This window comes from Homalodisca vitripennis, chromosome 6 (assembly GCF_021130785.1).
Source record: "Homalodisca vitripennis isolate AUS2020 chromosome 6, UT_GWSS_2.1, whole genome shotgun sequence".
Lineage (NCBI taxonomy): Eukaryota > Metazoa > Arthropoda > Insecta > Hemiptera > Cicadellidae > Homalodisca > Homalodisca vitripennis.
In genome coordinates, this window is record NC_060212.1 from 27,471,315 (window position 1) to 27,543,403 (window position 72,089).

A 72,089-nucleotide genomic window follows, 5' to 3' on the forward strand; every position below is an offset into this window, starting at 1 on the left:
TCTCGTTTCCTCAAACTGTAGTCTCGAAACAAATGATTAGTTAATTCATTTCTTTTCTTTATCTGCTGTAAATACTTCATCCCAAATCATTAACGGGATCTTCAATTTATAGTACCCTACGTATTAAACATACACATTCCTATCTTTGTTCATCTAAAATCCATAATAATCTAATAGATTTCGTCACTTCTGCCATAACATTTATAAAACATGTTATCATGCATCACACATTGCATTTGACATTTTTCATGCAAACACGTATAAATAACTTCGGAACTGGGTAGCACGTTTCTTATGTGTTCTTCAGCGGTCGAAATATTGCCAATCTACAGGCGTCTACAGTAATTAACCTTTAATAATGTTCCAAGTATTTGAAGGCTATGTTGTAGAATAAGGGTACGCGTAATTTTATTCTTAATGCTAAGTAATGTACTTGCCAAAATTCGTTCACTGAATTTTGCGTGATTGAGTCTCATACATCGGTACATCGAAACATCTTCACGAACTTTCGCATTTATAACAACATGTATACATTCAACATTATACAACATTCATGTTAGGGATGATTTTACAACATCATCCCTAACATTTGTTATATGATATATACACTTAAAACGATGGAATGTTTATTTTAGCTCCATTTAACCTTTTTCCTATTGCATCCTCTTAGGTCAATCAGTGTTACAGACTTCATTCCTGGAATCTTGGTCCGTCTAAGATCCAGTAAGACAGAAAACTTTCAGGTCCGATGGAAGTTATGTTACTCAGTACTTGGGGAAAAAATTATTATCGTTGATCATACGATCAGTATTATGATCGTTCTGTAGGTAAATTAGTGCGTACTTAGTTCTTTTCGAGTTGCATTGTATCAAAATCGGAGACTTCTATGCTTCAAAAGAGTACTGCCTGGGTTAATCAGCAGAAGATTTGTTTTTTTAGAAGAGCAGGTTTTAATATTGTATCACTAGATCTACAATTCATTGAGCACAGTGAGATATTTTAGGCAAGATCCCAAACAACAGTGGAGCAACTGAGTTTTCATTCAGATATTGCACTAAGCGGAAGAAGAAATACAGTTAAATTAAACCTTCGTATTGAATCAGGTTTCCCATCGTTTCCCCTTTTTCTACTGAAAACCATATCAAACTTTTTTAAGCATGCAAGCAATTTACCTAACCAGTACATGTAATAACTTCCCCTATATAAAAATACTAGAGATAAAAATATTAAATATTACTTTATATTTTTCCATCATAGAAAAAAGTATACACATACCAAATACAAATGTTAAGTTTAGCTCAATAAGATCAATATCATAAACGTTCCAGTAAAACTTAAAACGTACTTACCTCTATGTGATAATATGGGCATAGCATGCGTCATCACTTTGGACGAATATTTTATCTCACCAATGGACGTAATGCTATAATTACGATTTAACCAACAACAACTAAAACAATTGTCGTCATAAATACCAAACTAACACACTTTTAAATGTAGTGTTGAAAATAATATCATAAATTGTGATATATAACTGATATCTCCTATTTCTTATCTCTATCCAGGTTTAGTGTGTTTAATATAGGATAGTCAATATAAAGCAAAGTTTATAATTTTAAAATTGCATGTTAATTTGCTATGTTATCTTTTTATAAATAGTCACAGAAACAGCACAATTATTCTACCATTAAAGTATTTATTTATTATGAAATAAGACTACGTACGACCGGTTGTAATTTGAAAAAGTAATGCATTTGGTTTTAACACGCAACTCATAAATTGTGTGCTGCTTAAAATACAAAGTATGGCCTATTGAGGTTTATATTGTTATATGCAGCAACAGATACGTTTAATAACATACTGTTATGTTCAATTTAATATTTTACTGCTAAAACGTCAAAATGTACGTCTAAGAAAGCATATTTAGAATTCCATAAATAGCTAATGGAAAACTGCAAATTTGTTTATGTATAAAATAGAACAAACATACGGTATACAACAACTCCAGATATCTTACCTACATTGAGGTCGGTTTCTAAACCCTACAGTTTCCCATTGGGGCTTCAAAGGGTATAGGAAAAAGTCAAAATTTCGAGCACAACTTTATTTTTTACGTACTCATAAACGTTAAAAGTCAATTTAGACGTGATTTAATTTCTATAAGAGGAACATTGAGTTCAATAGTGGTGTATGTCACTATAATTTGGCTGAGCGTGTGCGAAAATAATTCGTCTTATGGGTAACCCGATATTGGAAACAAAAAATCGTAGAGTAATAAATTTGTAGACAAGCCGAATACACTCGTATGACATTTTAATACATGATGGTGGATTGGTTGGTGAGGCTTTTGTTACAGTATCAGATCCATCGATACTCCGTTACTTTATTTGATCTATATGTACATTAAGACACAGGTCGATGCAGGTGCATTTTTCTTCTATGTTGTATTGTTTGTCAACCTCTAGATTTGAAATGTTCAATACGTTTTAAGCCAAACCTTGCTGTCTAACATTGTATAGTAGAATGACATGGGAGTTATACTTTCCCTAGCTTACACGGGACTTCAGTATAAGAAGTTTTCCTAATTATTTTACAGTATTTTAGAAAACATACCTAAGTGTCTTGAAGTTAATGTAATTCTTCAATACTTCAAACTGAAGTTAGAATTCTATTTTAGGATGTAATATACCTTAATAATGTTTAAATCTTGATTTTATCTTTAATTTTTGTAATTTAATTTTATTTATTATAGTTTTATTGTATATCTGAAAGTGATATAACAAGACATGAGTTTTTCTATAAAACAGTGTAGCCAGTGGCGTAACTAGACAGAGTCGCGCCCCCCCGCAGCGTACTGAAATGCGCCCCTCCTGTCGGCTCCTAACACCCCCCCCCCCTTCCTCCTACTGACCTACACGCATCGTTATAATTATAGCCTACTTCCCCTGGTCTACCTTTATTCTCATGATGTTCACTCTACTTACGGTAAATTGTAATAGAAAACAAACCTTTACTTTTTAAGAGTGGCTTTAAATTTGTGTAAATAGTTGATAGTCCCGTGCTGTGCAATGTTTATTTTTATACATTTTGTAAAAAGATCAAAAAGGAAAAGAAAACTTTAAAATGAATTATTCATCATAATTATTTATTAATGAAACTATCTCAAACATTAAAATAAAAATAGAAAAAATTGTAGACATGTTAATTATTTTCCATTTATTTAAACCCTCTCCTCTTCTTAAAACTGAAATATTTTTCAGCTAACATCTTCAAGTTGATCCTACGAGCCCGTTCATGTTCTATGCTCAAGACTCCCAAAGCGCTCAGCCTGGTATTGGTCATAGTGTTTCTCAAATAATTCTTTATGAGCTTGAGTTTAGAAAATGACCTGAAAATTTATATAAGATTAAAAAACTATGTTGTTAACATATATGCCATTTTCAGGTTATAATACAAGTATATAATTAAAGGGTATAATAACTCTTCTTAACACAAAAATTAATTTTAGTTAGTACGGGTTTTTATGATATTTTGGTGATTACGAACCTTTCCGCTGACGCTGACGTAACTGGGAGAGTCAAGAACATCATCATCGCTGTGCAGACATCAGGAAGGCTGCTTGACAAAGTCACGTTTTCTATCATTAAATATGAGGCTAAATCCTTAACTTTTTTCAATCCTCTTGTTTTTATTTCATCCGAAACAATGTTTCTGAAACACACTATTTGTGTCTCCAACCCGTGTGAAACATCTTCCTCATACTTCTCACAAAACTTCCTGGCTGAAAAAATTAGTTCATCATCACTTTTCTCTGTGAGGTACTTTGGAGTTAAAAAGATGAACTGATCGTTAATCCTGACCATGCTCTCAAAACGTCTGGAGATTTGAGCAATAACTATATCCAAGCTCCTGTAAAATACTTTTACTTTGAATTCTTGCAATGGATTAGAAAATTCAACATCGTTGGTCAGTTCGTCAAAAAAGTTTTTTACTTTTTTACATCGTTTAGTCGGCAGAGAAGACTCAATATTCCATCCCCTGGCTAGCGTTTCAGCTTCTTTAACAACACCTTCAAACTCATTTCTTGCTCTCTTTAGTTCAGTCATACTCTTTCCAAGAAGGGCTGTAGCTTCGTCAATTGATACATCCTCTTTTTGTAGTGTTTTAGATGTAATATTAATTCTCTCTAAAACCTTACTTTGGAAAGTAAGCATCAATACAAATTGAAAACACGTCATTTGTTTTTTGAGTCCAGTTGCCTCTAAAACCTCTTTATTCTTTTTAGAAGTCAGAATAATATTCGTCAAACAGCTTAAGACAGAAACAAAGTTACACTTTATGGCCAGTAAACAATCGTACCTAGATGACCAACGGGTCGGACACAATCTTTTGAGTGTCTTGCTAAGTATAGACCCCCTTTGCTCCATAGATTTCTCTCTCAAAGCTTGCCATCTTGGCAGGCTTTCGCCGAAAAACACGTAAATTTGATTGACCAAATCGTAAAATAAAATCATTTCTGTTATGTCAGTAACTGAGTCATTGAGTACCAAATTTAAAATTATGCGAGGCACAATGCACGTACTCTGCATTTGGCGACTTTTGCTTTATTCTAGATTGGATTCCAGAATAGTTTCCACTCATTACGGCTGCCCCGTCATAACCCTGGCCTCTACACTTTTCAATTTTAATGTTGTTTTCTTCTTCCAAAAAATTACAAACCTCGTTAGTAATTTTTTCCGAATTTTGGCCTGTAAGAGCTATGAACCCTAAGAATGATTCTTTAATTTCAAGTTTTTCGTAGTTTTGGACTGCCACATGTCGTATTACTATCGATAGTTGATCAGTTTTTGAGACGTCTTGAGTGGTGTCTAATACCAGAGAGAAGAAAGGAGCTGCTTGGATTTCACTTACAACTTCATCCAGAACATGCTGTGACGCAAACATGATCATTTCATTTTGGATTTTGGGAGACAAATACTTAACTTTTGCTTTGATCGTTTTCTAAGTGACTTTTTAGAAGAGGATCGTATCGTGACAACAAATCTATAATATTCAAAAAGTTTCCAGAAGTAGTGTCCACTGTTTCAATATTTTCATTCCGATGCCCTCTGAACGCTAAGTTACAAGTAGCCATAGTTATTACTACATCTAAAAGTCTTTTGAGAATCTCACAATACTCAGGTTCATACTTTTGAATAAGTGATTTTGCATCTTGGCTATTTTTTACGGTACTATATGCTAAACATGAATTTAAGTGTATACGAGATGTTTCATGTTCTTTAATTTTTTTGCTTAAACCTTGCCAATCATTTATTAGACCTTTACACCAAGCATCTTTAAATTTAGGGTCAGTTCTGTCAGCGAACAACCAACAAGGTTCACAGTATACGCCATTTAATAAAGGTGAATAACAAAGCCAAAACCGTTCTAGTTTTTGGCCCGTTTTGGCAATTTTGTAATAAAAATCACTGCTAAAAGATCTATTGTTTGTCGAGTCTTTAGGAAAAGGCCCTGTGGGCCTACATGGTTCAGAATTCAAAATGAAAGTTTTATCTTCTTCTTTTAAGAGGGATACTCCGTCATTAGTGTAGGAGCCCAATGTCAGTTTTAAAAACACCACGTTGTTGACTGATTTCATTAGTATCAATATGCAAAACACAGTTTTTATCAATGTCTACGGTACAGCTACAGCTATCATTATTTATCTTAACGTCTAGACTCACGTCTGGTTCGTTATTTGTGAATTCAGGTGGGGTCTGAGTAGATGTTCCATTTTCTGTCTCGATGGTAGGTAGGTCAGAACTTATTTCACTACACTCACAAATTAAACCGGAAGTTATTTGTTTCCTTACACTGTCATTGTTTTTTACTAAGAGATATGTCAGATTTAAAAAATAGATCAATTTTTTTGGTGTTTTTTTGCTTTTTCTTCCTCCTCCTTCTTCCGCTTTCGGTATTCTGCACCACTAGGTTTTTTAGACATTTTTGTTTAATTATTGATTTAGTTTTCTAGTACATCGTCCCATAATATAAGTTTCCTGTAAGAGGTGTAGTTTGCAAACACTTTTCACCGCCACCACAGTTGTAGGCTACTGAATAAATCACAACTTTCGAAAATGCAGTAAACGTAACGAGTAATGAATATATGACTGTGAGTGACAAGGAAACCACAGTATACTGTGAAGGAACTACCTAACAATAATTGGTACTTGGTAGTGTGGAGGGAGGGAGGGGAGTATTCAAGTCGCAACATGAAACAAGGCAGTACACACGCACGCACACCCCACGCTCACACACGGTCCTAAAGCGCCTTAAAATACACTTCCGTGGCGGTTCAGCAAATAGTTTGCCTGCTTTAGTTTTGAAGGCGTTTAACTAAAACAAGAAATTGATAATAGGCCTACGATATTCCTCGCTAGCTCATTTATACAAAAAAAATTATAAGGAATTACAATGAAAATAGTGATATTCAACCTTAAGAAATTTGGTAAAATCGGTATATAAATTTTTTTTATTTTTTTCATTCCTTCGTGTGGCGCCCCTATGGACACGCCCGCGCCCCCCGCATTGCGGGGGTTGCGGGGGGTATGTATTAACGCCACTGAGTAGTAGCTGAGAAAATATCTCTATAAAGGCATTTTATTTACGCGATTTTTATGTATGAACAGTGCACATGCTATGTGCGATTCAAAAATTTTTTAGTATAGAAACAACTTTACATCCTTCTTTTATGTTGATAACTAATACCGGCTATATGATTTTATCCAACGCATGATTCATAATTTTTTGCTATAAGAACATTTATTGATGAAGTATAGTAATAAAAATGTATTCTAGAATTTCTCCTTTAATTAGCTTGATAATTAATCCCGATGATATCAGTCAATGTTTAACACCAGAACAAATTATAATTACAGATTTCATTAAGCAACTGGGCATTATTGTAAACTTTAATTTTAGTGTTCAGTTTTGATATTAAAAATACCAATATCAATAATTGCTATGCTGGATGACATCACAAATGTTAGTTCAGGTCTTGTCCACTAGGTGAAAGGTCGAGTTAGTTTTGCTGCCAACGCTAGGGGCGCCCTTGTAGCTTTGCATTTCCGCTAAAGCGAAATAATATCAGTATTGAAATTTAAAATCCAAAGCTTTCATAGATGAAATAAATTGGTCTTATATATCATTTGTTATCTTATAACTATTTATTGTGTACTGTAAAAAGTACATAAATGCAGAGCTAGAAAATGAAATCGGTTAAAAAACTTCTCGCTTGCAGATTTAATACTAGTATGTTTATATAAAATGCCATACGTTTGTAAGATCGAATTTCACAAGCAGTAAGGTATCCTTAATCTTAATTTTATTTGGAAGCTGCGTTCAGTCATTCTTACGTGAATGTTGAATCGCAGCTCATAATTTAAAGGTTTTAGGATATGTAAATTTGGGATAATCTATCAAAGTTTCCTTCCACATGAAGTAAATATCTAAATGTTTTCTACCTCATTAATCTAGTATTGGTTTACATCCTAAATCCTTGGTTGTCACAAATGTAGCAGGAGATACTCGTACTTTATCCTTTTTCTTAATGTTTTGCCATGTACCACAAAGAAACGTTAAATGATGCTTTTATTATTTTAACCTACGACATTCTAGGGTTTTTTACTGCCAATCAAAATCATCAAAAATTTGTCGTATATATGAATGGCTGTATGGGGACGTGCATTGTCATTAAAAACCAACTTTCTTAGCTTAATTTTCTCCTACGCTGCTTTTGTATCTCTCGGCGTAGTTTCTGCTATGTTTCATAGTACCTCTCTGCGTTGTTTGATTGTTGATAGTCGCTCACAGGAATCAACAAGAATCGAGCCCTTAGCATTCCAAAAAACAGTTCCTGTACACAATCTTTTTTCTGACAGGGTTTTTAGACTTTTTTTTGGAAAACGTGTGTGCCCTCATTCTATGCTCATGCTTACGAGGTTACATGCTGAGTTAGTTTAAACTTAAGTTAACAGATGCCTCTGTTGATGTCGTTTCTTCATTAAAAGTAATGAATTATTAGAAATGAACCTAAAGATAAAAGCCCATAGTAGCTTAATTCAAAAAATGTTGTATATAAGAAATACAGTATTTATTAGAATGTAATGTGTACCTTATAGTAAAAGTTAAAACAGAGAAGGAAAACCATTCTTACTTTTTTACCTTCCCAATCGTAGAATTAACTGTAGGTTTGATATAAAACTAATACACCGAACATTTTATGTGAATGCGCAATGTCTTGAATTGTTAAGTATTAATTGGAAGCTGCATTTCATTCATTCTTATCTGAATGATGAATGCAGCTAATTACGATTAAGTTGTGGTGTTTACATATGGGCTAATCGGTACGAACCTGATCTCGCTACTTTTGATATACTTTTTACGTGACAGTGAACGAGACCGACTGAACTCGGTCAGTTTTTAAACCAAACTACAGTTAAATGTACAAACTGGAACTTATTAACGTTGTTTTATTTCTGTACTTTTCCTTTGTCTATATTTGTTTTTTTTTATTATTTATAAAAATATATTTTCAAGATAAAAATAAAAATTATTTCCCTTTTATATATTTTATTTATAAAGTGTGGTACTTTTATTTTTCAACACTATCAGTTGAAACCAATATCGGATTTCACGTTACTATAGAGACCAGTGGGCATGAGCCCGGAGCAATTTTGAAATAAGAATATGCCTTTCTTTATTTTTTATTCTGTTGTTTTACTTTCTTCATCATGAAGACAACCTTCTTCATCATTAGAACATTGTCTTATGCACATCTACACACAAACACACACACACACACACACACACACACACACACACGTTAACAATTACTTTCGCGCTCGCGCGTATGTTTCAAATCAGGCTGTAATTAATAAGAATAGTAGTTTACTTGTTGGCCACCAGGGGACAGTAAACACTAGTTTCTGCTCCTGCCCTCCAGGCTGAGTTAGTTTAAATAAAAGTTAACTGATGGCGCCGTTGTTGTCGTTTCTTCTCTTAAAGTAATTAATTTACCGAAATTAAATTACAAATAAAAATCCATATACATTGATTTAAATTTATTTTGTGCTAAACATTAAGTATTTTTAACAATATGCTGTGTACCTGATGGTAATAGTCAAAACAGAAAATAAAAATTACTCTTACTTATTAAATTTCCCGTTCTTAGATTTAACTGTAATTTTTATATTAACCAAATACTCTCATTGGTTTCATCGACAAACTCACACGTAGGATATTCATTTAACAATATTTGAAAGCTGCAACTCAGTCATTCTTACCTGAATGTTGATTGCAGCTAATAACGATTATGTCGCTACTTTATAGATTGGCCAAGTACTACGTCACTGTTCTCTATACTTTTGATACGTTACTCGACGGTACTGAGTATGTAATATTACAATATACCCGTACTCTGATAAGTAGAAGACAAACTGGTTTTTCTGCATTGTTAACGTTTCAAAAAATATGTATTTTCCTAGTAATGTTTACAAAATATTGTTTTAACTAAAACTGTTTACAAGTACTAAAACATTTTATGAAACACTATGTTAAAATATTAATTATTATGGTCATAATTGTTGTTCGTGACACTTATTCGTTGAATATTATCATTAATTTGTTTGATGAGTTTGAAGTCTGTTTAAATTTATTTGGTAATTTTTTGTAGTTGAGTATTGGAAACACCTTTGACGCCGCTATCATTCGGTATGAAATAGCATGCGAAGCCGTAGAAACTGGTTAAATAATAATAAAATTAGTGTGACCAAGTAAGTTATTTTAAATTGTACTCAAGAACACTGATCTTGTTTTGTAAGTTATGCCTAGTAATAGCAAATCTCACACTATTTCTCCATTTTAACTACATATCAACTTTGGCGTTTTATGACTTGATAAATTTCTACGGCTCGTGCCTGCTTTTTACCGTTTCTTATCCGAAACATTTTCATACACATTATATTGTTTAGTAGAACAATATTCTTAACTGATGATTTGTAAGTATTTTGTTTAATCTAATACTGAAGATACTTGTAGCTTTGGAAATATTTTGATAATACTAAGATATAATTACAGCAGATTTTCCAAAATGAATTTAATCTTACGAGGTATTTCATTTCTAAAGATACCTGAGGATGGAGTCCTCGAGTATTAAAGGCCTTAAGAAATTGAATTAATATTGGAAAAATCTGCTGTTATTGTCTAAGTAGTATTAAATAATCTAAAAACTGTTTACTGCAATACTATCTTAATATACCTTAAAATGTTTTAAAACTAGATTTACATGGTGACGATAGGAGAAGGTTTAAGCCACTGATCTTATGTCAAGTTTATTGTTTCGATTTTAGTGATACGTTAGCAATTAAATGATGCAAAATTACAGTTTCTTTGTCTCTCAGCGGTCAGCGCAAAATGGCGTTCAAGGATATTGAAAATGTGATTTATGTCAATCTTTGTGAATGCACGATGTCTCCATAAGAAATTGGAACCAAACAAACTACAAACTTGAAAATTTGTATTTAGATCCAGCTAGGTCAGTTACGCGATAATGGTGTAGCGTAGTCCGTAGTCGGTATTATTGGTAGGAAAGTACAATACACATTTTGTTGTTTTAAAATATATTATAACAGCCAAAGTTCATGTATATTGAATAATCGAAGATGGTGACATAAAACATACCTTGTATTTCTGTAACTTCTTTTCACTGGTTCTATTAGAGAACACTTTCCACAGTATCATCTTCAAGGAAGCTTTAACAATACAATATTTAGTGCGGTTTTAGTCAAGAACGCACAAAACATGAAGAGAGGATAACGGCACGTTTATGGCGCAATAGATCCTGAGTCTGGATCATTGCCCGTCACTACACTACCATGGCCTTCCCAGTTAATAATTACAATGTTCAAAATATGGCAATATTCCCCAAATAGTGAGTTTCTATGACTTATAAAATATTGCCAACATTTTATAAAATATGTTTTAGATTATGCTTCTTTTCCACCACTGATATTGTATCCAGCAACTAATATGAGTACAGGAAGACCATTACTTGCATAATAGTCTTTGAAGGAGTTTTTGTTTTTATCAAACATAGTTATTGACAGCTTCTAAAATTTGCATACTAAAATTCTATACGATTAAACTTACTATCTTTAAATATAACTATTTAGATAATGATACAGTAGAATAATATTCGGTACAAAAAATCAATTTTATAATGTCCTCGTTGTTTTAAAAATGTAATGAGCGAAGGAATCGCTGTACTTTTAATATTCAGTTATTGTTTTTTGAGCACTCCACCGAACATCATAAAGCGTTAGTTTAAAGTTTACGAAAAATAGGTATAATTTTATGTGTCTTGACTCATCCAATACCGTGCATGCAATAAAAAAAAACTTTCAAAATCCTGCACAGAGGGATTAATGCAACAAAGAATAAATTGCCATCAAATAAACTTTTATTGTTGGCAGTTTTGTTTATTTCCATTGTATTGTCACAAAAGCATCTTTCGACTGTGTATTATAGCCATTCCTAAAAGAATGTGCAGCATAACGTTAGCCTACGGTCTACTAGCATTGAAAACTAAAGTATTTGTTGTGGGTATCGATTTTGTTTTGGGGGGGGGGAGGTCGGGAGGTGTTTCAAATGTTTTGCAAGAATATTTATTTTATATTGGAGTAAAGAACTATTGATACATAGTCGGAGTGCAACCAAATGTGTCATATTGCGCATGCATTTTTATTGTAGAAATGTGTCTGTTGTGGTTAGCCTAAGTGTTTTTGTATTTGATAGTGATTGGATTCTGTTTGAAGTACGATAGTTTTCTATAGTTTTAGTTTGTTCGGTTTATTTTATTGATTCTTATTATAAGTATTTCTTTCTTCATTTATGTACGTTTAATACAAAATATTAAAATCTCCATGTCTCCTTTATTGATCGGAACCCATCACTAGAGCATTTAAAAAAGTTTCACTTCTATATATAATCACCTTATATCTCCGGTACGAATTGACCAACACATTTTAAATTTATTTCTAAGATTTATTTATATACACTAAACACCACATAGCGTTAGCGAATATTTGTACACTTTCTATTATGGGTAACCATGATGGCTGCGAAAATATCGTAAAATCAAAAAATTGCTAAATTACAAAAATTTACAAAAATAATTGAAATGAAATTGAGAAAAGTCATAAACAAGGTAAAACTATAAGATCGTTTATCCAAATCCTTTGGAGTGACATTAAATCATCATCTTAGTAAATTTTTTGCTTTAAAAAACCGAATAAGCTTCTTTAAAAACAGACAAAATCAACTACTCCAATATCCTTGTTCAATAAATCGGTATACCATAATATTCGGTTGTTCCTTAAACACCTAAACTTTCTGTTATCTTTATTTATGAAAAGATAAATTTGAGCACAACAGTAACGGGAACCTATTACGGCAAATGAGAGTGAACACCTAGCTATTTAGCCGGGATGGAGGGTTTCAATAATGGATCCCTGATTTACAACACTTCGACTCAGCTCGGGATATCGGGTTTCGATTACTTGTGTAATAAAACCTCCCATCCGGGCAATGAGACTGCAACAAAAATGATCTTCCTGTTTACAGTTCACTGAAACCTGCAGTTCTTAACTGTATTTATTCAACTCATTGTATTATATTAACCGTTGCATTTTCAATAGAATCCTTGAAAGTATAAACAAAAAAATTATACGCATTTCTATAAAATGTATATAATTTATATTATTCCAATTAACAGATCGGCATATTTAATTAGTTCATTATGAACAAATCCAAATAGCATGCCCAATAGTGGTACCTTAATACAATGCATTTTTTCTAAATTTAGTTCTAAAAATAAGTTTTTGCCTGTATTTATCTGTATTTTATAAATGGTTATTGCGCTTTCTTCAGTTCATCTCAGATATTGTAAGAATAAGTAATAGGTAAATAATATTACTTACGAACGTCTTCTTACGCATTTTAATGCCAACTAATAGGGACATCATAGGCATTTCCTAAGTTTGAAGAATAGTTTGTGTTCCAAAACTTTTTGGTATCATGAAATTTAAGAGTACCATCAAAAATAATGACTGAAATGTATCTGTAAAATTCCGTATATTTAATTGAATCGTTTTAAAGCTTTCAATATTACTTAAACTACGAGTACTTTGGACCAATGTGAAGTGACCATTATATCGAACTCCATCGTTTTCTTAGTAAAAATCACATAATATATTATGCTGTAGTCCTATTAATATATTTGAAATAAAACAATATAAAAGCATATATATCAGATACACGTTTTTCAGTGTTTATATTTAACACTCATTTTGTATTTTGTTCATGTAGGATCATTTCTGGTTCAAATTAATTATATTTCTGGCACTAAATTTTTAGTTTTGTGTTTGGCTCCGATAAATATTATGCCATAGAAATACACATATTTTTGTGAGATTGAATACAAACAGGACAATTTTTATGAGCTCTATGAATATAGATAATTTTATTTAAAATACAACTTTTAAACTAATATCAACATCAAGAATACTACCTAAATATATTAAAAAATAAATTTAAAATTACATTGCGGAAGTCATTAATTTTATGTCAAGGAAGCATAAAATCTCGTTTCCTCAAACTGTAGTCTCGAAACAAATGATTAGCTCATTCATTTTTGTTGCTTTATCTGCTGTAAATACTTCATCCCAAATCATTATCATTAGGGTATTTCAATTTATTTAATTTACCATATATATTTAACATACACATTCCCTATCTTTTGTCTCATCATAAAATCTCAGAATAAACTAAATTGATCTTCGTTCACATTCCTTGCCATAAAATTTATAAGAACATGTTATCATGCATCACAACATTGCAATGTGACATTTTTTTTCATGCAAATCACGTATAAGAATAACTTCGCGAACTGGGTTAGCACCGTTTTCTTATGTGTTCTTCAGCGGTCGAAATATTTGCCCTACCTACAGGCGCGTTCCTACAGTCATTAACCTTTAACTAATGTTCCTACTATTTGAAGGCAATGTTGTAAGGATATAAGGTTTTATGCGTAATCTATATTCCGTCTAATGCTAAGGTGATATACTTGCCCAAATTTCGAGATTCACTGTTATTTTGCGTGTTTTGAAGTGTTCTACTAATACCATTGGAAACATCCAAATCATGCTTATCACGACATTTTCCGCATTCTATATCAACATACGATTTTTTACTCATTCAAATTATACAACATTTCGTGTTAGGTACCCCCCCCCCCCCCCACCCCCCCCCCCCCCCACCCCCCCCCCCCCCCACCCCCCCCCCCCCCCACCCCCCCCCCCCCCCACCCCCCCCCCCCCCCACCAAAATAAGTAAACTTACGGTCTTATTTAAATATATTTAAATAAGTATATTTAAATTTAAGTATACTTTAAATTTAAATTTATTAGTAACGCAGTTCATGTAGTACAAATCCGCATTATTTATAGCGTGTTTTTACAACTTACATGAAACCTCATTGAAGTATAAACTATTTTAGTGATGAAGTTCCATCAAGGAATTTTGACGTACCCAAAGGCCAAGAAAACTGGACTTTTAGCAATGGAATTAATCAAAGCAAAAAAAATGTTCTCAAGAAAAGCCATGACCAAGAAATGAGAAAAATATAAACGAATAAGAGATACTGTCACTGCATTGAATTATCTATAGGTTACGTTATCAAATCTATTGAAAAAGACAACTTTAGTTTTGAAAGTTTTCCTCCTGATCATATAGAATTGAGCAACAAGCCTTCAGTTGCATAGGTCAGTAAATAAACTGACCCCACCGTTGAACCATTGTATTTAAAGAAGAGTTAATTAAGAAGATTCCAGTCGCAGAACAGATTATATAAAAACAAGTCTAACTGAGATTCCCTTAGTCTGTCTCTTGTAGTAAAATTTTAAGCTAGGCATACTAACTTCAAATTGAAATAAAATAGACAGCGGTTTCAATAAAGCAGTAAATGTACTGCCTTATATTTAATATTAAATTTGTTAGTTACGCAGTGCATGTAAGATAGCCCCATATTATTTATTGCCCGTTTTACACATCAGATAAAAAATTATTGAAGTCTATCTTTTTCTTCCCCAGGTTATTATAAATTGAAAATATGGTTACATAAGGTTACAATTAAAATAAACTCTCAATAACATAACTCTCTTCGGTACTCAACAGCAGGTCATGACAGGGAGTAGCCACGTCCTAATGTACTTGAAAGGACATACCATAAAAATACAATAGATACAACAAGTTGCCACCCATAAAACAGTATTGACGGCCTCTTACTCTTCTAAAGTAGCTATTCTACTTGACACACATATAAAGGAATATATATTCTGTTGGTTTCCTTATAATAGTTTATATAAGAGACGCGGTATCGGTACTCGATAATGTATAACTAAGTTGAAAGATAGATATATATACAGGGTGTAAAGAAAATCTCTAAAAAACTTTAAACATTTTGATCCATGGACCAATAGAAGGGCTAAAGTACTAAATGCAAGCAATACTCTCTTTTTTTCATGCCTGCGTATAAATAAACAATTTTCTGAAGAAACGGTAAAAATAGAAAATAAAATATAAAAATATATAGAGTCTGATATTTGGGAAAATATTTTTTATTGCAGTCTCAAAAAGAGAGAAAGAATTTTTTTTATAATCTTATCTCATTAAATCTGACATTGTGTTAAATTTTAAATACTTCATATTCAAAAAACATAATAATATTACGATAAAGTATACAGAATGGTAATTTTATTTAATTTCTTCTTTTCTGCTTTTAAAATAGTTTTTCTCTGAAAAAAACTTATCAAATTGAAATTATGTCAATTAATTTATATGCAATCGTAAATTAAGATATTCTTTACTACTTCATGTCACATACAGATGGTTATGCATACTTTGAATACTCAATACCGGAAAACTTAATAACATTACAAAAAATCGTACAGAATAATAAAAGTTTCTTCGTCTTATTACAAACATGTTGATATCAAGACCATAATTATTGGTTGGTAATTAATGTAATTATAATATTCTAACTGTTGTAATGCACGGTTAATGATGCCATAATTATATAAGGAATGAATATTTTGTATGTATACTAAAGTTTGTGTATTCAGTTTTCTTACACTATACTATCGAAGAGAGAACCAAATCCTTGGGAAAACCAAGGTGATAATTTATAGAGATCATAGTTTTCTCGCAACAGGAATTTATATACCCTCAAAATATTATCTAAAACTAAGATAGTCATATTCTTAATAGTAACTACCTTCTGTATTTAAGGTAAATATTAAAGAGGTTACTACCAAAAGTTCTTAATAAAAACTATATCGAACTACAGATTGTATACACTACTACATCAAGATTAGCGTTTAGGGCTGATTTATTGCATCATGCTGATGTAGCATAATGCCACTTTTCGAGACTAACTAATTGACTTTAAAATTAGATTTTGAAAATTCCTACAAGCTAGTTTTCTGGCTACAGCCTTTATGTACCTTTTCGTAAACGCATCGTCCCTATAAAATTCTTAGTAAAACAATTTCCCTATAACTTAACGATCGCAGTTCTGCCATTGGCTGGTTATATGGTTGAGGAACAATCTAGACAGAGAAAAATTCAGGTAACTTCGCCACTTTCTGAGTAAGATCCAGGCTAAAGGTATACCGTATATATTTTATTGTAGAAATCATGTATAAAATACGAGTAAATTGCGAGATTGCTTCAATAAGGATATAAATAGGAATGTTCTTGTTATTCTGTGGTCAGGAGCGTGTGTATTATAATACAATTCATTACACTAAAGACCATAAACTACACTTAAAACAAAGAGATAAACAAGAAGTTTTAGTTCTGTTAGTATTAGAATGAAGTAAACAATCTCATCATGTACCTAAAACATCCTAAATAACTACCAATACTGAAATATACTCAAGCCCCTGTTCTTATTCCTACTATTTATGTACATTTGTGTAGACATTGCACACCCTCAAATTTAAACGTTTACAAAGACAGGTATTTATTTTGTTTCATATTTGGTTGTGAAATGGCACTTTGAATAACCGACATCTGCGCTTTGGATTGCCCAAGCACAAACAGAATACACAATGCTATGATAATGCGCCTTATGTCTGGTTTCCATTTGTCAAGCAGTTACTTCGCCAACCTGCATTTCATATCTCACAAACAGGAGCATGTAGAGTTCATGGTCTTTACTTGTTCTTGCATATAATTAACGATGAATTAAATCTAAAAGTTTCAATTTATTCCTAATTATAAAATACGCATTTGCTCATTTTCAGCTAATTAATAATGGGTTCATTATATTACTTCCGGGTTGAAAATAAATGAATTTTAGAAATTAAGAAAATAATTTGTATGACTTTTGAAACAGGTACTTTTGTTCAAAATAATTTAAAATTAATATAAATAAACTCAACACAACAAAGGATTTGCACTTTTACCCAAACATATATTTTAGATCGGCTTATCTGTTACAAAGGATATCATTGTTCACAATAGCTATCAATGTAAGCGATAAGGTAGAGTGTATTATCTCCTGGCTCTTAATTAACAGGATACCAGACACCATTCGAGTAATTGGTAACATAATGCCTGTCAAGTTCAAGGCAACAAAACGTACCCTCTAAACCTGTAAGTAGATGAATTGGAGAGGGGATAGGGTTCATTCGTTAAGGACCCTAATTATCTACAACCAATAACTTAATATTAATAGAGCCCAGGTTAATAAATTGTCTTTTCCGTGTTTCATATGCATAATTTATAAAAAAGGAAATAAATATCTAGTACTATTTACCAAATAGAGTTAAAAACACTTTAATTCCAGGTTAAAGTTTCTCCTAAGAGGTTGTGTGGACAATTAAGTATTTTAAAATTGGCTTGGTGGATTGATGTAATAGATCACAAGCATCTCAATTTTAACATTTGTGATATATGACTCAATAAAAGAAAGGTTATATTATTAGATGGAAGAGTAAATTTTATCTACATATATTAATCAAAAGTCCATCTAGCATCTTGAAGTTAATAGATTTTTATAGTTGCATACCGAACCAATAAAAATATGGTACAGAAATACAAGTTGTTAATTCCACTTAAAACCATAAAAATTATAAAATCTATTGTTCATTAGTGTTTACTCTCTATATGGCATTGCTACTGACTTTTCATATATTGCAAACCCCGCAACATTAATTAAATTGATTTAGCCATTTGATCAATAGCACTTTCTTCTGTCCTTTATGTATCCTGCAAGAAAGAGTGATAGTTTAAGCTAACTGGATACATTGTTCATAGTAACCATAAGTAAAATGGTGTCAACCATTTTGACAAAAATAAATGAATAAACCGCCACATTAAAAAAACCAAAATGTTACAGCAGTAATTATATTATAACGTACCGTGAGGTACAGAATATTTGGATGCTATTCAAGGTCAAAGCAACTGAACACAGTGCAGCGGTACAGAGGTCGGGCAGGTAACAAAGATAAACGCGCTGAGGATGAGAGGTAACTTTTAATAAAGTCGGTAAATCCGTCGTATTCCACATAAACTACACCAAACTTTGCACCGGAGAGCGTTTTGAACTATCAAGAAAGTGATAAAGACTTTGGCGTTTATGACTTGATAAATTTCTACGGCTCGTGCCTGCTTTTAACGTTCTCGATCCAGTTCTTATCTGAAAAATGTATTGGTTTTTTTGTACTTTATGCAGAAATGCAATTAGTTCGTCTCAGGTCCAAAACTAGTTCTTCGCCACAATGTTAAGGAATGTTTAGAAAATTTTTGTGTTTAAATTACTTTTATAACATGATTTTTTTTAAAATTATTTTATAGCAAATGCGTTAATGGCAGTAGATTTTAAGACGTAAAACAACACATTCAATATGAGAATTAACAATATTAAAAACATAACTAGATTGTTAATTTTACAAAGAACCACTATTTTGGAAACTCAAATAATTAAATTTCATAGTGAATCTATTGATATTAATATTATTAGTAATTGTTAGATGAAAGTTTAACCTGGTTTATTAGTTGCATTTAGTGAAACTGGCCGATGAAACTAAATATATTAATTCACTCCCATAGTCGCTCCAACTTAAACTTGTTTGCAAAATGTTATACCTTTGTATAATGTACTTTTAAAACAACAAAGTCATGACTGAAGATGCCGGTCCGTTCATAATAAATAGTATATGAAAAGAAAATATATAAAATATATCATATATCGCAGGGTCGAAAGACAGTTATTTATCCGAAGAATTTTACATAAAACTGTAATTCTGTAACATCTTGTGACTTGAAAAGGCTAGAAGACGCTCTCTGCAGTAAATACCTTGATGGAATCTTAACAAGACAAAATTTATTGCAACTTAGTCAAGAACGCACAAAACATGAAGAGAGATAACAGCGCGTTTATGGCACAATAGATCCTGGGTCTGGAGCATTGCCCGTCACGACACCGCCATCCCTTCCCTTATTAACATAGAGACTACTTAGAGAGCATTTTGGTAGAATTAATGTTAATTATTACCTTTCTCCACATTATATATATTTTCAACCTGCGTTATGTTTTACTGAAAAATACTTTGCTTAATTCCCTGAAATATAATTTAATCGCCAATAAGGATAAAGATTTTATGAGTTTTCTTGTAGAGGGATTTGATAACCTTTAGATTTCCTGAGATGCACAGTTGTGTTTATATAACTTTGTTATAAGATATTGTTACCTTCGAAAATTGAATGCCCAAAATAGATCCACTTTTAGGTGTTGTAAAATAAACAAATATAATTTATACGGTGTGTAAGTTTAACAAATTTATTATTTCTAATACAATTTTTTAATATTCTTAAGCGATACTATCAGAATTACAATATTTTTTGTATTATTTATACACAGAATGTTGTATATTAACTAATTTATATTAAAAGTTTTCTAATAAATTATAGTTAAAATTTCCTTTTCAAGGATAGCTGGTTTTAAAGAATAATGATAATTCTGTTTATGAACAGATGAATAAAAAAAAAAATACTTTTTAGCTGGTTTTAAAGAATAATGATAATTCTGTTTATGAACAGATGAATAAAAATAAAAATACTTTTATAACCTTCCTACTTATATTGATAAAGGCTTTCAACCAATTTTAAGTGAAATAATGGAACAGTATACAAATATTACCGATTAAAAAAAGAATATTTGATTTTTAGCGTCTAGTACAACCTTATTACATTTATCGTATCTATGGGTGGCAGAAATTAATGATGATTTTACTTTCAGTTCACATTCCTCTCGTTTGAAATCTGACGTCATAGACTTAACTCCTATAATTTGGAGCTATGTACGTCTGAATAGATAACAAAAGTCAGTGACGAAAGATCTTCAAACCTCTTCATCTAGATTGCATTATTTATTGTAGTCTAGGTGTCTCTGATGTCTAAACAATTTAAAAAGTTAATTTTTACCTTCTTTTTGGGACTACATCAGGCAAAAATTATGACAACGCTATATTTCAGACCTTGGAAAGAAAAATAACTTTATTTTAACTTAACATTATCATTTATTAGCTTCTTATAAACCCTGTTTTAATAAATAATAATAAAGAATATACAAAAAAAATTGATTAAAATTAGTCCTTTTATTTTAATTAGAAGTGGAAGTATATTACAATTTTCACTGACACTCATACTGCCAGTATGGTGTGATACGTAACATGTTACATTTAAAAGTTTTTCGTTTGAAAGTTAAAACGAAAGAAAGTCAATTTTAGGTTATATCATTGCATATGTTTACATTTTAAATACTTAAAAATCGAACCGCAGTGTTTAAAACTTTTGCACTTGCTGTATAATAAAAATATGTGGAATTTCTGTCTAATATGTACATAAAACCCGATATAAGTAAGATAATATTTTACTTATAAATGTATTTTAGAACATTGTATCAATCAAGAGAATGGGGTAATGTAATTTTGCACTAATAAATATAACTTATAAACCTTTACTCCTTGTTCATGACAGTGAATGCAATATAATAAGTTATTGAATAGTAGTTAATAAGATTAAACAGAAGGAATAAAGCAACAAAGCACGAGTTGCCATCAAAAATAAGCTTTTATTGTTGGCATTTTGTCATTCTCCATTGTATTGTCGCAAAGGCACCTTTCCACTGTTTATTGTGGCCATTCCTCAGACAAATGTGCAGGGTAACGTTAACTTACGGTCTAGTAGCTTTGTTAAGCTATCATATTTGTTGTGAGTATTGATTTTAAAACATTTTATTAATTTTAACAAAGACTGTCGCTAGAAACGCTACAAATATGTTAGCAGTATACTATTTGTAACATTTATATTGACATTTGTTGATGGTAAGTGTAACATTAATAACCAAAGCGCGACGTTTCGTAGAGTATGTGCTCTCTTACTGAGGTAGTAAAGTCTAAAACAATAGGTTAAATATATATATATATAAAAGTGAAAAAATAGCACTAAACAATTCAAAGAACATTATAATATATGATATAATGAAATAAATATGCGTTAAATCATTAATTAATAGGTAACATCAAACTTGAGAATAGTGCGTTGGATTTCACTGTGCGTTAACGAATACTTTTAAATTGCTCTTATGAGTAACCGTAATGGTAAAGGAAAATCGTAGAGTAAAAAGGAACAAGAGGAAAATCGTATAAAATGTATAAAATTACAAATTTACTTATTTATGATTGGTTAGTTAGGTTAGGATGGGCTAGACTAGGTTGTGTTAGGCAACTGATGTAAAAATGTTCACTAACGCTCTGTAAAATAACATAGAGTGACATGAATCATCATTGAACTAAACTTTTACATATTTTTAATTGAGGAAGTTTCTTTGATAGATTTAAAATTCCATAGATCGGCTAACCAAGATATCATTTCGACAGACAGAAAGAATTTTAATGTTTCCTACCCTTCAGGTGATAAGTTGGGGTTTCATTTATTTCTGGTTCTAAACAGTTTTCTTACAATCATTTTCTTTTAGCACGAGGAAACACTAACCTGTGGTGGTGCTTTCTTCAAAAGATTCTCTCTCTTTCATCAAATTAAGAAATCCAACTTTCAGAGGTAAAAACTAATTGCTTTATATAAGTTCTTTGTTGTGAATTTTATATATTGTTTAAACACTTTTGCTTTGTGAGATGTAATTTTTTAGGTTATTTATAATTTTTTTTTAAACATGTGCTAAATTTTTCGTTTAATATCAAGCGTATAAATTACATGATTTTTCTTAACATTTATAGATAGGTATTGTTCAATATTTTCCTCATGCCAAATCTGCTTCAACAAAAACGCTGTATTTTAATAATGATACAAGATAATATGGGCATTAAAAGTGCTATTTAAGATTATTGTGTAGTAAAATTCACTGAAACAACGTTTAAGATTGGTTTCCACGGCTTCCACTCACTACGCAACCACATACAGTATCTAACTTTATAATAATTATTACTCTTATAAAGTTATTTTATAAAAGGAGGAATTTGAGCAAAACAGTAACCGAAACTATTACGGCAAATGAGAGTGACCACCTAGCTATTAGCCGGGATGGAGGGTTTCAATAATGGATCCCTGATTTACAACACTTCGACTCAGCTCGGGATATCGGATTTCGATTACTTGTGTAATAAAACCTCCAGGGCAACGAAACTACAACGAGATGAGCTTCCTATTTACAGTTCACTGATACCTGCAGTTATGATTGTATCTATATAAATTTTACATTTTAAATAGAACCATCAGATGGAAAAGTTTTTTTTATTAAGTGTCATAATAGAATTTCTGTGAAAATCGTGTTGATTTTATAAACAAACAGATCTAAACAGATTCACTGTTTTATCCAACAAAGATTTATCTTTATTGTTTTAAATACGATATTTCTATTTTAATTTTAAATTGAATTGCTTCAACAATGTGTATAGATTCATTTCATTTTTGAAATATTAATTTTAATATAATATTCAATAGTCTACGCTTTAAAAAGACAAGTTTAAATGTTCCCAAAATCTGTTTTACTAATTGTAAGTAATAACGATCATTTATGTTTTTAATATTTTTATTGTTTAAATAATGTTTTAGTTCATTATAAAGTTACTTCGTAAAAAAGATCTAAACAATTCACTGTTTTATCCAACAAAGATTTATCTTTATTGTTTTAAATACGATATTTCTACTTTAATTTTAAATTGAATTGCTTTAACAATATGTATAGATTTATTTCATTTTTTGAAATATTAATTTTAATATAATATTCAATAGTTTACACTTTAAAAAGATAAGTTTAAATGTTCCCACAATCTGTTTTACTAATTGTAAGCAATAACGATCCATTATGTTTTTTAATATTTTTATTGTTTATATTAATGTTTTAGTTCATTATAAAGTTACTTCGTAACAAATATTTATACTTTTCATACAACCAAAAGCAATGACTGTTCTGATGGAAACCTTGCAGAAAATGTTTTCTATTTTCAGTAGGAGAAATTACACTAATATTTATTAATAACTTTTTGTTTATTTGGAGATATACATATAAATTATATTCAGGAATACAAATATATGTATAATTATTTAAAATGCATTATTTTCTGTTTGCTAAAACCTTCATCATTTGTTTGATTCCATGACCAATCAGCTTACATGCGTTATTTGTGAATACATATTTAAAATAAAGTAATAAACTCTACTACGCTTAAGAACCTAAAATGACATTTATCGTGAATGATTCTTACGTGTTTTCAATCGCAAATATAATTCTACAGCGAAAGAGGCAGATGTCCAGTTATTTTCAGAAATAAATTATTACAAAACGGATGATTTTATACCAAAGTTCGGGCTGGAACTGGATCTTAGTGTTTTTTGTAAGAGAGAATAAAATGTTAAACACAGTTTCTAACTGAGAAACAGGGGAATGGAAATGTCGAGTGCCTACTTCAATATGAATGAAATCCTTCTCCAGTTGCAAAGTCACTTTGTTCGCTCAATAACATAACTTTCATAATCAAGTTTTAGTCCATTTAGAATTGTTTCTCAAACGTTGTTATATAAGATTATTTCAACATGAATTATGCACATTTTAAAAATTGATTTAGTGTAGTTTTATTAGATTTTTAAAGAAAAGGTTATTATTTTGTAATTGTACAAGAACGCACAGAAATTCTATGGCATATATATAATGGTTAGCTTCTATAAGTTTCTGAAATTTCTTTGAGTATGAAAATACAAATTTAATACATTAAAATTCATTTATCATACACAAATCGTGAGGTTTAAGTGTGTAGTTACTTTAATTTGTTACAGAATATCTATTGTAACTACCTCACACTGATTATTGATTTTCATGGTTAACTAATTCACTAGTAACATCATGTGTACACATCACGCACTCTTATTAAACAGGTTATATAAAATCATAAGCAATGTTTACTTCGTCAGACTATCAACCAAAAAACTACTTCTAAAGGATCACTGATAGCCAAGCAGGCGAGCTGATTGCAAGGACATGATCCCTCAGCGGCCCATCCAAGAAGCACGAGGTTATTTGATTCGGTTATCTTGCAAAACCACAGTGCCCACTAAACTACGCCAATGGATGTCAAGGTTTTACTGATGACAGTAATATTTTTTTAAGTAATAAAAAATACGTTTGTTGAATGTCAATAATTTCCTTAATTAAAACTTTTCTTATACCCAAAATTTAAGTTTTTACCGTTGACAGTATAATTTAATATTTTAAAACATGCTATAAGCATTATTTGTAATCAGATTAAGAGTAACGTGCTGCGTAACCGATAGACCGATTAACTATTTAAATAAAGAGGGTAAATATTTTGTTCGACTATCTTTATAGAATATAAAAGATGACCTAATAAATGTTATGTATATATTATTTTTTAAATCCTATGTGAGTAACAAAAAGTTTCAATATTATTTAATTATCATTAAAATCCTCCACTTTATTCAATTCAATTTTGTTTCGGTTGCGATAGATTGTTGTTTCACTAGATATATATATATATATATCCCATTTTAACTTTGTTTTAATGAATTTATATACCTCTTTAATTTATTAAATGGAATGTTTTTGAGGGGAGGGGATTTTGAGAATAGAAATTTAAAGATAGTACAATGCTTTGGGTACTGGTTAAGTAAGTTTAATACGATTACATATTTCTGTATCACTATTGATACACAGTAAAGAAGATCAAACAGAATTCATGTTTAGCGGTAATGTGAACCTGGTGCACAAACCTCTTTTATATAAATATATTTCTTTCTTTATCGTGTCACCATAGGTTTTGTAAATAAAAATAGTTATATTGCTAACATTTACTAACCCATACGGATTAACCGTACGGTAGATGTATGTGGTTTCTGCATTGCCAATATTTAATAAGAAATAAAATGCCATTGATAAATGGCATTAAACGGCAGCACAAGAAGCAAGGCAGCCAACCCCATTAGCATCTTGGCTAAGGGTAAGACTAATCACCCTGGAATATTTCCAACCGCATGACACTCTTAACCACTTTAATTTTATACCATACGGATATTAGTATGATGTCTATGTTAGTATTAAAAAAACTTAACAAGAAATTAATTAGCCGTTGTGTCTCTTAAAACGGCCCAATGAAGTATTATCTCGCCTGGCTTATTTTATGGAAAATTTGCTTTTGTAAATGTATATATTTTAGGTAAGAATGCAACTTGAAGTTTAAAATGGGTTTTTAAATTAATAACTCTGTTATTATCTATGTAGTTAAGAATATTCTTCTTTATAAATATTGCGCTAACATTTATAAATGTCAACCTATAAAATTCTTTTTAAATCACAATAAAACTTTTATTATGTGGTTATAAGTACAATGCATCTAAAATTGGTGGAAAATATTACTTCGAATTTGATGACAACGGATAATAGAAATGAAGCAAATAATTCTCATAACATTTCAAACAATTTTTTGTTCCAAATCTATCAAAATGCGATTACTTGATTATTTGAATTTTACAAGATGCTCAGTATATACATCTTAGCTTTAAGAATAAATAAATGTAAAATGACAAAAGCTTTGCTTTTATCCTATTTCTTGTCTTTTTTCCGGCTATCTATTACAAAGGATCTAATTGTTCACAACATTTAACAATGTAAGCGAGAAGGTAGAGTGCATTTTCTCCTTGGTTTGTTAATTAATGAGACACAAGAAACCACTCGAATAATTGGTAACTTAATGCCTGACAAGTCAAGCGATCAGTACGTGCCCTCCAAACCTTTAACTACAGAAAGTGGTTAATATAATTGGATTGTTTTCGCGTTTTCACATGCATAACTGATTAACTAACAATTAAATATATTCAACTGTTTACTGAATAAAAGTATTATCACTTTTCTACTTCTAGGGAAAGGATTCTTCAAAGTATTTGTTTAATAAATGTACTTTAAAATGGAATTTTATAATTTTAACTTTTATGAACATAACTGTAGATTTAAAGAACTTCATAATTCTGTAATTTACAAGCCAGGGGAAAGTGACTACGTAATGTAAAAATTACGGTATTATTTTTGCAATCAATTATTTGTAGGAAAAAGGAGAAAAGTAATTTTTAATGCCCAAACATGATTTCAAAGGTGTTTAGGGGCCTTGCAATTCTAATGAAGGTGACCTTTAACAAATATTTTTAGGTGCGGACATTCTGGGCAAAGAGACGATTTGAGATGCTGTGTATTGTTTTCAAATACCAACCCATCCTTCAGGCCCTCTTGGAACCAATTTACTTTTGCCTGTTTACAACTTTTAATTAATTGTATTAATCCACTGTACAACTGCCACAAATTTCTTATCATACAATAGGTTGTTTTATTTTTATAGGACAAACTTACCAGTATTATGTTATTGTTGTTTTGTTAATACATAAAATAATATATTGTTGTTATGATTGGTTGGTTACTGTATATATTTAATTGTTTTTATTTTACACCTAACTTTCAATTATTATATGAATGTAAATTAGCGGGTTGAATTATAAATTTTTCTTTTAACTTTTCGCCGTCAATATATGCTATTAGCATTTAAACAAATTAATTTTTCATTTCAGTTTTATTGAATTTGATTTCTTAAGACAATTTAATGACTTTTATTACTTAAAAATCTTGCTTAATAGCATGTATGTTTTATTTAATATATATTGTAATATTAATTTACATATTTAGCTTCTAGATAATATTGTTTCTAATCTTTCTGTATGGTTATTAGTTTAATCTACCTTGATGATATTATTTTACATTGTTACCATGGTAAACATGATAGTATTAACCTTTTTATACAGATAAATAAATAACCACTATAATCAAAAACAGAAATTTTATAGTGGTAACTGGATTATGACGTACCGTTATGTACAGATTATTTGCATACAATTCAAGCCGAAACAACTAAACACAGTGCAGCGGTACAGAGATTGGGCAGGTAACAAAGATAAACGCGATGAGGATGTGAGGTAACTTTTAATAAAGTCGGTAAATCCGTCGTATTCGAGATAAATTACACCAAACTTTGCACCGGAGAGCGTTGTGAACCATCAAGAAAGCGATAAAGACTTCGGCGTTTATGACTTGATAAATCTCTACGGCTCGTGCCTGCTTTTACCGTTCCTCATCTAAAACATTAACATTACAGATTATAAGTTTAGTGGCAAAACAACTTTAAAGTGGAATGTAGTAAATATTTTGATTAATGTAATACTAGAAAATGATTACATATTTATAATTTAAAATTATATACTTATTGCAAAAATAAATCTTTAAATCAACTTATTATGCTTTTTGTATTTAGCAATAAATTTGTCATAAGTCAAATGCGTTTTAAGGTGATTTGTCGCATTTCTTACGAATGTTAAGGGAAAGAAGACTTTTAATATTTATATCTATTTATTTACCATTTTGTAGTAAATGAATCAATAATAACATATTTTAAGACCTAATAATAACACATATACTCTGAGAACTGGAATAGGTAATATTTCAAAGAACAAATATGAAAAAAGAAAAAAAATACATTTAATATTAACCATCCGATAATTATGGACTAAATTAATAACATTTGGAAGGAAAATATAACTAAATTTTTAATTAAAAAGTAAAACAATTTAAATGTTAATTCAATTCCATGGTCGCCACAACTTAAACTGGTTTACAAAAATCTATACACCTCTGCATACGGTAAAATTACCACAAGAAAACAAAGAACGAATAAGAGGTTTTGTCTACAACACATTGCATAATTAAAAATTGTGGAGTGTTTGTCTAAAAGACAGACACGACATAACTCCGATTAAAAGATGACGATTTAATTTAGCCAAGCTTGAAGGTTTTGAAAAATATGATTTCCGTCATTCTGTATGAATGAAAGATATATTCAAAGCGAAATGACCGTCATTGTCTTAGGCATCATTCTATATATATATATAAAAGAAAGTCGTGTTAGTTACACTACTTATAAACTCAAGAATGGCTGAAACCGATTTTGGCTGAAAATGGTAGGGAGGTAGCTAAGAACTGGGAGAAGGACATAGGATACTTTTTATCCCGTTTTTCCGATTCAGAATTCCGCCCCACTGGTCTCTAAAATTTAAAAAAATACCTGTAAGAAATGCATTGCAGGAAACATATGTTATTAAGTGAAAGAGCCTGTTCAAATTTAATCAGCTGTTCTTTTGTAAACATATATAATTGCGAGAAAAGAAATATATGTTTATATCATTTAATTACTATTTTTAAATTTCTTTACACCTATAGTTTGAAAGCATAGAGTAAAAAAACTGTATCTTGAAAAAAACAATTGCCTGAATTCCAAAATGTAAACAAACAACTGTAAATTTGATTGACACTTTTGACAGCTGCCTGTGTCATTTTTCTGTGTTACTCAGTCAAAGAAAATGAAATCATGGCTACTGACATTATAGATTCTCCTTTCAGTTTTACATAATAATTCAGTCAATCATGAAGTGATTTTTTTACCTTTGCAATAATCTGTTGGTTTTTAAATAGACAAACAACTTATTACTTCGATCCTCTATATCAACGTCGGTCAATCGATGATAATGGTCGAACTATCACAATAAAAGTGAAAGGTAATGATTTTGTGGTCGACAACAGTTGGATTGTTCCATATTCACCACTACTTTCCAAAACGTTTAAGACACATTGCAACATTGAGTATTGCAATCCAGTAAAATCAATCAAAATATGTCTGCAAATATGCTACTAAAGGAAGTGATATGGCAGTTTTTGGAATCCAAGCCTCCCAACACCTACGATGAAATCATGCGTTATCAAGTTGGTCGATATGTAAACTGCAATGAGGCAATTTGGCGTATATTCTCATTTCCTATTCATGAACGCCATCCTACTGTTTTTACATTTGTCGGTTCATCTTGAGAATGGTCAAAGAGTGTATTTCACCGAATCAAATGTGGTCCAACGTGCTGCTTTACCTCCAGCGACAGCATTGACCAGTTTTTTTTAGATTTGTCAGAGCGATCTGTTCGCACAAACTTTGCTATACTCTGAGATGCTCTTGGAACTCTTCATCAAAAAAATTTTAATGTCGGAAGCAAGGCGATGTGGTTACTGGTCATCCTGGTGTACGTTCTACAGATGCTCTGGGTCGTATTTACACAGTTAATCCGAAGAATTAAATGCTTCTTTTTGCGATTGTTGTTGGTAAATGCCCGAGGGCCAACATCATATGAATCACTACGAACAGTGAATGGTATAGTGTGCCCAACATTTCGTCCTGCATGCCAAGAGCTAAATTTACTAGAGAATGATAATCATTGGGACATGATAATTGCTGAAGCGGTTATATCTGCAAATTCGTCAGATACGGACATTATTTGCTATCATTATTTCCACGTGTTTTCCATCAAATCCACGGGACCTGTGGAACAAATACAAGGATAACATGGCAGAAGACATTTTACATAGGCTTCGTGTTAGTATGAGAAATCCCAATCTCGAAGCTAACGAAGAGATTTATAACCAAGCTTTAGTTTTGATTGAGGACATGTGTTGCAGTATGTTAGTTAAATTGGGAATGCCAGCATCCAAATCGCGGAATGAATGACGCATTTAATCGGGAGTTGGATCGTGAACTTGAATATGGTTCACGTGAATTAGAACAATTAATTCAAACAAATGTACTCCTGTTGAACCCCCAACAAAAGGAAGTTTTATAGCACATTAATAAAGGCAATTAGTGATGGAAATGGTGGGTTTATTATTCTTAGATGTCCCCCGTGGAACTGGAAAAGACATTCCTAATGTCATTGATTTTGGCTACTGTTCGTGCAAGATCTGATATTGCAGTAGCATTTGCTTCTTCTGGGATAGCAGCCACATTATTGGAAGGATGTTGTACGGCTCATTCAGCGCTGAAACTGCCTTTGAATCTTCAAACCATTGAGCAAGCAACGTGCAACATATCAAAGAACTCAGCAATGGCAAAAGTTTTAGTAGCGTCAAAAATCATTATCTGGAACGAATGCACAATGGCCCATAAACGTGCATTGGAAGCACTTGATAGAACATTGAAAGATCTGCGCAATGACACAAGATGTTATGGAGGCGCATTAATTTTACTGTCTGGTGATTTCCGCCAAACACTGCCAGTTTATTCCTAGATCGACTGCTGCTGATGAAATAAACGCTTGCCTAAAATCATCAAAATTTGTGGCGTTATGTAAAAAAACTACAGTTGACTGTAAACATGAGAATTGAATTATTAAACGATCCATCTGCTCAACATTTTTCTAATCAGTTGTTGACTATTGGTAATGGTTGTGTTCCTATAGACCAAGAAAGTGGATTGATTTCATTTTCATCCAATTTTTGCACCTTTATCTCAACAAAAGAAGAACTAAATCAGCAAAGTATTCCCAAATATCCAATACTAATCACAAAAATAACAATTGGTTTGAGTGAGCGAGCAATCTTGGCAGCTAATAACAAGGATGTGGATGACTTGAAACTTTTTAATTCAGAGTCAAATTGATGGTACTCTGCAAACATTCAAATCTATTGATTGCGTAACAAATGAAGATGAGGCCACTAACTATCCAACTGAATTTTTAAAACTCTTTGGTTGTGCCCGGCTTACCACCCCATAATTTTCTTTTGAAGGTTGGTGCAGTAGTCATAATGCTTCGCAATCTAAATCAACCAAAATTATGCAATGGAACGCGTTTGGTTGTAAAAAATGTATGATAAATGTGATTCACGCGACGATTCTTAAAGGAAAATTTAAAGGTGAGGAAGTTCTTATTCCAAGGATTCCGATGATTCCTACCGATATGCCTTTTGAATTTAAACGAACTCAGTTTCCGATTCGTCTTGCATTTGCCATGACGATCAATAAATCACAAGGCCAATCTTTGAGCGTTTTTGGACTAAATTTAGAAAATCCATGTTTTTTCTAATGGACAACTATATATGTGGCATGTTCACGTGTCGGCAAAACCAATCTGCTTTATTCGTTCTTGCACCTAATAACAAGATAAAAAATGTTTGTATATCACAAGGTACTCGACTGAAGAAAGATAATCAATATTAATAAATTAATGTATATGTGGCTTTTCTGCTTATTGCGATTTAAATTATTTTAGATAACTTACGAATTGTGATTTTTATTTTATTTTTCTATTTAAAATTTCAGATTAGTTTTGAAGGAAACATAGGACCTAAGTTGATTTATTTTTTACTTTGTCTTTTATTCTGCACATTTCAAGCACCAATGTGGATGCTGTGGACCATTTAAGGCGGTACGAAGTTCGCCGAGTCAGCTAGTTTAATATATAAATAAAATTGAATTCGTTGATGTTACTTCATTAAATTGGACTGTAAATAGATTTAAAAACTACTGACTACAATCATATAACATTAAAACATGTGGACTAGTAACACTTTTATTCTAACTATCAGAATGAAATATATATGTCCTCGACATTTTGCACCTAGCTATTATAAGCTCTTATACACAACCATTGTCTTGCGTATTCCTTTCTTGACAGTACTTTTGGTAGTTGAGGGCAGTCTTAATAAGAGAACACATCTATATTTAAACTAGATTTAAAAGTATCTGCTAAGTGCACCTCGTTAGAATGGGGCATCAGAATGGATAGGATACTTGATCAAAGTCTATGTAGATTAAATAATAGAAGAAGTTGACCTATATCTGTATTTCTGAAACATCTTTTAACTGGTTTGGCTAGAAGACGTTCTTTTCAGTAAGGCCTTGAAGAAAGCTTAACAAGACAAAGTTTAGTGCAGCTTGACAAGAACGCGCACAAAAACATTAAGATAGATAATGCGTGTTTATGGCACAATAGATCCTGAGTCTGGAGCATTAACCACACCACACCGCCATGCCATCACTTATTAACACATTAGACTACTTAAGAAGCAGTTAAGTATACTTTATGTTAATGAAATACATTTCAAATAACATACAAATTTACAATGTGTAAGTTTAAAGTATATATTGTTTTTGGTTTCGTTATTTTAAAATTATTTGTTATGAGATATTAGCCAAAATATATCTTTTGATATAGTTGCATACCGAACGTTTCCTGTTAATTTTTAAACATCAAAAGATTTTCAATAGGTGTTAGATAAGTTTTCCAGTTCTAAGAACTGATAGTTTTAAATCACCAAGCTAATTCTAATTATCGAATTCTTGTATATAATTGAACTTGTAATAATCTTCCTAAATATATATATATATATATATATATATATATATATATATATAGGTAAAAAAGTGTTCAATACATTTTAAGAGAAATGATACAATGTTATAAAAATGTAACCTTTTTTAAAAAACTTTACGTTCAATTCATACTATATTATTATGCAGTATAATCCTATTATTGCGTTAAAAACGTTTTGTAGTGCAACACATATTCGGAAAAAATTATTAAAACTAGTTTTTTTAGGAATTTTACTACTATATTATTTTTTATGTTATTTAATTACATTTGAATTAATACTATGCAAAAAACAAATTTTCAGTTTTAATTATATATAGTTTCTGATTTTACATTTGAAAATATCTGATATGCAATATTATCAAAACTCTACATACAAAAAGATATGTATTGCAATATAATAAGCATTAGAAATAATGATTAAAACTATTTTTTATTTTTATTTTTTTTTTGTCGTGCAAGTATAAATTATTGGGAAAATTATATTATAGCTCCTATATATGTAAATAATCTTGGATTTCATTTTGAACTTAATTTTAAATTAAACCAGTTTCAAATATTTGCACACCTTGTATTAAAATGTAGATTAGTCCTGAATAAGCTTTAATTCTTTTATACATGTGATTATTAAAGCTAATACGAATTAAATATTCAAGTTTGAAATAATTTAAACATTTAATTTTAATAATGCTAATCATACATTACAATAATATTCATTACACATTTCAAATCCATATTAATTTTTATACTCAACATTAAAAAAAAGAAATAGCCGTTGGACTTTATAAATTCATTCATAGAATTTTCTGTTTCAGAGAATTTTATTAAGAGTATGTGGTTATTTAATTTTACAGTAATAAATATTACCTATAAACCACTTCAGATTCAACACTGTAAGTCCTCTTTGAATAACATCTCCTATGTATCAGAAGGATTTAATGTTATAAAGAATGAGTTGCTATCAAATAAGCTTTTACTGTTGGCAGTTTGTCATTTCCATTGTACTGTCGCAAAGACACCTTTCTACTATGTACTGCAGCCATTCCTAAGACAAATGTGCAGGGTAACGTTAACTTACGGTGCAGTAGCTTTGTGAACCAAAGTATTTCTTATCAGTATATTTTTTTACATATTGTGTTATTGGCGTTAATAAATCCGGTCATAAAAATGGGGTATAAATGTGGTACATCATGTTATATTACGTATCTATATGCACGTTGGCTACCAGTTAGTGGTGACAATAATTACTGAACCATGAAATTTTGAGACTTATGTGACCTCTTCTTTAGTTCTAAAATAGGTACACATTCTAAAAGGTTAAGTAGTAAACAAATTTAGCACTAGACATTTTAAGGCATGCGATAAGGTTTAAAGCGTTAAATTCACCATCGGTTTTCAATCACCCAACATAAATGCATAACTAATGAAAGCAATGGTTCTAAAACCAGGGACAACCAAGACAACAGGAAACCTAAATTTTGGGTTTCAAATTGAATAGAGACGATTGTAGTGGGAGTGGAAGTCTGTCAACAGGTTTACTAATTTGATTACACATTTTCTAGTTTCATTTAAGAGTAAAACCATTGGATAGGTTTTGGGAATGTCGTCATATGTTTCACAAGACGTATGTATTACCATTGTGTACATGTTGAAGGTTTATATTTATACGATAGTGTTTTGTGTTTAATTTTAATTGTATTTGTTGTAAATAAATAGTCAGAGGATTAATAATTCAAGTTAATGTTTATTAATTAGCAAATATATACACATTAAGCACACCGACAATGTAAACAAGTGGAAGACGTACGGAAAAAGAATAATAATATTTATCTATAACAGCTGTTGTAAAAGTTAGCGCATGCGCACGTTGATTTCTTTGCTGTCGTAGTGTGTGTCTGTGTGAACCACCAATACACGCGGGTATTGTCAATTATTTATAACACCCCTCCTCAATATCTGCGTGGATCGGTTACTTCAGACCCAAGGTCCCACAATGTTGCCAGTGTTTGATTGATGGTAGTGATTTCGTGAAAATATCGGCTACCATTTCGTCCGTCTGTATATGTTCCACCTTGATCTGTCCTTCTTGCACTTTCTCTCGGATGAAGTGATGACGAATGTCTATATGTTTTGTCCGGGGGTGAAACATAGCATTTTCAGACATCATTTTGGCACTCTGATTGTCGCAAAGAAATTGTGCCGTCGATTGACTCCGTTGCTCCCAATTCAACCAGTAGACGATTCAGGAAAATTGATTCCTTTACAGCCTCGCCCAGAGCCATGTATTCGGCTTCGGTAGTTGATTGTGCCACTGTTTTTTTGCTTTCTGGCTTGCCAGCTTATGGCTGCGCCGCCCCAACAAGAATGTGTATCCTGTGTATGACCTTCTGTCCAGTGTACATTGCACCCCAATTCGCATCAGCGTAGCCTGTCAATTTTCCAATATTTCCATCAAAATGCAGGGAATGATTGGCTGTCCCTTTGAGGTATCTCAAAAGCTTTTTAGCCGAGCCCCAGTGATGATCGGATGATTTGTCGTTGAATTGTGCGAGCACACTCACGGTGTATGCTATATCCGGCCTCGTACATACCGCCAAGTACATCAATGAGCCTACCAGCTCTTTGTACGGATGATTTACTGTACTTTGTACAGTCTTCTGCTCTTTCCCTCGATTTTTGTACTTGGACTCGCTGGTATTTCCACCGGGTTACAGGAATCCATTCCAAATTTCTTCAGAATTTCCAGAACGTATCCTCTTTGCCCATTTTTAATCCCGAATTGTTTATCACTTTCGATGCCTAAGAAATATTTGGCTTCTCCAAGGTCTTTGATGCCTATTTCTTTATTTATTTCATGTTTTACGTGATCCAGCAGCGCCTCATTGTCCGAAAATACCAACATATTATCTATCCAGACAGAAATTACAATGATATTATTTTCGTGCCTTGCAGTGAATAAACACGGGTTCTGATACCGTCAGTTGCAATCCAATTTTTTCTTAAAATTTTGGTTAAAATGGTCGTACCACATTTTTCCTGATTGCTTTAAACCCGTAGATAGCCTTCTTCAAACTGCATACTTGGTTATTTTTCTTCAATGCTTTCTGCATCTCCATAGCTGCTTTGTATGTCTTCGAATCAACGTCTTTCAGTTCGTACGATGTCATTCACGGCCTCAGCTAGCCCCTCAGGCAGTTCCATGTACAGCTCTTCCTTGAGCTCACTGTTCAATATGCGTCTTGACATCCCAATGCTGAAACTTTGGTATTAAACCCTGCTGCTAATGCCCATCGCAGTTCTAATCGACTCGAATCTTGCCACCGGAGCAAATGTATCGTCGTAATCAAATCCTGGTCGTTGAGTAAACCCTCGTGCGACGATGCGCGCCTTTCTGCGCTCGATTGTACCGTCTGGATGATTTAATTTATTCTTGAGTACAGTTCGTGTACCGACGACGTTCTTGTTTTCCGGCCTTGGCACTACTTTTCCCAAGTCCCATATTCGAGATGTGACTTCACCTCGTCCATGATAACACGCTTCCACAGCTCAGCGTCATCTCCAGTTAATGCTTTACCTGTTTGTACGTCGGCATTGAACACTAACTCCTCGAAGATGTGCCTATCTTCGTTGTTGCATTCATCAGAATCGCAGGAGTCTTTTTGCTCGCGGTGTCTCTTCCAACTTGCACAAAGGATGATTCTAACGGCCTTTTCAAAACACGACCTTGCTCGTCGTCAATGAATACGTCGTCGTCACCAGTATTCACATCTTTTCCGCGGCCTGAATCCAGTGCTAGAGCCACTTTCGGGTCTACGATACTTTCGTGGACGGCCTCGGCTGCCGGTCTGTATCTTAGGCGGTCTGCCGACTCTTTTTCCCCTGACGATGAAGATCTCCCCGTTTTCCTGCTCGTTGACGATTTCTTTTTCTTCTTCTTCTTCGAATTCAAGTGGATCCAATTCGACCTTCGCGTAGATTATCTCTGGCTTGTCCTGAATTTTCGATTGTTGATTCTCAAATTTTTTATTTTTTATCGACTCTTCCAGTGGATCAACGTTGGCTCTCGATGACCTCATATTCTCGTCAAAACGTACATCTCGGGTCACGACCGTTTTTCCAGTATCCAGCCGCACTCTGTACGCTTTTGATTCCAGGTCGTATCCTATGATTCTAACCTGCAGCAGCTCTCGGATCCATTTTTCCCAAGTCCGACTGTTTTATCTAACACGTACGCTCTCGAACCAAATATACGCATGTGTTTGAGGTCCGGCAACTTGCCGTGCCAAATCTTGTACGGGGTTTTTCCACCGATACCATGTACTTGGGACAGCGATTCCTGATATAATTCGCCGTCGCAATGGCTTCAGCCCAAAATGATTCTGGCATCCCGGTCTCGATCAGCATGCATCTGGCTGTATCCAGCAGCGTTCGGTTCTTCCTCTCCGCTACACCGTTCTGCTCAGGTGTGTACGGCGCTGACAGTCTTCTCTGGATCCCCTCCTGCTTCAGGTACTCGTCGAAATCTCCATTTCGGTATTCCCGACCGTTGTCCGACTGTAAAAATTTAATTTTTCGGCCAGTAAATGTCTCAACAAAATTTTTATATTCTTTGAAACTTACCGAGTACTTCGGATTTTCTTCTTCAAGAAATACACCTCGCACCACGTACTGTAGTCATCGGCAAACGTCACCATGTACTTCGATCCGCCGTTGGAATTTTGCCCTCATTGGCCCGCAAACGTCGGTATGTACAATCTCCAGTGGCACTCTACTCCTGTCAACCCTTTCTGTGAACGGTCTGGCAGCCTGCTTACCGCGACAGCAAACGTCGCATACTGTTTGCTTTGCCCTTGAACGACAAATTTATCCCGTTTGCCAGCTGCTCATCAAATAATTTATTGACTGCATCCATGTGTATATGTCCAAGTCTCCTGTGCCAAATTTTCGGTGAAATGTTTGCCCCTCTCCTAAAAGGTTTTTGACTTGGACGTGTCCTCAGAATTTGCTTGCGCTCGCGTAACCATCTGCGCATGTTCAGTATTTTCTTCTCTTACAAAGTACAGGTCTCCCACTCTATCGGCGATAATCACGGTCTTTGCCATCTGTATTACGTACTCAGCTAATTTGTCATTGAAGATTACTGTATTACCTTTGTCAGTAATCTTCGATACCGACATCAGATTAGTTCTTAATTCCGGTACATTACAGCGTGCCATGCAAGTTCGCGGGTTGAAATAACTCCACCACTTACATTTATCTTGGCTACGCCCTTTATATTTGCATTTGTCGATGCTTCTGTTGCTAACTTGAGCACCGAATCGCACGTCACCGTATCTTCAAGAAATATCCTCGTCGCCGCACATGTGAGTTGTGCATCCAACTATCCAAAACACCACATGGATTGGCTATGACCTTGAACCTTGTTGACCTCTTCTCGGTTCAGTTCCGAGATGTAAATTATCCTGTGCTACCTAGCACTTCCTTGTGTTGATCTTCCATCCTCCTTTTCGGGAAAATTTTTGGCAAAATGGCCAACCTTGCCGCATTTGAAGCATTTTTCCCTTGAAATTACCTTTTTCGCCGCCGCCGCCACGTCAACCAAAATTACGTGTTCTGGATCTGGCCATGAATGCTTTGTCTTCGGCGTCTTTTGAATCGCCTACCCTGGCCAAACATTCATTTAAGATTTTTATCTTGAGCTCTTTCCAGCTTCGGCAATTGAATCACGACTCCCGATTACGCATCTAAAAATTCTCAAAACTTGGTGGCAAACCGTGCAGTATCATAGTAGTTAACAGTTCTTCATGAATCTCGATATCCATTTCCGCCAATTTTTCAACTACGTCGAAGAAGTTGTCCAGGTACTGGTGTATACTTTTCCCCCTCCTTCACCTTGTGCACGAACAGCGACTTCAATAACGTGGCTTTCCTTGCCGGCCCTTTTGATGCGTAGATCGTTTCAAGTTTCAGCCACAGCTCACGAGTTGTCTTACAATTTTTAATATTTTTCAACTCTGATGGCACCATCGCCAAAATTATGCTTGCCTGAGCTGATTGATTCCATCTTCCCACTTGACTTACAGCGCTTCCTTTTTCAACACTTTCTGCCGGTTTCTGGAGACTTCCATCGGCATACGGCCATAATTTCTTCTGAATCAGCAATGCCCGAATCTGAATTTTTCCATGTGTCGTAATTGTCTTTCGAACAGTGCTTGTATATTGCTACTTGTACCAGCCATCTTTTTTTAGATTACACAAACCACTTTTTAACACAACGTGATATACACACTTAATTTGACTTTTATTAAACTTTTAATGCCCAACGCTATCACACAAAACGTTACTGGGCCATATAAACCTGTTGTAAATAAATAGTCAGAGGATTAATAATCAAGTTAATGTTTATTAATTAGCAAAATATATACACATTAAGCACAACGATAATGTAACACGTGGAAGACGTACGGAAAAGAATAATAATATTTATCTATAACAGCTGTTGTAAAAGTTAGCGCATGCGCACGTTGATTTCTTTGCTGTCGTAGTGTGTGTCTGTGTGAACCCACCAATACACGGGGGGTATTGTCAATTATTTATAACAGTATTGAATGAGATGGTATTTATTCTTCTTTAATTCATTGTTTCTTAATATATGTAGGTTTAATCCAAATTGTCCTTTGGGGAAAAATTATGCCACTTTTCGAAACACAATTTTTGTGGAATTAGCAAGGACCATCACTCGAGACTAAATAAATGTGATTTAGGTCTGTTCGTATGTCTCGCACGATGTATTGAGAAAGAATTCACATTTTAAATTAGCCAAACGCTTCACATCAAATCGGATGATTGTGCATGCCACTATATGAGATTTGAATATTTTACTCTGCCTTATTATTAAGTTAGATGATAGCGAGAAAATCGAAAAATATAACAATTGGTAAAAATCGGATTAAAATCACGTAAAAGATAAACCCATAATCACAACACCAAAATCTCATTGAGGGACTTGAACCACTACCCTAATCGTTTGTGCCTTTGTAAAAATTAAAAAGTTTATTTAAAAATTCAAAATTCTATCCGTCGTTTTTTTTTAGATTTACAACAGACATATTCAATCTCTGTTTTGACAAATATTTTTATTATTAATTACAATTAGAAATAGGTGGATAACTTAGACGGTGCTTTTTTACGCTGTATTTTTTCGCGAGCAACTGTACGTATTCAAAGTACTTTTTTATGTAATTTTGTAGTCCGTTTCACAGAAAAAACTGAGAAAAAAATATATTTTTAGGACTCGAGACACTCTAACTTCATTTAATACTTTTAAATTTTACTTGAACGCATTACGTAACAACATGTAGGCTAGTACACAAGTTATTATTTCAAAATATATTAAAAACGTTATATAATTGTCACTTACTAAGTTACTAGATTCTATTGCATTTTTAGTTATGTAAATAACCATTACGTAACGGTACCCAAAATGGTAACTGACCCAAATAATATCAACAGTTCCAATCTAAATTATCCTTCATTTACTTGATAAACCGTAACTGAATTTCTTCTTACTTTATTAAACTAATAATCACTCCTAATTTCTTTTTTGTAAACACAGCAGTAACGGAACCTATTACGGCAAATGAGAGTGAACACCTAGCTATTAGCCGGAATGGAGGGTTTCAATAATGGATCCCTGATTTACAACACTTCGACTCAGCTCGGGATATCGGATTTCGATTACTTGCGTAATAAAACCTCCCAGGGCAATGAAACTACTACGAAATGAGCTTCCTGTTTACAGTTCACCGAAACCTGCAGTTCTTAACTGTATTTATTTAAATATTAAATTTTAAATAGGAGCCTTACATGGTAATCTAAAGAGCCTTACGGACCTGATACAATAGTATAATTATGAATACAGTTATTTAATTAAATATGTATTTATTACGTATTAAACATCAGTGAGTTTACCTATAATTTAGTTATTTCAGGTTTTTAAGGTATACTAATACATTTTTTGGCAACATTCTATGTGTATAGTGGAACATTTCCAAATATTTCAGTGTTGTCTCTTAAAAAGATAAAATATATAAATTTTAATATAGTCGCTTAAACATTTGTTTTGAGTGATTTAATGTCTTAATGAAATATTAAACACTGCTACAAGATCGTACATTTCAATGATTGAAACACGTTTTTACTTAGTGTACGCTTAATAATGATTAGTTAATTTTGTTATACATTAAATTAATGTTTCCGTTTATTATAAATTTACTTCTTCGTAATATTTTCTATTTTCAGTAGGAAATATTATATATATATATATATATATATATATATATATATATATATATATATAATATTTGTGTGTGCGTGTGTGTGTGTGTAACTTTTTTTATTCTTTGATTACTTACAGATAAACCATTTTGGAATTTTTAGTAAAAACCTAGTGTATATAGAAATGTTTATCATACTTAATGTATGCATAAGCCTTCCTACTTTTTAATTATTTCCACAATAACTCTGTTAACATACATTACGTGGGAACCAACGATATAGGATAAATAGTGACTTTTATTTAAAGAATGAGTATAACAGAAACCTTTTGATCTAATAATTTTGACTTTTACCCATTCGTGACTACAAGTCTACGGTTATCGAAGCAGATGATATTTTCTGAAATCAATTCATACTAAATGTATAATTTCATAACAAATATTGTTGCTGGAACTGGAGCTCAGTGTTTTATTTTAAGGGTAATGAAATGTTAAACACAGTTTCTAACTGTGAAACAGAGAAATGGAAATGTAGAGTTCCTGCATCAATATGAATGAAATCCTTCTCCAGTTGCAAAGTCACATTGTTCGTGTTTTGAAATAACTTTTAAAATCGGATTTACTTCAGTTTTAGACTGTTTCTTAAAAGTTAATATGGTAGTTGATTTCAATATTCATAATGCATAATTTCAACAAGGTTTTCGTTGCATTTGCTTATTGAAATAAGAAAAGAACATTATATTGTACATTACAACAATATAAACTTTTTTATTGTGCAAGGTATTTCGAAATCAATGATTCAGGCACTTAACGAAAACAAAGAAATTTTAATATAATACCAAATATTTTACACAGAAGAAAATATGTTTTAATGTTCGAAAAATCTATTTTACTAATTGTATGTAATAACAATGGTTTATATTTTTAATATCGACATTTATTAATGTTTTAGTTTATTAAAAATCTATTATTATAAAACAAAGTTTTATGCTTATTATACAAGAAAAACCAATCTTTGAAACTTCTGATGAAAACTGTACAGAAACTACTTCTATTTTCAGTAGGAGTATTTGTACTAATACTTATTTTTATTATTTTGTATATTTAGAGATAAAACTATTTAAATAAAGTTAAATAAACAAGTGCTAATATGTGTATAATTATTTATTGTATTTTTTAAAGTCTTCTTCCGTTCTTTTCATTCCACGACCATCAGCTTACATACGTTATTAGTGAATACATATTTAAGATAAAATAATAAACTCTCATACCATTAAGAATCTGAAGAGGCCATTAATTTTAAATAGGTTTGATGTGTTTTCAATCGTAAATAAAATTTTACAACGAAAGAGGCAGATGTCCAGTTATTTTTAGAAATCAATTCGTACAAAATGCATAATTTTTTATCAAATTCTTTGTTACACCAAAATCTCAGTGTTATGTTGTAACAGGGAATAAAATGTTAAATACAGTTCCTAACTGAGAAGCATGGGAATGGAAATGTAGATTCCCTGCTACAATATGAATGAAATCCTACTGCAGTTGCAAAGTCACTTTGTTCGCTCAATAAAATAACTTTTAAAATCAGGTTTTTCATAGTTAGAAATTTTTTCACAAAATGTATTATAGTGGTTGATTTCTATATGCATAGTTTCAACATTGTTTTTATTTATCTATAGCAACCACCTAACACAAATTATAGCTGATTATTGATTTCCGTGATTAACTGATTTACTAGTACCATCATGCGCAAACTTCACTTAATCTGATTAAACATGTTATGAAATTATAAGTAATATTTATTTTCATAAAACTATCTAACCCATAATTCGGTGCTCAATGCTTTATATTAAATATCCCTATATCTGTTTTGAATATTTGTAATATTGTTAGATGTTTTAAGAGTTTTTAAAATACTGTAATTATGATTTTTATGAGCCTGGTGGGCTTAAATTAATATATTACATTCAACATTCAGACAGTTTTTATTGAAATATGTAACTTATTATGTTGTATTATAAAAAAAGAAACGTAATAGCATATTTGTTCAATCCAAACTGTAAATAATAATTTTATATTTGTTATCAACCAACACTGGATACTAGTTTAAATCAAGATGGCCACTATCAAACGTCATGAAAATCTTAATTTAATTCTTAAATGCATGAAGAGACTCGTATTGATTTATTAATTCTCAGAGTCTCTTCTTGAAATTTGCATTTAATAAAGTAAAATATGTACAAATTTTGTTTACCAACTTTATGATACGAGATGATGTAAGATAAAGAAGGTATCTTAAATATGTATTTTATAATGTAAAAACGAATGCTTTTCTGTATGTCCTTTATAGACTCCGGAACTATTTGACTGATCATAATGAAAATTTGGAAATATATATATATAATATATATATATATATATATATATATATATAATATATATATATATATATATATATGTATTTTTCTTGTAGAAGGTTTATTTGTTATGACCATTGATGTAACTCACAACCAGGCGGCGCGCTGCAAAATATTAAAGCTATAAGAGCATCTGCACATTATAAACTGCAATTACTTTACAGTTAAGTAAATTACATAGCCAAAAACTGTTTGAAGGTGCTAAGTTTATATATATATATATATGTCTTTAAAACAAGTTTCTGTTTGAACTTAAAGCTTGAGTGTTAGACCACTTTATAATAAAGTACATGTAGGTGTACAATGGATACAAACATACCCATTTGACAGATTGTCTTGATCGAGGTAACAAAGTAAACTCTATATCAGCGTTAGAATTATAATTCACCTGAACCAGAAGTGCTCATATACACGGCCTAAGCTTACGAAAAGCGTGGGAAGCCGTGGAAAATAGCTCGTATTTGTATATTTAAAACCTAATTTATGACAAATGTGCCATCTTTATCCCAATTTATTTGCAAAAAGAAGCGTTGATAATATGTTCGGTCCTTGCACATTATGTTTGCAGATATTATTAAAAAAAATTATAAATAGGAAGTAATATACTTGTACATATATTTCCACATCGAAATTATGTTAATTTAAAACTAAATTATAACATGTTCCACTGAGGATGCTTTCCAAATTTAAAGTCTCTAGCTTATTTTAAATCTTAAAAGGTCATATGATACTACTCAGATTGTTTACAAATTTATGTATTTTGATTTTCTCGTTTCCATTATGGTATTATGAATTACGCCTAGTATTAATTAAAAATCATCACAGTTCAGTCCAATCCCTTGGTGTAACATATAGATAACAAACGAACAGAAATGAAATAAATTATTTACAAAAAGGCTTATTAAATTGTCAGTCAATAAAAAAAACATGAATAACCATATCTGGTCGTTACTTCTTTCCTCTATACTGATTTTATATCTCCCTAAACCACATTAAGACTAAGCGATGCGTTGAGTTACTGGCAGTTTTTCATACTTAAAACAATTCAATCATGATAAATTGTAATATTCAACAATAACAAACTCTAGTTTATTTAAATTATAGTCAGTATTTTAAACGATTATTATTATTTATGTTATTTTTTTGCTTACATTATAATCATATGTTATATACAGGTCTAAACCAAAACAGGTACTTTTTATGAAACTGTTACTTTATGTATTACATTTTAGTCTCCAAACAATAATAATTAAATATTATTAAATGTCTTTTTAAGAAAGCAATCAAATTCAAGCCCTTGTCTTCTTTCGTCCATAAGACATAAGAAAATGTCATCAAAACTAGTGTAACGTTTTCAAGTAAGCGCCCCTTTATTTCCTGTCCCATTATTAGATTAAAACTGCCTCATTCTGCTCTCCGAGGATTTGGTCGCTTTATTCCAAATGCAAATGCATATTAACCTTAACTGTTCTTCAATCTAAGAGTGTTGTAATCAGTAATAAGGCTATTTACCTGTCTTGCCTTGAATTAGAATGCAACGCTTTTCAATTAAATATTTATATTACAGTATATATTTTTTCCCAAATTGAAAATGTCTATTGTTATCAATATTCATTGAAAATTCTAAATAATGTACAACCTTCATATGTTCTCATAAGTGTTGGAGGAATGTTAATAAGTCTCGTTGAAACACTGTATAAAGCCTCAAGTATAAAAAAGGAAAAAGTCAAAGGATACCGATTTTATAAGGCAAATTTAGACTTAATAAACCCACTTTAACATTTATCTAGAGGAAAGACAACTTAAAGATTACCTCCGAACCATCACCGAAGGCCGAGCAGGCTCGCTGATTGCAAAGACAGGATCCCTCAGCGGCCGTCCATCCAAGCAGCAGTCACGGTCGAAGTTTCTTAATTCGGTTATCGTGGATAACCATAGTTACTACTACTCTACGTCATTGTGAATGAAGACATACTTGATAATAGTAATATCTTACGTTTATTTTTTAAACAAGAAAATTAATTGTTTGTTAAGTGAAATTAATTATTTATAAATAATTATAATTCTTGAATTAAATTATGTTTATTCGCAAATTGTATGTTTTCAGAGTTAAACGTATACTGTAATATTTTCCAAGTAACTTATTAGCAGTGATCATAATCAGAGCAAAGTAACGAGTTACAATAACGATGAATTAATTAAAACCTGAAAGGATGTTCCAAATGATTACTTTACGTAAATATACAGTATAGGTTGACTACATAACAGTTATCTGTAAATAATTTTCCAAAGTTTATGTGAGCAACAAAAAGTTGTATGTATTCGACTATCATTCAATTCATTCATCACATTTCAATATGTTTTCTTGTTAGTTTGTTGTGAGAAAATTTTGTTCCAATATGTATATAACATTCAAATTATATTTCATAAATGTACATACCTCTCTAATTCATTCAACGGAATGGTTTGGGGGAGAATATTGACAAAGTAAATTATAAAAGGTAACCAAATATTTTGATTAAGAAAGTTTATTGCGAGTATCTTAACACTTAAAAAAGTATAGATGATCAAAGAAAGTTAATGGTTTAGCAGCTATGTGGATCTGGTGCACATACTTCCTTGTTTATATAAATATTTATTTTCCCTTATCCTTCTTTGTCGTGTCGTTATAAATTCTGTAAAAACAAGTAATATCGTTAATATTTATAAACCCTAAATAGATTCCCCTTACGATCGTTATAAGTGGTTTCTAAATCGCCAAAGTGTAATAAGAAACAAGCAGCCATTGATAAATACATTAAACGGCAGCACAAGAAGCCATACAGCCAAACCCCATTAGCAACTTAGCCTAATTACCCTGGAATATTTCCAACCGCATGACTCCTTAATCCATTTCCTGTGACACTGAAAAGATATAAGTACGATGTCTATATTAATAATGAAAGAAATTAAAGAGAAACTTAGCAGTTTTTTCTTCTCTTCAACTGCCAAATAAATATTTAAAAACTGATCTATTAAACTGGCTGTCTTTATGGCCACTTTTTATTTGTAAAATGTATATATTTAAAATTAATCATGACAAATATTAGAAACGAATCAAATTTTCGTAATATCTCAAACATTTCATTTTGTTCCAAATCCATCATAATTGGATTGCTTGATTATTTTAATTTTGCAAGTAAATCAGGTTATTCGTCAGAGATATGAAGAGAAATAAACGCAAAGCAACAAAGGATTTCCATTCTTTATCCAAAAATTGTTTAATTGTTTGGTTTGTCTGTTACAAAGGATCTCATTGTTCACAACAGCTATCAATGTAAGCGATAACGTATAGTGTACCCTTAGTTGCTAATTAACGAGATACCAGAAACCACTCAAATAATTGGTAACTTAATACCTGGCAAGTCAAGGCAACAAAACGTGCTCTCTAAACCTGTAAATTGAGAAGTTTGAATTGGGGTGGGATCTTAATTATATGCACTACTACCTAATATTAATAGAGTTCAGGTAAAATTTTGTGTTTCACTTGGATAAGTGATAAATTAAAATTAAATATCGCCAACTGTTTACCAAATAGAATTAATAATAATTTTCTATTTCTAGGGCAAAGTTTCTTCAAAGTGGTTGGATGATAAAAAAACGTATTTTAAGATGATAAGGTGAATTAATGTACCTGATTTAAATATGTGAATGTTAAAATTTCCTAAATGAAAGTAAAGATACAGTCTATGATCTCCGAGCCAATTTGCACAGGATAAACACACATCCTGGTTTCTCTTAAAATAGGCAGAAGAAAGTATAGCTCAGCAAGAGATCACCAACCCTGATGGTTTTAGTAGCGGCTGGATTGGGACGGTATTAAAGGGTTAAAACAATTTTTTTTCTAAGACAATATATATGTTTCGTCTAACCCATTTAATATATGATATTTAAAAAATAATTATTACATTGTGAGACAATTAGGTTGCCACTTTAATATACCGTAGAATACCTAAAATATAAAAGAACGAAACTGATCCCTCTGTTGACTTTGTCTCCAAAACAGATAATGTCATTGTGAGTGTTCCAAATAACATTTCAGTAGAGTTCCAGATCTGTTGCAACTGAAATTGGGTTGCTAAGCTGTTAGAGGTCTTAGATTAAAATATTTACTAACATTAGAACCTGGGCATGCCAGTTTAAACGTAACTTTTGCCTCACCAATTAGCTATAATGTATACCTAATAAAAACACATTTAATTTTTGATGAAGGCCTTAACAAAAGTCCTAAGCGGTTTTTGGTGTTGGACGTTGGGACTAAGCTAGAGAAAATACACGTTCTAATCTCACAGGCCAGTTGCCCTTAACAAATTAAGACTAAAAATGGGACGCCCTCTCTTTAAAGACATAAAAATTATAGATGCTGTGGTTTTTGCAACGAAATTGCAGTCAATATTTGTACACCAGGAAGTATGGATTTCAAAAATATAGATGTAATTTCATTATTTCTCATTGCACCTTCTATAAAGGTTACACAATATACGTTTGATTTCTCAATCATGCACACTAACATATAAAATCGTGATTCTTGAATCAGAATTTAGCAGACTTGTTCTATAAAACTCACCACCATGATTCACTACGAGATGTAAAGGCATCTTTCGACTAAAACTCACTATTGAAGTTGGTCAGTCAGTTGCTACTGCACCTGAAAAATAGAAATATATGATTATTCCGTCACAGTCTGGTGAAATAAAAATACAGTTTTCACACTAGAACGTATCTCTATAATTCATTGATTAAAGGCCAATATGACTGCACAACAAAATGTATTATAAATTTAATTTGTATGACTATAACTGTAGTTTTATGAACGTTAAAAGTGAGTATATAAGTGATGTATTGTAGTGTTGGACGACTTTGCATTATTGCATGATAGCTTGATTATATGTTTGTTTATTTGTTTGTTATATGTTTGAAGCTATGATTATAGCTTGTACTGTTAACATAAATGAATAAAGATTCTCCTTTACCTTCTTAAGCCAAATTCATGAAGTCCTTCCTAACAAATAATTTTAAGTTTTTTATAGTTGGTATTGTAAATAGTTACCGTGATTACACTTGGCTGAATAAGCTCCCACTATAATTCGAGAGTTTAGAGGGCCTACTTAAATCTTACCTGTGATTCATAAGTCAGGGGCCAGTGTCTCCGTAATATAAAACGTACTTTCGTAATTTGACAGTAAGACGATGGAGGTTCTGTATGACAAAGCATATAAGGACATTTCAGTGTCCAAACACGACTTCACAGGTGTTTGGGAGTCTTGTAATTCCAGTGAAAATTACCTTATACATCTATTTTTTAAATATATATTATCCGTTTATATCTCGAACACTTTCTTAATTCGAATAATCTACTGGGCAGTGACACGCTTTGGGATGACGCCTTTATGCAGAGTCTTCTTTCAAATACTAACCCATCCTTTAGGACATTTTGGAACCCTAATAACCGTGGCTTTTAGTTAAGTGCATTATTACATTGTATAACTGCTGTAAACATCATATCATACAATCGCTTGTTGATAAAATCTACCAGTTATTTCAATATATAAAAAAGTCTGTATTTGTTATTTACATTAAAACTCTTTCAATTATAATTAGAAGTTAAAATTATTTATTTGATTTTTTATATTCCATACCCTTACTTTTTTTGTTATACTTGTACATTATTACAGTTATATTACATTCTATTGTTATAATTGCTTGTTACTCTACCTATGTAAATACTTCTGTGTGTTTCAATTAACTTGGGATGTTTTAAGATCAAATTATAATATTTTCTTTTTTTATTTGCCACTATGTTTTTTACTTGCATTTCATTAGACTACTTTTTTTACCTTTAGTATTTTATTGAATATGATCACTTATTATATTACAATGACTTTCACGTTTGGGTTTTTCGTCCGTACATGCGTTTCTGAAATGAGTTCATAACTAATATACTATAACGGAAATTAATTTAGTTAGCTTCTTGATTACTATCACCTTTTTTCCTCCATCCTTTGTGTATGATTATTAACTAAAGAGATCTTGATGGTATTATTGTACTTTCTTACCATAAGTAAAATATTGTCAACCGTTTGTAAACAAATGAATAAATAAGTGCTACAACGCTACAACCATTAACCAAAATGCTACAGTAGTAATTTGTTTATAAATTAACGATAGGTACTAATTTTTAAATACTATTCAAACCCAAACAACTAAACACAGTGCAGTGTTACAGTGGTTGATCAGGTAACAAAGATAAACGCGCTGAGGATGTGAGGTAACTTTTTAAAGTCGGTAAATCCGTCGTATTCGAGATATATTACACCAAATTTTGCACCGGAGAGCGTTTTGAACCATCAAGAAAGCGATAAAGACTTTGGCGTTTATGACTTGATAAATTTCTACGGCTCGTGCCTGCTCTTGCCGTTCTTTATCTGAAGCATTAACATTACACGTTATATTGTTTAGTATCAAAAATATTTTTAATTCACAAAGAGTTATTTTGAATAATCTATTACTGTAAAATGATTTGCTATACAGTGTACAGTGTCTTAATATCGATTGAATATATTTTTATTTATTCCACCCATAAATATATTGATTTGTACTAATATGAACTTAAGTTAAAACTGGATTTACCTGGTCACAGGAATACATTGTAGGAAGGGATATATTCTGATCTTATGTCAGTTTATTTGTGCTTTCATTATGTTAACAATTAAATTATGTAAAAATTCAAGTTTACTTCCCTCAAATTGAAATTAGCTAAGCTTTAGTAAATCCTGTCATTAAAGGGTCTTGAATAATATATGATTTCTATCTGTCTGTATAAACGCACCATGTCTCATCAAGAAAATAGAGTAAAATCAACTACAGACTGGAAATTCTTTATCTCAAGGGTTTTTTATACTAAACTCCTTTAGACTTGAGCATCAGAAGCGATAAGATACTTGATCAAAGTTCATGCAGATTTAATAACCAAAAGGTTGACATAACACATAGATTGTATTTCTGTAACGTCTTTTGACTGTTTAGGTTACAGTCTCAACAGTAACAGCTTGAAGGAGAATTTATTAAAACTTAGTCAAGAACGTGCAAATAATGAAGAGAGATAACAGAGTGTTTATGGCAAAATAGATCCTGGGTCAGGAGAATTGCCCGTCACCACGCTGCCATGCCTTCTCTTATTAACAAATTAGACTACTTAGTGAGCAGTTAAGAGAAAATTTAATGTAAATAGTTACATTTTCCCAAATTGTAAGTTTTACGACTGTAAAATACGCTGCATCATTTTCTAAAATATGCGTTAGATTATTCATCTTGTTCAATAATATTGGATTAATAATGGGTTGTACAAATAAAATTATAATGCAATGAATGTAAAAACACTTTATTAGATACACCGGTTGATCCTTCTAATTAAATTAAATAAACATTACGACCATTTAAAGAATACTGGCCTTAAATACATAAACATCGAACAATAGCTTGAAATTTTACATATATGCAAATAAGGTCACCTATTATCTAATTTAGAACTTTTTGGAATTTAAAACATTTATCTTGATTGACATATTTATTATTTTTAACGAGAATCTATGTATTTTATCAGTATCAAGCAATTTTAGGCTGAACAAATATTTTTTTGAATTAGCTATGTACAATAGTTATATTTATAATTCAAACATAAACCAGTTTTTTAAGGAATGTAAGCTTTTTTTAGTACAGCTTGTATTATGTACAACTGTTGTAAAGGAAGACTTTTATTCCATTCGTTAAAAAATTGTATACAAATGAAGGGGTTAAAACAATTTTACTCTTATTACTGAATAATTTCATTAAACTTAGGTTATGAGACAAATATAAAATTATAAAACAATTATTTAAATTGTAAAAGCAATATAAAAAGGCGTTTAATTAACTAATTTAACATTTGTATTCCAACTGTAACTGCAAGACTACTTTTCTATAATTATTACCACCTTATCAGCCTGAAATAGGTTTTATTATCATCATGCAGCTGATTATTGACAACTTCTAAAAGTTCATTACTAAAGATTTTTACAGATACTACTTTTAGTTTCACTATTACATATATTAATAACAATACATTAAAATCATATGTTTACAACACACCAACTTCTTAGTGTACTAGTTGGCTCTGAAAAATGTAACAAAATAAATAACCGTTGGAGTTTTAATATTTAGTAATTGATGTAGAGAATTTCATCAAATATGATGTTAAATTAATTTTACAAGAATAAGCATAGTTTATATGCTTTGCAACTGTGAATGCAATGGAAAGAAACCCTCATAAGTCTGAACAGAAGGATTGATGCAACAAAGAATGAGTTGACATGAAATAAGCTTTTATTGTTTGCAGTTTGTTATTTCTATTGTATTGTCGCAAAGGCACCTTTTCACTATGTATTGTAGCAATTTCTCAGACAAATGTTCAGAGAATGTAAACGTACTGTCCAGTAGCTTTGTGCACCAAAATATTTATTTTGGGTATATTTTTTTTAATGTTATTTTGGTAGTAGGTTAGCGAAGCAACGTTTATCAGTATTGTACATGATTTATAAACGTAATACATCATATTGTTTGTATTTTTTATGCACATTTGCACATCAAATCGAACTAAATATAGATAACCCAGGCAATATTATCCTTGAATAACTTGTGAAAAATTTTACTAAAATTAAAAAAATAAAGAAATAAAGATAACCAAGACAACCGAATATCAAAACATAGTGTTTCAATTTTAAAGGTAACGATGGTGGAAGAAATGGAAGGTGATCGGCACCTGCCAATTGATGGTGGTACACCTGTACAAATTTTTTGAATTAATATTTATTTTCATATTATACAAATTTTGATATGTCAATCAAATTATACGCAATAAAAATCATCTAATAATTATCATCCCTGAATAATATTTTAAAATCATTGTAAAAGGAAAAAAATTAAATAGAAACAACCAAGACAGTCAGAAATAAAAAAAACTGTTTCAAATTGAAAGGACATAATAATTGAGGGAATGAAAGATGGTCGGCAGGTGTAAAAATATTTTTTTTTAAGACACGTATTAATTTTCATATTGAAGTAAATACATTTTTATCATCTGGCATATATATATATATATATATATATATATATATATATATATATATATATATATATCACAGTAGTGTCTCTGTTTTGGTTAATAGTGATACCTTAGTATTTATGTATTTAATTCTAAATATCTTGGGTTTAATGTACGGCTAGGTAGTTTTCTATAATTATATTTTGGTCAGTTTCTTTAATTTTTTCTTTATCTATTACCATTTATGTACGTTTAATCCCAATGACGAAGAAGAAACAGAAATATAACTTCTGTAAACGCCATGTCTCCGTTATTGGTAAAACATATCGCTTACGGAACATATTTAACTTACGTCTGTCTATCTGTACGCACGATATCTTTAGAGTAAATTAGCATAGAGGCCTAGTTTCTCATAAAGCTTCATATATATATATATATATATATATATATATATATATATATATATATTTCAATAAACATTGAATCGCAAAAAGTATAGGCTAAACATTTAATAGCGGTAGCGAATATATTTATACTGCTCTTATGAGTAACCGAGATATCTGCGAGAAAATCATGGAATACCAAATTTGCAAGCTAACTGAGTAAAGTTATAAAGAAAGTAAACTACAAGACTGGTTAGCTAAATTACTTGAATTGGTATGAATCATCGTGTTTTGACGTCATTTTTGACTACACGAAAATATATAAACCTCTTTCAAAACAAATAAAATCAACTGCTCTTATCATGGTTATTTTTAAATAATGCGATATATCATAATAAAGTTGTATTTTAAAATCCTAAACGCTCAGATACTTTTATTAAAAGAGAAATTTGAGCAAAAACAGTAACTAAACCTATTACAACAAATGAGAGTGAACACCTAGCTATTAGCCGGGATGGAGGGATTCAATAATGGATCCCTGATTTACAACCCTTCGACTCAGCTCGGGTTATCGGATTTCGATTACTTGTGTAATAAAACCTCCCAGGGAAATGAAACTATTACAAGATGAGCTTCCGGTTTAATGTGCAGTGAAACCTTCAGTTCTTAACTTTATTTATGAACTTATTATATTATCTTAACTGTTGCATTTTTAATAAAATCCTTAAAAGTGCAAACACAAAATGTATATATATATATATATATATATATGTGTGTGTGTGTGTGTGTGTGTGTGTGTGTGTGTGTGTGCGTGTGTGTGTGTGTGTGTGTGTGTGTGTGTGTGTGTGTGTGTGTGTGTGTGTGTGTGTGTGTGTGTGTGTGTGTGTGTGTGTGTGTGTGTGTGTGTGTGTGTGTGTGTGTGTGTGTGTGTGTGTGTGTGTGTGTGTGTGTGTGTGTGTGTGAAAAAAAATATTATGTATATTGTTATACTCAATTGATCCCATATAGTGTTTTCTGTATAAAAAATCCCTTAAGCACACATATAGTGTAATTTATATGAATTCGGTTCTTTTATGAACCGTTATCAATACAGGTTATAAGGATTTCAAGAATTCAGTATATACTTCTAATGTAAGTTATTCAGTTTTTCTTGTACATTTTTTCAATATTTTACAGTAATTATTTCGCTTCCATCAGTTCAACTGAGATATGGTAAGACTAATTGATGGGTATAATAATTTATTCACACTTCGCACGCAATTTCATGCCATATGATAGGGCTACATAGGCCCAATATGCTTTTTGAACAAGTTTGATTTGTAGTTGTTTTCCGTACTAAAGTCATAGAGTGATAAAATGTTTTAATGTTAAAAAAATAATAGATAAAATTGCTTTGCAACATTTTATATGTTTAAATTCAATAGCAAAGGGTTCAGTAACATTTAAACTACTCTGGCCGAATGTGGAGAACCCTAAAGCCGAAATCCACAGGTTCATTAGTGGAATTACTTACGATGTAATACTATTGAGTCCTTTAAAATATTTGAAATGGAAGTATTTATACGTCATGTATATCAGATACTCCTTCAAGTGACCGTGGTCAAGACGTTAAACAAATTTGTGAGTATATTAAAGATTTAGTTTTTGTAGGACTATTATGAGTTTGAATTAATTATATTTCCGATACCAAATTTGAGTTTGTTATTTGGACTTGATAAATAGTATGTATATAGGCCCTTATATATATATATATATACTTTTTTAGTGATTTTCAATAAAAAGAATATTAGAGTTTTGTTAGTTGTATTAACATATATAATTTTAGTTCAAATAGAACATTAATATTATTATCAACATCAAGAATACTAACTCACTTATATTGAAAAAATTACATTATGAAATCCTTCATTTCATGTTAAGAAATGAAAAAAAAAAAAATAGTTTGCACTTGTTATAGATATATCGCCATAGAAAAATAAACACAACTGAATGCCTTGAAATAGCAGAAAACCAATTTGTAAACATCAATTCATATGCCTAAGCAGGTTATTAAAGACCGAAATGCGTAAGTCTGTGTTTCAGCCAAGTATGTAATTGGCGGTATATCTGTAATGTGATTTTTGACTAAACATGATTCTATTTTTGCATTTTCACCATAACGTTTATAAGTATTCATGATCTTATATTCATAATAAACTTTTAATAATTGACATTTTAAGAGAAGAAAATTATTTATTGTAAAATTTAGACATCTATGTTATTCGAAGTTTAATTTAGATACAATACACTTAACCTTTAATTCTTTAACAAAGTCATTAACTTGTTAATTTTTAAACTTATACTAACTACTTTTTATTCTAACTATTACCTGAAGAAGAGCATAGATTTTAATTGTTCTACTATATATAGATGCATGTTCAATTTTTTCTTATTGAATCAAAGTTTCAGTTTATTATATGAAACTTCAATGAAAAATATACTTTTCATACTTTTGTCTCTATAAAAGTAAGACAGTTTCGCTGAAAAAATATGTTTAAATACTATTTAGTATATACATATAACAAAAAATGTTTTCTTTCAATATTTAGGAATAAATCTATTATTTAATATTTACCAAATACAAGCACATGTAGAATTATTCAATAACGTACTTAATGTTTGCAAAGTTTCCGAAAATTTCTTTTATTATCTGGCAATTCAGCGAACATGCTAACATTTTATTAATAAAATATTTTGGTTAAGAGAATAAACTCCTTCACAAATAAGAACCGAAAAGGAAAATGTATAGTGCCTAAAATAATTATAACTTGTCTTCTAGTGACTATAATGCTACTGCAAACGAGGCAGTTGTTTAGTTATTTTAAGAAATCAATTCATGCAAAATGCTTAATTCCATACCAAAGTTTGAGCTGGAACTGGACCTCAGTGTTTTGTTATAAGAGAGAATAAAATATTAAACACAGTTTCTAACTGAGAAACAGGGAAATGGAAATGTAGAGTGCCTGCTTCAATATGAATGAAATCCTACTCCAGTTGCTAAGTCACTTTGTTCGCTCAATAAAATTACTGTTAGAATCGAATTTCACTTGTTTCGGACTGATTTTAAGATCATTTATTATATTGGTTAGTTTAAAATTAATCATGCTTTTATTAACAATGATTTCCGTTTATTTTGATTTATAAGACGAGAAAATATAACAATCACCATGATGCACATACCTCTCTTACTCTTATTAAACAGGTTATGAAATCATAAGTATTTTTCAACTTATAAAAGTATCAAACCATTCATTTAGCGCACAATGTTTATTGTTAATTATCCATGTATCGAGTTGAATCTTTGTACAATGTTTAAAACATATATTACAAAGATGTAATAAATGTAATAAAATGTAAATAAATATTTAATTTATATTGGTTACCAACCAAACATAGATAGTAATTTTGAATCTAAATACAGAGAATTAGCATCAAACGTTATGGAAATGTTAATTGACTTTATAATGCCAACAAGAGGCTTAGGTTGATTTGGATTTTAAGTGGAAGAAAGGTCATTCTAATGCCCCAATTTTGCCTCAGCAATAAAGACCATTTTCGTTACAGAGACTCTTGTTAAAGTTTACTTTTAATCAGATCAAATGTATCTCATATACGTTTTTCCAGGTTTCTGATATGACCAACTTTTACTCCAAAGAAGATATGTGCTACATATATTTCCAATATATAGCCCATTTAATTTCGACAAAATGCTGTAGATTAATTCTCAGTATATTCCGTTCTTATAGCCCATTATTGCAGTTTGAATTATGTCAAATATTGTAAGTTGGAAAATACGCAATAAAAGTGTTATAAAGAATTCTTTTTTGTCTTAAAAATACGTTTAAAACTCAATACTTGTTTCTTTGGTGTGTAGATAATATGCTTAGTTCTATACGTTTAATAATTATAATAATTTAATCAATCCATCGGTAATGAACCTTGCTACTATTGTTTAAAATGCAACTAATGCTCACAATTAATTTAAATATATTTGTTTAAATTGTCAACTCTGGAAAAATACATTATAAGGATAAGATACAATTGTTATTGTTGTTTTAAATCTAAGCAATCTAATTACAACTAGCTCTTTTCAGTGTATCTTAAAAATAAACGAGAAAAAATATTATTCAGACAGTTAATTTTAAGCATTGCTGCTGCTTGGATGGATGCAAACAACGATTTCCTTGCGAGCAAGCCGCCTGCCGTCCAATGGTGGTGGTTCTGAAGTCACGTCTATCCGTTGGAAGGATGCAAACGACGATGTCCTTGCAAGCGAGCCGCCTGCCGTCCAATGGTGGTGGTTCGGAAGTCACCTCTATTCGTTGGGAGGATGCAAACGACGATGTCCTTGTAAGCGAGCCGCCTGCCGTCCAATGGTGGTGGTTCGGAAGTCACCTCTATCCGTTGGGAGGATGCAAACGACGATGTCCTTGTAAGCGAGCCGCCTGCCGTCCAATGGTGGTGGTTCGGAAGTCACCTCTATCCGTTGGGAGGATGCAAACGACGATGTCCTTGTAAGCGAGCCGCCTGCCGTCCAATGGTGGTGGTTCAGAAGTCACCTCTATCCGTTGTCCCCAGTTTAAGTGTTAAGGACGGCTTCTTAGCCCTAACTTCCCTTTGTAAAATAAGACATTCTTTGACTTTTTCTCCCCGTATGCATGTATGAATTTTATACAAGAGGTTGAATTGCATACGGTATGAAACTTCAAATTTCGCAAACACTAGTGAGAAGATATGATAGTTGTATATTACTTTGTTTATTACACATTGATAAAAGTAGCAATTGACCTAAGCATCAATTATAATGAACTATAAATAAGAAAATATCGCTTTCTTCAACTTCCTTGAAAGACAGGAAAACACCGTGATTACTGTTTGAAAAACTCTTCGATGCAAAACAACAGTTAAGGTTCATAGCCCGTTTGAGACAAAGCCATGAGACGTTTTGAGAGCAGGATGAAGCAGTTTGCATCTAATAACAGGAAAGAAAGTAAAAGTGGAGTCAACTTGGAAACGTTTCACTAGATTTGAATATTACCTAGGTTAAAAGAGTTCTGTGCTTTGTTAAAGACATTGTGTAGCGTGTAAAATGGCAAAAGATGACTGGACTTCAAATTCTATTATTTAATTATTAGAAATGTAATAATATTTAATTATATTTTTACAGACTTCAAAAAAACATAATAATACATAATGCATAATAACAGTGTCATTAAGAGTCCCTGTATAGGTTGAGCTCTGTTAATAAAAGATTGATTTTATTTCCACACAAAATAGATTTTATGGCTGTATCATTCGTGTAATATTAAATTATAACATTCATCTAGTACTTGTTCAAACTTAAATGTAGTGTTGAAAAATAATATTTGAATGTAGAGTAAGGCGTTTAGTTAATATTTAATAATATTTTCAACTGTAACTAGAAACTGAATTTCTATGTATATGTGAATGAGCATATAAATTGGACTGAAAGTTAGTAAATATTTTATATTAGTCTTATATGTAATTATGATGCGTTTATAATAAATACTTTGTAATCTTTGATTCATAAGTTTTGTAAAAAAAAACTATTTAATGTTAATAATATTTAAACGTGTGATTAGAGGGGTGAAATTGCATGCAACCTCAGTGAAGTAAGTTACGCCTCACATGATGTAGCGTACTCTAACAACGTATAAAAATATACATGTAAAAACACAAAACAATATACAAAATCCAAATATTTATTGGCACCAATGGCCGGCAGGCAGGCCTATTGCAAGATTGGGATCGTTTAGCGGTCACCCATCCTATTAGCAGCCAAGTTCCAAGTTTATTGATTAGGTTATCTTCCAAAACCACCTGCCACACCGCCTTTGGAAGTGAAAATATTATTGAAGAATAACCGTTTTTTACGTTATTTTTAACTATACTGCACAAACGTTTGTTAACTGTAAGTAATTTGATTGGATATAAACTGCCATATCTATTTTAAATTATCCTCAAAATGTGTGTTTTGAGAGTTTAAGAGAAAAACTGTTATAACAGTAAGTTAGTGGGCATTGTACGTAATCAAAGTAAGAGTAACGAGATTCGTTGCCAATGAACTGATTAATTTATTTAAACATGTTGCCGTGTTCTAACTGATTACTTTACGGGAGTGTATAGGCTGGCTAAATAAGAGTTGTCTGTACAATGTTTTCTAGGCATTATGTGTGTAACAGGAAAGTTTTTATGTTTATTGACTGTCATTAAATGCTTCCATTTTAATTTGTTTTACTTTATTTATCCGGGAGCATGTTATTTCGTTGATGCAATTAAAAAATACTTACAACGGCAGCATAACAAGCAAGGCACCCAAAACCCCATTAGCCTGTTGACTACAAGAGAGCCTAACCATGTTGGAATATATTCAGCTGTATAACAGTCTAAACTCACTTGCCGTGATTTCGTTAAGATATTAGTATCATTTATATATTTGTATTAAAGGGACTTAACGAGTAATAAGGCAGCTGTTCTTTGTGAAATGAATATATTTAAAATATTTGAAATAAATGGATCTTTTCATAAAAAGTTTGCGTTTTTAGAATGCATACTTTAAGTAAAGATAACCAAAGGTTTGAAGGTGTTAAAAAAATAATAATTATCATAAAAGTAATGGATAAAAAATATTTCGCCTTATACATTATTCTATACTATTTACGTATGTAAGCCTGTTTTATTTTATTTGCTAACAATATATTTTAAAACGTTAGAATATTTTTAACTACGTTTTTAAATGGAAAAATTATCTAAGACATGTTACATTACTTCCAAATCTTTATTTACGAGATTTAAAAAAGAAAGAAAAGAATTTTAATGACAATTCAGTGGTTAATTTTGTTCCATATCCATCATAATGAGATTGCTTCATTATTTTAATTCGGCAAAGTATATTTTACGTCTCAAATGTGAAGAGAAATAAATTAAAAACAACATTGGGTTTTCACTGTTTATCCGAAAGTGTGTTCTTTTTTGGTTTGTTTATTACAAAGGATCTCATTGTTTAAAACAGCTTTCAATGTAAGCGAGAAGGTAGAGAAGAGAGTATTATCCTCTGGGTTGTTAATTAACGAGATACTAGACGCCATTCGAATAATTGGTAACTTAATGCCCGGCAAGTCAAGGCGACGAAGCGTGCTCTCCAAACCTGTAAGTAGATACAATGGAGAGGGTGTGATAAACGTGATAAACTAACAAATAATTATCTCTGACTGTTAACCGGATAGACTTAAAAATAGTTTTCTACTTCCAGGACTTCCATTACTTTCAATGTGATTATTAGTTTAAAGTACATTGATCATACATTGTACATTGTTAATTAAATGAATTGGTGTCAGTCTTTTCTATACAAAAAATAAAAAACGCTACCATCAAATACTGAAATGTACTAGTAACTGGATTATAACAGTACAGATTATTTAAATACTATTCAAGCCCAAACAACTAAACACAGTGCAGTGGTACAGAGGTTGGGCACATAAGTAAAAAGATAAACGCGCTGAGGATGTGAGGTAACTTTAAATAAAGACGGTAAATCCGTCGTATTCGAGATAAATTACACCAAAATTTGCACCGGAGAGCGTTTTGACCCATCAAGAAAGCGATAAAGACTTTGGCGTTTATGACTTGATAAATTTATACGGCTCGGGCCTGCTTTTACCGTTCCTTATCTGAAACATTTACATTACACATTACATTGTTTTGTAGAACAATATTCTTAACTGATGGTTTGTAATTATTTTGTTTAATCTAATACTGAAGATACTTGTAGCTTTGGAAATATTTTAATAATACTAAGATATGATTACAGCAGATTTTCCAAAATGAATTTAATCTTACGAGGTCTTTCATTTCTAAAGTTACGTGAGGATGGAATCCTCGAGTATTAAAGGCCTTAAGAAATTGAATTAATATTGTAAAATCTGCTGTAATTGTCTAGTAGTATTAAATAATCTAATACTGTAAAACTGTTTACTGCAAACTATCTGAATATACCTTAAATGTTTTAAAACTAGATTTACATGGTGACGATAGGAGAAGGTTTACACTGATCTTATGTCAGTTTATTTTCGATTTTAATGATACGTTAGCAATTAAATGATGCAAAATTACAGTTTCTTTGTCTCAGCGTTTGCCAAAATGGCGTTCAAGGATATTGAAAATGTGATTTATGTCAATCTTTGTGAATGCACGATGTCTCCATAAGAAATTGGAACCAAACAAACTACAAACTTGAAAATTTGTATTTAGATCCAGCTAGGTCAGTTACGCGATAATGGTGTAGCGTAGTCCGTTGTCGGTATTAACGGTAGGAAAGTACAATAAACATTTTTTTGTTTTAAAATATATTATAACAGCCAAAGTTCATGTAGATTGAATAATCGAAGATGGTGACATAAAACATACCTTGTATTTCTGTAACGTCTTTTCACTGGTTCTATTAGAGAACACTTTCCACAGTATCATCTTCAAGGAAGCTTAACAATACAATATTTAGTGCGGTTTAGTCAAGAACGCACAATACATGAAGAGAGATAACGGCACGTTTATAGCGCAATAGATCCTGAGTCTGGATCATTGCCCGTCACTACACTACTATGCCTTCCCAGTTAATAATTACAATGTTCAAATATGGCAAATTCCCAAATAGTGAGTTCTATGACTATAAAATATTGCCACATTTTCTAAAATATGTTTTAGATTATTCCTCTTTTCCACCACTGATATTGTATCCAGCAACTAATATGAGTACAGGAAGACCATTACCTGCATAATAGTCTTGAAGGAGTTTTGTTTTTGTTAAACATAGTTATTGACAGCTTCTAAAATTTGCATACTAAAATTCTATACGATTAGACCTACTATCTTTAAAAGTACTATTAATAATGATACATTAGAATAATATTCGTTACAAAAATCAATTTTATAATGTCCTCGTTGTTTTAAAAATGTAATGAGCGAAAGAATCGTTAGACTTTAATAATCAGTTGTGTTTTGAGCACTCTACCGATCATCATAAAGCGTTAGTTTAAGTTTACAAAAATAGGTATAATTTATATATATTGACTGATTCAAGACCGTGCATGCAATAAAATAAAAACTTTCAAAATTCTGCACAGAGGGATTAATGCAACAAAGAATGGGTTGCCACCAAATAAACTTTTATGGTTGGCAGTTTGTTTACTTCCATTGTATTGTCACAAAAGTATCTTTCGACTGTGTATTGTAGTCATTCCTAAAAAAAATGTGCAGGATAACGTTAGCCTACGGTCTACTAGCATTGAAAACCAAAGTATTTGTTTTGGGTATCGATTTTGTTTTTTGGGGGGGGGGGGTTGAGGTCGGAAGGTGTTTCAATTGTTTTGGAAGAATATTTTTTTTCATACTGGAGTAAATAACTATTGAGAGATAGGGGGTGCCACTAAATGTTTCATATGGCACATGAACTTTTATTGTAGAAGTGTCTCTGTTTAGGTTAGCAGTTATACCTAAGTGTTTTTGTATTTGATACTGATTGGGTTCTGTTTGAAGTACGATAGGTTCTATAGTTATAGTTTGTTCAGTTTATTTCATTGCTTCCTAATATAAGTATTTTTTTTTTATAATTTATGTACGTTTGATACAAATTGTAAATCTTCATATCTCCTTTATTGACGAAACCTATCACTCGAGTATTAAAACGTTTCACTTCTATATAATCTCCGGTGCGAATTGACCAACACATTTTAAATTTATTTCAAAGCTTTATCTATATAAACTAAACATCATATAGCGTTAGCGAATATTTTAACACTCCTAGTATGGGTAACCATGATGGCTGCGGAAATATTGTAAAATAAAAAAAATGCTAAATTACAAAAATTTACAAAAATAATTGAAATTAAATTGAGAAAAGTCATAAACAAGGTAAAACTATAAGATCGTTTATCCAATTCCTTTAGAGTGACATTAATCATCATCTTAGTAAATGTTTTGCTATACAAAACCGAAGAAGCTTCTTTCAAAACAGACAAAATCAACTACTCCAATATCCTTGTTCAATAAATCGGTATACCATAATATTCGGTTGTTCCTTAAACACCTAAACTTTCTGTTATCTTTATTTATGAAAAGATAAATTTGAGCAAAACAGTAACTGAACCTATTACGGCAAATGAGAGTGAACACCTAGCTATTAGCCGGGATGGAAGGTTTCAATAATGGATCCCTGATTTACAACACTTCGACTCAAGTCGGGATATCGGGTTTCGATTACTTGTGTAATAAAACCTCCCAGGGCAATGAGACTGCAACGAGATGATCTTCCTGTTTACAGTTCACTGAAACCTGCAGTTCTTAACTGTATTTATCAACTTATTGTATTATATTAACCGTTGCATTTTCAATAGAATCCTTGAAAGTATAAACAAAAAATTATACGCATTTTTATAAATGTATATAATTTATATTATTCCAATTAACAGATCGCATATTTAATTGTTCATTATGAAAAAATCCAAATAGCATGCCAATAGTGTACCTTAATACAATGTATTTTTTCTAAATTGGTATCAATACACTTTCTTAAGATTTTACGATTCGGTATGTTTTTCAATGTAAGTTTTTGCCTGTATTTATCTGTATTTATAAATGGTTATTGCGCTTTCTTCAGTTCATCTAGATATTGTAAGAATAATTAATAGGTAAATAATATTACTTACGAACGTTTTCTTACGCATTTTAATGCCAACTAGTAGGGACATCATAGGCATTTCCTAAGTTTGAAGAATAGTTTGTGTTCCAAAACTTTTTGGTATCATGAATTTAAGAGTACCATCAAAAATAATGACTGAAATGTATCTGTAAAATTCCGTATATTTAATTGAATCGTTCCAAAGCTTTCAATATTACTTAAACTACGAGTACTTTGGACCAATGTGAAGTGACCATTATATCGAACTCCATCGTTTTCTTAGTAAAAATCACATAATATATTATGCTGTAGTCGTATTAATATATTTGAAATAAAACAATATAAAAGCATATATATCAGATACACGTTTTTCAGTGTTTATATTTAACACTCATTTTGTATTTTGTTCATGTAGGATCATTTCTGGTTCAAATTAATTATATTTCTGGCACTAAATTTTAGTTTTGTGTTTGGCTCCGATAAATATTATGCATAGAAATACACATATTTTTGTGAGATTGAATACAAACAGGACAATTTTATGAGCTCTATGAATATAGATAATTTTATTTAAAATACAACTTTTAAACTAATATCAACATCAAGAATACTATCTAAATATATTAAAAAAATAAATATAAAATTACATTGCGGAAGTCATTAATTTCATGTCAAGAAGCATAAAATCTCGTTTCCTCAAACTGTAGTCTCGAAACAAATGATTAGCTCATTCATTTTTGTTGCTTTATCTGCTGTAAATACTTCATCCCAAATCATTATCATTAGGGTATTTCAATTTATAATACCCTATATATTTAACATACACATTCCTATCTTTGTTCATCTAAAATCCAGAATAAACTAATTGATTTCGTCACTTCTGCCATAAAATTTATAAAACATGTTATCATGCATCACACATTGCTTGTGACATTTTTCATTCAAACACGTATAAATAACTTCGGAACTGGGTTATATATATACACTTAAAACGATGGAATGTTCATTTTAGCTCTATTTCACCTTTTCTTATTGCATCCTCTTAGGTTCATCAGTGTCACAGACTTGATTCCTGGAATCTTGGTCCGTCTAAGATCCAGCAAGACAGAAAACTTTCAGGTCCGACGGAGGTTATGTTACTCAGTACTTAGGAAAAAATATTATCGTTGATCATAGATCAGTATTGTGATCGTTGTCTAGGTAAATAAATGCGTTCTTAGTTGTTTTCGTGTTGCATTGTATCAAAAAGAGAGGTATGCCTGGGTTAATCACCAGAAGTTTTGTTTTGTTTAAAAGAACAGGTTTTAATATTGTATCACTAGATCTACAATACATTGAGCACAGTGAGGTATTTTAGACAAGATCCCAAACAAGAGCGGAGCAACTGAGTTTTTATTTAGATATTGCGCTAAGCGGAAGAATAAATACAGTTAAATTAAACTTTCGTATTGAATCAGGTCTCTCCACCATAGCTGTGTTTTGTGTAATACTTGACGTTTCAACAATTCCCATCGTTTGTCCTTTTCTAGTGAAAACCATATCAAACTTGTTTAAGCATGCAAACAATTTACCTAACCAATACATGTAATAACTTCGCCTATATATACAAAATACTAGAAATCAAAAATATGAAATATTACTTTATATTTTCCATCATAGAAAAAAGGATACACATACCAAATAGAAATGTTAACTTTAGCTCCAGTTAACCTTCCTTTTACGTGTAGCATTTGAAATATAATGCTGTCACGTACTTGTCTCCTGGTATAACTTTCTTCTATATTGATCCAAAAATAGTCGGCGACGATTGATTAAGGTGCTCAAAACGAACTATTAGAATAGTTTCGACATCAGAGACATCTAGACTAAAAAGAGTAGTCCAGTCTAGATGAAGAGGCTACTCATTGCCTCATCAGGTGCTCAATTGAGTGCACTACGATGTTAACTGACACGATATCAAAGCATTGTTCAGTCTTCTACATATAACCCAACTATGCTGGGAAGGGTACATTCAAGTTGATAGTTGATTTACAAACTAAATAACATGGGAGAAAGTAGAAAAGCAAAAATCTTAAACCAAAGCAGGTAGGTACAAACTGAAATGCGCCAATGTGTGCTGTTGCCTGGTAAATCATTGAATCATTGGCGGAGGTTTCACTATTTACATGTGCAACAAAAAAGGATTTGCTGTTAGATTTTAATTTTGCATATTCACCACAGTATTTTTATTTGTTCGTAAACATTCTTACCATATTTTAAAACTGACATGTTGATCTAAGAGAATATCTGACTGAAACATATGTGTTTTAATTAGGTAATTTATCCTTTATGTACCATGAGATTAGTTGATATTAGATATTCTTTTTCCTTGAATTAAATTTATACCTGAATTTTAATTCAAATACAAATAAAAATTATTTGTTATTCTTAGTGGTTTTAAAAAGTCTTCATAATTTTTTTAATCTACAAAAAAACTGTATATGTTATTTGTGAATGAAATATACTTCATTTTTGGAATGTTTTTTAATTTGGAGAGAAATTTAATACGTAAATAAAATATATTGAGAGTGTTAATTTTCATAACAAAATATTAACAATTGAAACAAAATGTGAAACCGATTCCTTATTCCCAATCATTTCCTAAAAATACTCAATTTGAGAAACACTTGAATTTATGTCATACAATAAATAATTTATACATTTTGTAGGATTAACTATTAAACATTGTAGGATCTTGTAGGCTTGAAATGTAATATTACTGGATATGGCAGCTTCCCAAATTCGAAACAATTCAATTTCTGTTGTCAGGAGGAGTTTAATTAAACCCACCCACTTATGTTACAACAATAATTCATAAATGACATAATTGTAAAGTGTATTTAAAAATATGATTTATCAATACAATAAAATTCTTTAGTATCTCGCTATTCAAAACAATTTTCTCTGAGGTTGTAGAATATGAATAAACAATACAAAATTACAAACAATAACATTTTGTAGCACTCAAAAGTGAGACATAAAATCAACATTCCTCTGTTTTAATGAAATGGAAAATCTAATAAAATTCAATATAATATATCAAGCACAACGTACGTCAAGGTCCATGACGTTTCGCGCCAGAGATTGTCACTGACATACTTCACTTTGTACTAATTAACGCTGTAGGACGTAGTCTATTTGTTGTCACCAAAAGAGATAAATGTAGAACGAACATATATTTGAGTGCGTTGTCATAAATAATGTACCTGATAGCTAAATTTTGGAATTGATTGTCCTGGGTAGGAAATATATATAACCAATGACTAGTTTTTATTTATTATAATAAGTTATTTTTATTACTCAAATATCGTACTTTAGCGATTACCTTTCGGTTGACTTTGGTGATTCGTAATTAAAATCAATTATAATTTTTCAATTTTAACGGTAATCATCTTGTAGTGTTATATGACTTAACTTACTCTCAATATAACGCATTTCATTTTTCTATTACAAAAAACACTGTTATTCACGAAACACCTTAACCATAACACCTACACAATTATTTTATTTATATCTTATAAAAAAGTCATACATTTTATGTTTGATAAAAGAAGTTATTCTATTTTAGATAAGTAGGTAATGTTTGAAATATAGCATAAATAAATAAAAATTAAAACTTGTCTTTAATTATTGTTTTTGAGATGTATTTCATGACATTTTAACTTTTGCAAATCAATTTACAGCTAAGAGTACATTACAAGAAAACTAAATTGGTAAGTTATAAAGACATTCTCAATATAATATACAAGTTAATGTAATAAAAAATTTATTATATAATATAAATAAAATAAGTAAGTTATGAGTTTTCATTATTTACGCTAAAACATAATGAAAGCGATTAATGTATCATTATTGAAAAAAAATTACTTAGGACCAAAATGAAACAATAGTTGGATTAGAAAATAAATATACAGACAAATTGACAAGTTCGGACCTGTATATACCATCAAAAAATTCCAACCAAACCCGAACCGGCTGAACCGTATTTGATAACGAAATTCTGAAATTGTATTATTACTTCTTTCTGTGCATACATTTTAGTCATAACATTTTAAAATGTTATATTATCATATAAAATCTATAACACTACAAGATGATTACCGTTAAAATTGCAAAATTATAATTGATTTTAATTACGAATCACGAAAGTCAACCGAAAGGTAATCGCTAAAGTACGATATTTGAGTAATAAAAATAACTTATTATAATAAACGAGCAATTCAAGTATAGACTGTCTGCACAAGATAACTTATAGAAATTAGTAGGTAGAAAAAATTATCTAAAGACTAATTTAAAATAACCGATCAGAATTAACTACTAGTTCCAATATGGAGTAAGTCTGCACAATTAGTTAACTTATAGAACATTAATCGGTAGAAAAACTAATCTAAAGACTAATTTAAAATAACCGATCATAATCAACGACTAATTCAAATATAGACTAAGTCTTCACAATCAGTTAACTTAAAATTAGTCGGTAGAAAAATTAGTCTTAAGACTAATTTAACTGGATGCAGCAAAAATAACCGACTAATCGGTTAAATTAAAATAACCGAACTAACCAGTTATTTTCATTCAGTTATTCTCACCACTAGTATGTTGAATAGACGTGCAGTTACTATGTTTTGAAAGCTGCTTTTCAGTAATTCTTATCTAAATGATGAATTGTCGAATTGTAGCTAATAACCTGTTCTCGCTACTTTTTATCAATTGAACACTCATAGCATTCAATCTGAAAACATGTTAATAAAATAGATGGCAATAATTATAGACATTTTATTTGATTATGCTAAATTCAACTATGTATCTCACCACGTATAAGTTACCAAAATAGGCCCTAATTGACATTGTGGTAGTTTAACTGTTGGCCACCAGGGGAACTAGTTCTGCTCTTGTCCACCAGGTTACAGACTGAGTTAGTTTACATTGCATTCCAAAGGTAGGGCTAATGGTGTACTTTCTTGACTCAAAATAAGTATTTTTTAAAATTAAATAAAAATTTATAATAGCTTGATTTAAATATAGAAAATAAAATTTTAAAATTTATTACAAATGCTAAAATCTTTATAGTTAAATTTCAAACAAACAAAGAAATTTTTTGTTATATTTTACATTTTCAGTTATCGATTTAATTGTAGCTCTTCGATAAACCCTATGAACGAAAACTGAACTGAATGGTTTCACTGGAAAACGTGTTTTAAATGTTGGAAGCTGCAATTCAGTAGTTCTTACCTAAATGTTGATTGCAGCTAATAACGATTAATATATGTTGTTTACAGATAGGCTAACCAATACACACCTGATCTCGCTATTTTTGAAAACGTTACTCTGAGGTACTGAGTACAAATATAGTGATTTATGGAATACCCCTACTTTGATAAGGTACACCCATCATTATTTCCGTGATGGTAACGTTTTAAATTTCCTGCTACGTATTTTCCTACTATATAGTTTAGAAATGTCTGTTTTTAAATAAATTTATTAACAAGTACAAATAATGCATTTAAACGCTATATAAACAAACTTAATTATAATGGTCATAAAAGTTTACGTTACGAGTATATGAAACGTATTTTAAATTACAATACTAATTGCTGATTTTAATAGTCACACTAGATACACTTTAAGGTCATAAAAATAAAATCCTACTTTATAAGTAATATTAATATCCTTTTTGTCTATTTGCTACGTTAACACAGTTTTTGTGTCATTAAAATCTTAAAATAAGCTCTCACTTTAATTTAAGTACATTATAAAACATCTTATTATATTTACACAACTAAAAGTTAAAAAGGATGTATAGATAAAGCACAGGTCGATGATGGTGCATGTTACTTCTCTGTTGTGTTGTCTGTCTTTGTATCATTATTTGAGTAATTAAATAAGCTTTAGTATTGAAATTATCCATAAATTTTAAGCGAATCCATGCTTTCTAACATTGTATAGTAGAACGACATGAGAATTATACTTTCCCTGGACTTCGGAATTAGTAGTTTGATTTGCTTTGGTCTTGTATTGTACAACAGCCTCCCTGATTGTCTTTAAGTTATTTTAACTCTTCAAGCCTTCAATCTAAAGTTGGAATGCTATTTTAGGATGTAATGTACCTTAAGAATGTTTAAATCTTGATTTTATCTTTAATTTGTATGTTCAAATTTATTTCTTGTATTTTTATGGTAACTCTGCAAGTGATATAACAAGACACGAGTTTTCTGCAAAACAGTGTAGCAGAGAAAATCTCTCTATAAAGGCATTTTATTTATTTCTATGTGAGAACAGTGCACGTGCTATTTGCGATTTAAAGTTTTTAGTATAGAAACAACTTTAAATCGTTATTTTATCTTGAAAACTAATAATGGCTATATGATTCCATCCAACGCATGATTCCTAATTTTTGCTATAAGAACATTCATTGTGAAGTATAGTAATAAATATTTACTCTAGAATCTCTCCTTAAATTAGCTTGATAATTATACCCGATGATATCAGTCAATGATTAACACCAGAACAAATTATAATTACAGATTTCATTAAGCAACTGGGCATTATTGTAAACTTTAATTTTAGTGTTCAGTTTTAATATTTAAAAATACCAATCTCGATAATTGCTACGCTGGATGACGCCGGAAAAATGTTAGTTCAGGTCTTCTCCACCAGGTGAAAGGTCGAGTTAGTTTTGCTGCCAAGGAGGGGCGCCTTTGTAGCTTTGCATTTCCACTAAAGCGAAGTATTATCAGTATTTAAATTTAAAATCCAAAGCTTTCTTAGATAAAATAAATTGGTTTTATACATAAATTGTTATCTTAAAAACTATATATTTTGTACTATACAAAATACATAAATGCACACCTAGAAAATCAAACCTGTTAAAAAACTTCTCGCTTGCAGATTTTATAGTAGTATGTTTATATATAGTGGCTAGACTTGAAAAGGATCGTTTATGTTAATTTTATTTGGAAGCTGCGTCCAGTCAATCTCACCTGAATGTTGAGTCGTAGCTCGTAATTTAAAGGTTTAGTTTATGTAAAGGTGGGATAGTCTATCAAAATTTCCTTCCATATGATGTAACTATCTAAATGTTTTCTGCCTCATATTCTAGTATTGGCTTACATCCCAAATCCTTGGTTGTTACAAATGTAGCAGGAGATACTTTATCCTTTTTGTTAATAACTTGCCATGTACCACAAAGAACGATATAAAGATGCTTTTAATATTTTGAAAAAACAAAATTTCAAATTTAAAAAAGGTTATATGAATAGTTTATATGAATTTCAAGCCTCAGTACTATATCTACAAATAATCCGTGATTATTAGGAGGTAAAATATTTATAAAATCGTTCAAAACTAAAGTTCTAAATCGTTGTTATTAAAAAATTAATTATGTTCGTTATTATCAAATGCTAGTTTGTTAATATAAAATTAATATATTTTTCTGACTTGTAATTGAGAATTTATGAACATAAACTTGAGTTTTAAGAAAATAACAATAATAAAAATAATTCTTAGCACAATAAATAATGAAAAATTATGTATGCCTACTGTTTGCTATAAGATCATTATAACCATTCCAGTAAAAATGAAAACGAACTTAACTCTATGTGATAATATGGGCGTATCGTGCGTCATCACTTTGGAAGTATATTTTATCTGACCAATGGACGTAATGCTATAATTACGATTTAACCAACAACAACTAAAACAATTGTTGTCTTAAATACCGAACTAACACACTTTTAAAAGTAGTGTTGAAAATAATATCATAAATTGTGATATATAACTGACATCTCCTATTACTCATCTATATCCAGGTTTAGTGTGTTTAGTATAGGATAGTCAATATAAAGTAAAGTTATAATTTTAAAAATGTATTTTTATTTGTTATGTTATTTTTTTAAACTAATCACAGAAATAACAATAATATTGAAGTATTTATTTGTTATTAAATATGACTACGTACGATCGGTTACAATTTGAAAAAGTAAAGCATATGGGTTCTAACACACACCTAAATTGTTTGCTGCTTAAAATACAAAGTATGGCCTATTGAGGTTTATATTTAATATGCAGCAACAGATACGTTTGATAACATACTGTATTGTTCAATTTAGTATTTTAGTGCTAAAATGTCAAAATGTACGTCTAAGAAAGCATATTTAGAATTCCATAAATAGCTAATAGAAAACTGCAAATTCGTTTATGTATAAAAAA